At 42.9% G+C, this 61,622-nt stretch overlaps 5 long non-coding RNA genes and 2 pseudogenes across 9 annotated transcripts; 3 read left to right on the plus strand and 4 right to left on the minus strand.

Annotated features, from left to right (window-relative positions):
- Positions 1-3,088: 3,088 nt before the first annotated feature.
- On the minus strand, positions 3,089-4,448 carry LOC124674046. The gene is made up of 3 exons (XR_006992927.1): positions 4,217-4,448; positions 3,560-3,626; positions 3,089-3,300 (listed from the first exon to the last, which is right to left on the minus strand). It is a non-coding gene; the product is annotated as an uncharacterized LOC124674046 (long non-coding RNA).
- A 9-nt stretch (positions 4,449-4,457) lies between these two features.
- Positions 4,458-14,457, minus strand: LOC124674045. 3 transcript variants are annotated; one of them, XR_006992924.1, is made up of 9 exons: positions 14,191-14,457; positions 12,067-12,128; positions 8,826-9,176; positions 8,167-8,251; positions 6,872-7,095; positions 6,706-6,761; positions 6,040-6,338; positions 5,866-5,947; positions 4,460-4,498 (listed from the first exon to the last, which is right to left on the minus strand). It is a non-coding gene; the product is annotated as an uncharacterized LOC124674045 (long non-coding RNA). The 3 variants fall into 3 exon arrangements; XR_006992923.1 differs by lacking the exon at positions 6,040-6,338 and having other exon boundaries at positions 4,458-4,495; XR_006992925.1 differs by lacking the exon at positions 6,040-6,338.
- Positions 14,458-17,538: 3,081 nt separating this feature from the next.
- On the plus strand, positions 17,539-20,246 carry LOC124672121 (annotated as a pseudogene).
- A 4,723-nt stretch (positions 20,247-24,969) lies between these two features.
- On the minus strand, positions 24,970-26,329 carry LOC124669191. The gene is made up of 3 exons (XR_006992051.1): positions 26,098-26,329; positions 25,441-25,507; positions 24,970-25,181 (listed from the first exon to the last, which is right to left on the minus strand). It is a non-coding gene; the product is annotated as an uncharacterized LOC124669191 (long non-coding RNA).
- A 9-nt stretch (positions 26,330-26,338) lies between these two features.
- LOC124669192 lies at positions 26,339-36,339 on the minus strand. Of its 3 annotated transcripts, XR_006992053.1 has the most exons (9): positions 36,073-36,339; positions 33,949-34,010; positions 30,707-31,057; positions 30,048-30,132; positions 28,753-28,976; positions 28,587-28,642; positions 27,921-28,219; positions 27,747-27,828; positions 26,341-26,379 (listed from the first exon to the last, which is right to left on the minus strand). It is a non-coding gene; the product is annotated as an uncharacterized LOC124669192 (long non-coding RNA). The 3 variants fall into 3 exon arrangements; XR_006992052.1 differs by lacking the exon at positions 27,921-28,219 and having other exon boundaries at positions 26,339-26,376; XR_006992054.1 differs by lacking the exon at positions 27,921-28,219.
- A 2,151-nt stretch (positions 36,340-38,490) lies between these two features.
- On the plus strand, positions 38,491-42,118 carry LOC124672122 (annotated as a pseudogene).
- Positions 42,119-42,902: 784 nt separating this feature from the next.
- LOC124669279 lies at positions 42,903-44,407 on the plus strand. Its single transcript, XR_006992101.1, has 3 exons — positions 42,903-43,052; positions 43,136-43,894; positions 44,001-44,407. It is a non-coding gene; the product is annotated as an uncharacterized LOC124669279 (long non-coding RNA).
- Positions 44,408-61,622: the final 17,215 nt, after the last annotated feature.

Raw genomic sequence — 61,622 nt, forward strand, 5'->3', positions numbered from 1 at the left:
AGTTAGATAATCAAACCTTCAATCAAAAGAAAGAGATGGTTTAGTTTATGTCACTACTGGGGATCAAAAGAAAGAGATAAGATGTGGTCTGTGTCCGTTACCAACTTTGCCTTTAAGTAGTACTCACTCAAATCCAAATTACTTCTCACAGATTCAATAAGCATAAATAGATTTTAGGCAACATTTTGCCTAAATTTGCGTCTACGACAAGTCATTTGGATCGAATGGAGTAGTATTTTTTTAAGGCAGGACCGATAGCCAGCACTCACCCACTGTGCTGGCTGCTACTGCTGAATAAAACAAATCAGTTCAATGCCCCAAAATATGCGTGCGTGCTTCTTGCTGCCCTTCGTTGCCGTGGCCACGTCCCTGAGCTACCAGCATGGTCAGAGCGTGCTGCTTCTTGCCGCTCTGGTCTGCAAGTGCCACCCCAGTTCATGTCCCTGAGGCTACCCTATAAGACCTTCACAGCTCCAGGCAGTCAACCACCAAACCGCTAACTATACAAAACACTACTCATCCCTGCCGCTACTACTCCTTTCCTCATGGCGACGCACCAGAGCAACGGCCACAGCGCCACCGCTGAGAACGGCCACAGCAACGGCAAGACCAACGGCCACAACAAGGAGAAGAGTAACAGCCACAGCAACGGCAAGAGTAACGGCCATGTGGCGGAGCCGGAGGTGGACTGGAAGTTCGCGAGGGCCAAGGACGGCGTGCTGGCGACGACGGGTTCCAAGCTGAGCATCCGGGCGATACGGTTCAAGATCAGCGCTAATGATTTCGTTGAATGACCCTAAGAACTATCAGTAGGTAGATAAGCCTGCCGGATTCCGCTATCAAGACCCTAGTTTGCAGCTTGTAAAACGAAGAAACTAGCAGCTTGTAAAACGAAGAAAATAAGAAAAAGAGGAAAACCAAACCTCACACGAGCTGCACTCCAATTTCGGATCCGCACCTAATCCGCTCGCTCCTCGACGCAAAATCCATACACAACCTGCAAGCTGCCTGATCATTTTCTTCTCCGCTTCGTTTCAACCCATCGGCTGCCTACATGCATCAAGGCAAAACTGAAGGCATTCACGATCCCTTTAATAAACAACATGAATTGACGATCCAGCCGTAGAGTCTTCATACATGACGAACCAGAAGAAGCTTGTTACACCAAGGACGAGTCATTTACCTGGATCCCCAAGATCATCTACTAGCCGGCCATGGCACTCACTCTCCTCTCCTCTCCTCTCCTCTCCTCTCCTCGACAAAGTCTAAGTCACAAGTCACGCGCAGCCGACTGACGCGGCATTGTGACACTGGACTCGTATAAATAGATACATGAAGGTTGGAGGTAAATATGAGCTACATGTTGAGAGGGAGCCTGATGCACAGAAGGATGGATAGACGGTTGAGATGAGTGCTGCCACGGATTGATGACCTGGATTCTTGTAGTTAATTGCCTCTTTCATGATTACGAACAACCCACTATTTTCAATTCGTGCCGTATTGATTCCTAGGAGTCTGGCAAAAGCCAAAGGATCTCCCTTCCGTATTCCTAGGAGTCCCTTGGCAAACCAAGTAGTCTCATTGAGTTCCGAGTCTCATTTCCTTCTTAATTTAGTATGGCATGGTGTGCGGCTGAATATGGTCACTTGGGTACAGATGTACACCCAATATCTTGAGGGAAAGCTTTTCCAGTGTAGCAGAGTACATAGTACATGATAACGTGCCATACTAAATCCTAAAAGTTTGATTGTTATTTCAATCTTTGTGCACCCATTAGTTGAACCTGACCTGCCAAGCTGGATCGGAATCGCCATTAATTTTTTACAATCTTTCGACCATGAATTGTTTAAGTCACAAGTCACGCAGCCGATGCGCGGCATTGTGACACTGGAGTTGTATAAATAGATATGTGGAGGGGTGAGGCAAACAGTTGAGATGATTGTTTCTATGGAACGATGACGTTGTTTTGTACTTAACTACCTCCTTCTATTTAACAACTCACTCCACCGGCCTGGTAATCCGTGTCCTATTATTCCTAGGAGCCTAGCGAGCCAACCAAGTTTTCCTTCCTATTCCTAGGAGTCCCCAGCAAACCAAGTAGGCTTCCTTCACTTCTCAATTTTGGTGCTACATCCAACGGTATGGCGTGCGGCTGGAACATAGATGGAGGCCACATGGATACTTGCCTATACGGCTATATTTAGGGGAAACTTTTCCAATATGGTTGTGCTGGTATCGCCATGAATTTTGACAACTTTGATTCCTTTTGACAATTAATTTGTTTCGTACACCAGTGAAGTGCTGCTTCGAAAAAAAGTTAATCCCCTCTGTCTAAAAATAACCTGCTCAATTTTACTTAGATTCAGAAATATATAGAAACATTTTAGTTGTAAATATATTCATAGCAGAAATAGTTGAGCTAATTATTTTGGGACAGAGAGAGTAATTTTTCCATTCCCGTCAATCCATGCATTGAAAATATTGTTCAAATCAGATAAGAGAATTATGGCTTTCAGCAACATGTATACATGTTCCGTGGTTATATATTGTTTGATGCTTCCCTCAATAGTGATAGGTCGAGTGATGCTTTCCCTCAACAATGATAGGTTCTGTTTTCCTTAAATAATATTTTTTCGCACTGTTGTGGCTCAAACGTTCATGTACATGAAAACTAGCTGATGGTGATAATGAATGAATGGAAATGAATAGCTGATTATATTTAGATTAACAATGAATGTTGCATAGAGGTTAAGGAGCAAAAATTGTATTTTATCAGCTAGAACGAGGGAGATCAGCAGGATTTTCATTAGAAAATTAGGGTAGCTAATTAATCAGCTAGATTTTCATCCACTCGAAAATTCGGGTTGACCTCTGCTGTTTTTCAGACATCCAAAAGACACAGCAAGTAATATGAAGCAAAAAAAAAAGACTAAAGTGCACACAACACAACTCTTTTGACATTTAGTCATGCAGTCAACCAAACGACAAGTAAAAACATCAATGAAAGCTAGGACGGTTACATACAACACACTCATGCCAGGTTACGATGCTCTCGAATCTCAAAGCTCGGCTGCAACCATATATATCGGCTGCAACCATATATATCGTAGAGATGATTAAGGAGCTAGAAACAAAGCTGCAGCTGCTTGAGATTGTTCAACGACCAAGCCGTATATATGAAGACGTCCATTGTTCCCAGAGTCTTCGACGTCCATCCAAGTAAGATGCACCAACCTGCATCAGCTACAGACCACAGCTGCTACCCTTGTTGCCATGTGCCATCTAGTCCTCCTCGTCATCCTTGCACAAGAACAAAAGCATCATGATCTGCTCTAGATCACATCTAGCAAGAACAAAGCATCATGATCTGCTCTAGATCACATCATTGTTACTTTCACATGCAATGCCATAAGGTTATCCATACCAGCTACGTATTTTATTTGTGCGAGGAGTGGAACTGTGCATGTATGTATGTATGATGTCGAAACCATGCAATTGATTTCGGATAGTAGCTTTGGATGAAACCATGCAACTGAATTGCAGATGATGATCAACTAACCTTGCTCCGGACCGCCTGCTGCACTAATCGGATTGACATTCTCGCTACAGGTCTACCAGTGAGGAGGCTGTAGAACACAATAAGTTGTATTGGCAGTAATTAAAAGGTTAGTGTTAGGCTCAATCAGACCATAAAGTTTCAACCAAACCAAGGTTATGTAGCTTTAAAAGACTGTTCATTCAGATATGCAACCTCAGTAGAACAATAGTCAAACCATGATTCTAGTATTTTGAAAACGTGATCCCAATGATTACAAAACATGAAAAGGCAGCCTAAAATATTTCACAAACAAGCATGGGTGGTTCATTACAGTTACGACATTCCAAGCTAGATCTAGAGAACAACACCGAACCGGGCCAAAATACACAACTTTATATATGCTTGCATTAAAATTTGACAGGGTCTGTAATAGCAGCTGAAAAAAGAATTATGTTGCAACCCAAAAAAAACATATAGACCTCTGTAGATGATACTACACACTAATTCGAAATATGTAGAATAATAAACCAAAAGCGTTGCCAATGCAAAATCATTATCATACAACAACACCATTGAGTCCTAAATAAGTTTAATGACCGATGTACACAGAAGAAACAGTTTTATGACCAAGGTACACAGAGCACCTAGAGGAAAAATAGGAGGAATCTGATGACTCACCTAGAGCATGGAGGCCTAGAAGAAGGCCGCCACTGCCATGGCTGCGCCACGGTGAACTCTCCTCCATCCCATGGCATCTAGGGCTGAGGAAGTAGTGGAAACCATGGCTACCTCCTGGCAATATCTAGCTTACTACACCACTACCATGGCAATCTGCTCCTCTGGGTACTGCTCCAACAACTACTACTAGTTTAAGAAGCTAGGCTTGTCCGCTGCCGTGGCAGGGCTTGCATCCTCAATGCTCCACATTGAAAGTGCCATGGTTACGCTTGATCTGTTCTTCTTAGTTGGACAACGGGTAAATGCAGGAAAATATATTGGGATATGAGAAAAGAGAGGAAACATAGTTTTTCTTACCATAACATAAGTAAACAAATAATAACAATAAATAGTAATGGAAGGAATGCGAGAAAAATATGTTCTAATCCGTTAAAAGAGAAGTACACAAACAACTAGAACATTGCAATTCAGGCGGCAATCAAGGAGCAAATAGGCAACATATTCCTTCAAAGTTTACTAGATGCACTATGAAGAGCAAAATCAAGTATCCAGCCGATTGTACCAGTCTGTCAGGCTCACTTATGTGTGCCAGACCTATGTGTTCTCACATTCAGACACCATCTTAAGTTATTTATTTGCTGCTCACATTCAGAGACAGTCTCTTCTAGATTTGTTCTAGCATTCAGACATGAAACCAGAACATGCACCTGGTATTTTCTTCATAAAATGTAGAGATGACACACAAGAAATGCTCAAAGTCGATGTATCATTCCATACTACCTGGCATATTTTTTTAAGGGATCATAGATGTAACTATTTGCAAAATTAGTTTAACACAGAGAACTAGTTCTTGCCGTACACCATTATGTCTACAAGAAGTATAAAAAACTTCCCCAAGTTGCATAATCACATCTAACACTTGTCATCCGTAAACAAAGTAATAGTTCAAATAGGACAGTATCAAATTCAAAGCATGCACACGACATCAAGCAAGTAAGCACTGACAGAAGACACCTAAGCATGTACTTTTGCAATACTGCATACACAATTTGAAACTACTCTGGTTTCATTGTCAACTGGAAAAAAGTTTAAGGACTTCACAACTAATTTGGATAACATGACGCTCATTACTCGGATAAACTATAGGGAGCAGGAACACAAAGTAATAACACAGTGAACAAGCAATTAGAAAGAAGTACCTTTCTAACACATCCAGCCCACTAAGCCCAAGGTGTTCCACATCCAACACACAAGCAATGTGAAAGCCAGCATAAGCAAATCCTCATGACAAAGAGAGTTTCTCTACACCAATCCCCATCGACAAAAAAGACGACACTCTTCACCTGAGAGTTCATCTACTTCTCATGACGTTCACTGGGATATCATCTTCTTTATGATGGGACCCACCTTCGGGTTGGCTTAGTCCTAGGCCTAGTTGGCAGGATAGCTCAGCACGGTAGGCAATTTGAAGCGAACTAAAAATCAGCTCCCCGTAAAGAAAGTATATGTCGAGTAGAAAAATGTACACTACACCTCGCCAATTTATTCATTCTACTTCACCAATTTTACTCCATCCATCCAGGAACTCCACTCACCCACAACAACACACGTTAATCTGCATGGAAGGAAATATGTTGTTCCTTGTCTACCTGTAAGCGGGACCAAATGCTCCCAAGTCCTCAATACATGTCTAGCTGCTGCTCTGGTCGTCCAGTCGATGTGTATGTATATCTGACACATCAGAGGCATATCATAATTCTTTTCGAGTAAGAAATAAGTTGAAAAATCATTCAAAATTCTATACTGAGAACATCACATATTACATTTCATTCATATTCATGAACAGCCAACACAAAGAATGCATGCCCACTAAATAGAAACTCGCCCTACTCCAATTGGCTAATGCCCCAAGAACAAAAATATATATCAGTGAAGGTAACTTGCAACTCCACCCTTGTCCACTTGGCCAAAGTCCAGGCATGTACCTCAACAGCAGATAAGGAAACAATTTGATAAATTTCACAGCACAAATATTAAAGGTAGACACGAAATCATCCATTAAGAGACCTATACCTTTCCAAGTGGTTCACAATGTGCATCAGACTATCAGTATCCAGTGCACCTGATAGAAGCAACACAATCATTCTAGTTACAGTGTGCCCAATTTACTGAAAATAATTTCTTCTATTTGCAACACCTATAGATTATTGTGATGCACTAGTGGTTTGAAATGTATTATGCAACACAATCATTCTAGTTCATATGTTCACAACATTCAACTAAACTAATCCACACGTTCCTTGACTCGGCTCAAATTTGCACTTATATACCCCTTATGACCACTCTAATCTACATCTAGACTTTGCAAAGAGATCACACTACTCTTAAGCACTTCTTGTCCAGCACCAAGACTTAACCAAAAAGGCTAACTATAGCAAGGAAGACTAGTATAAAGTAAACAAGGGAACTTTTTCGGTGGAAAACTGTACCATCCTGAAGAGCCGCCATAACCTCTTTGTCAAAAGGGCCGCCATGAGGTAAGGTCCTGTTCAACAAAGAAAGATGTCAGTTAGTTGTATAAACTATGTTTCTCCACTATGAAGAGTGTGTTATAGGGAACACACACAACAAAGGAAGATAGGCAGTGCCAATTACATTGAGGATGTCATCCATACCGGCCCTCTTTCCTCAAGGGAAGCCTTTGAAAGATATACCTCCAGATGAGAGACTTGATTGCTCCTTCTTCTTGGACTTCTCATAAGCGCCGCCGAGGACAGCACTTGTGCTACTGGACAACACAACTGCGAGACAGCACTTGATCATGGGAAGCTTCTCATCCAGCTCATGTCCAAACGTTTTGGCACCCTCGTCACCATCATCTGCACCAGAAAATCTTTCAACTCAATCAGATGGTTATTTAAGAAGAGATGCAAGTTAAAAATAAAATCACAAATGTGCAAAGGAAACCAGTTCACTATTGCCCAACGCATACACAGGAGCATGATTCCTATGCAGGGACATACCACATAAATCTATACTTAAACAGAGAATGATACTGCCATAAGGAATATCTAAATTTCACCGGCTCGATATTAATATATACACACAACGGTGTTAGCAACACTCAGATCATGCCAAGAGCTAGCAATAGAAGCAATCAGTCCATAATCCTAAACATCCACCAAAGAATGACCAAATCCATATTCGGTGTCGTCTCACAAGGAAATAAGTAGCTAAAAAACCAGACATGGCAAGCAGTGTTACGAATGCAATTTCCATGATAAAGGCTGACTTCTCAAATGTTGGTATTGTACACACCATGCATTAGTAGAGCATGCAGACTTCTTCAATACCTCCCCTGAGACTTTCGAGATGAACAGGTCGTATGGTGAATACCACTTGAGATTCCAGCCACTATTACAGTTCGTACTTAGTTGGAAAGATAAAACATATGCCGAACAATACAAATACGAATTAATGAAAATTATTCATGTCAGAATAATCTTCATAGGTATTTGAGTTTCATCTATTATGGTAGTAAACAAATCTGAGAGCATTTTTTATGCATCTCGGTCTGAGTCCATCTCTACTCAATTTGTGTAGTCAACTACAATACATGAAAAGGCGCCACTAAGAAAAAAAAGAACATGTGAGAGGGAGATGGCCCATATAATTCTGGGCATCGCAAGAGAGTGGCCAATAATAACAGAGCTCAAACTTCTAACCTCAACTATCCAAAAGTAATAATTCTAGGAGTTGATGCTTTTACATGCAATGGCAGAAGTTTATCCATACCAGCTACTTATTTTATTTGTCCGACGAGAGGAAGCGCACATGTATATGAAACCATGCATGTATGTATGATGCCAAAACCATGCAAATGATTTTGGACAAGAAGCTTTGGATGAAACCATGTTATGATGCTAAATTGCAGATGATGATCAACTGACCTCGCTCCGGACCGCCTGCTGCACTGCCCGGATTGACCTTCTCGCATACAAGTCTACTAGTGAGGAGGCCGTGGAACACAATAAGCTGCATTGGTGGTAATTAAAAGGTTTGTGTTAGGCTCAATCAGACCAGAATTTCAACAAAACCTAGGTTATTTACCATTAAAAGGATGTTCATACTGATATGCAACCTCAACAGAACTGTAGTCAAAACAAGATTCCAATATTTCCAAAACGTGGTCTCAATGATTCCAAGACATGAAAAGGTAGCCTCCAATATTTCACAAACAAACATTGCTAGCTCATTGTATTACAACATTGCAAGATAGATCTAGAGAACAACACCAAATCAGGACAAAATACACAACTTTATATGCTTAAATTAAAATTCGACAGGGGCCTGTAATATCAACTGAAAAAAAATCATGTTGGAACCCAAAAATCATATAGATCTATGCAGATGATACTACACAGTAATTCAAAATATGTACAATAATATACCAAATCATTGCCAATACAAAGTCTTAATCAAACAACGTCACCACTGAGTCCTAAATAAGTACATAATCGACTCTTCGGCCGGATCACAGAAGCAACCATTGTATGATCGAGGTACACATAGCATGTAGAGGAGAAATAAGAGGAACATGATGACTCACCTAGAGCATGGAGTCCTAGAAGAGAGCGGACGCTGCCATGGCTGCGACACAGTGAACTCGCCTCCATCACATGGCAGCAAGGGAAGTTGAAGTAGTCGAAACCATGGCTACCTCCTGGCCCTCTCCATCTTTAATACTCCACTACCGCTACTGCATCAGGGCCGCATCCATTTCTCCCCTTCATGAATGCCATGTCAATCCTCTCCTCCTTGTACTGCTCTAGCGACTACCACTGGTTGAAGAAGCTCGGCTCGTACGGTGCCACGGCAGGGCTTGCGTACTCAACGCTCCACAATGACAGCACCATGGTGGAGCTTGATCTGTTCTTCTTACTTGGACAGAGGATAAATGCTGAAAAAATATAAAGGTTATAAGAAAAAATAGAATACATAGTTTTGCGTACCAGAACAGGATAAGTAAATGAACAATAATAACGATAAACAGTAATGGAACGAATGCGAGAAGAATATGTTCTAATCAGCTAACAGAGAAGTGCACAAACAACTACAACATTTCATGACAAAAGTACACATGAGCCATTCTCATCCAACTTGTAGTTTGCCTTGGCAAAACACAACATTTGCCAACCTCAGTAGGTACTTAACAGACCCAAATACTTCATTTCTGGCCCAAATTAACAAGCTAGGTCTATTTCTTTATAATATCAGTCCAACAGCAAGTAAAACAGTTGAATTGTGTGTTAGAAGGATGATTTAATGTTGATTTCATCAATCTATTGGTAGTTATTTCTGTGAATCATGTTTAACAACATAGATAGTAATCAATTTCCTCATGTTTTTTCACTTACATTTATCACATCAAGAACAACAGCCAGAATAAAAATCACCATTACCCTACATAATGCAGCATCGGCTGATATAAAGTGGATAGAGAGCCTGATAGCATGATCAAAACTTTAACATATAGTAATGTTCTATGAAGCAGCCTGGCACTCTGAATGAAGCTGATAAACTAAAGACAGATTCATATTTGAACTAAAAGGATGTATATCACCAGACCATCTCAAAGTTTGGAATTTCATTTAGCATAATAGTAGTATATAATGCAAAAGCTTCTTCTGTTCTGTTCCTCTTCGGAGGCATGTGACAACAAACCTTCTACATATTCAAATAAATAAATGAGACGCAAAAGCTCTATGCGTTTTCTTGGAAAAAAACTATAAACTTGCCAAGACAAGTTCTATTTATCTAGAATTCAGGGGTGAGAATCTCGAAGGGCCTTAGGCCGAACTTCATTAAGATAGAAGAGAAAGCTTTTTACAAGAGAGCCACAGCGTGGCAAATGACGGCCGAGATGGCCGAGCAAAAGAAGACCTATCCTGGTCCCAACAGAACTCTAGATGAAGAGACAGAGGCAACAAACTACATCAACAGCAAAAAACCTCAGGAGCCTAAAACTCAGAAATACAGCCGGCAGCCTTCCAGGAATGAATATCCTCAATGATTAGCTCAACCACACGGTCAGCCGTGCTACACTCCTGCTGGAAGATGCGTGAATTCCGGTCCTTCCAGATCCTCCAATGCACCAGAATTGCCACAGTGTCGAAGTCGCGACGTATGTTCTTCGGCGCCCTCTTTCTTGCCATAAGCCACCATTCCTTGGTGCTGCCAAAAGTATCGTCAGGAATTGGGAAGTTGGCCCTGGACCAGGTCCGAACACGCTCCCAGACTTGTTTGGAGAAACGGCAGTGCAAAAAGAGATGGGTGCAGTTTTCATTAGCAATAGTGCACAGCGGGCAGAAGGTATTATGTGGCCACCCTCTGCGAGCAAGGTTGTCTGCTGTGACGCAGCGCTAGTGCACCACTAACCACATGAAGAACCTGCATCTCATGGGGGCCTTGGACTTCCAAATAGGTTTTGCACAAGCGAATTGCATGTTCGCGATGAAGAAGAGCTTGTAGGCCGAGTTGACGGAGAAAGCACCATCGTGCGAGGGCCGCCAAACCACCTCATCTTGTTGGCCGACAGTTAAGGTGGTGCCCTCTAGTAAATCCCAGACAAATACTGAGCAAGCGCCGGCGAAGAGAGGCCCCCTGTTATGTCTCTAACCCAATGATTGTTTTGCAGTGCTGCTGCCACAGTGATGTTTGATTTCTTGACGAAGGAGTGCAGAATAGGGACCACATCCTGCACTGATTTTCCTCCAGGGAGCCATGCGTCAGTCCAGAACAACGCCCTAGTCCCATCGCCAATGCGAATGAAAGTTGCAGCTCTGAAGATGGCCAACGCTTCCAGGTCGTCCTCAGCCGGAATCAGCGCCCATGGACGCGGTTCCGAGGCCTCAGGGGTGAGAATCGAAACTAGTATCTATGAGTATTCTAAAAGCTAAACTTGTATTCAGAACTGACCCTATTCTAGTAAGACTAAAATCTAGATCACCACATACGATGAACTTAACTGAAAATGTGCTGATTGTTCATTATGTAACTCACCAGAACTGCTAGTGCAAAGCAGCACTTGTTTCACAGAAAGGACCACCTAAAATGGCACTGGAAACAAGCTGAATCACACAGCAATCAAAGTTTCTATTCTTGGCTTTTAAAGGGTGGAAGACAGACTAACAAATGGCCTTGTAAACTGTCAAGTGTTTGATATTTGCACTCTGCAGCTTCACACGGATGATTTCCCAGTGGAAAAAAATGATAAGGAATAGATAACTGAAAGTCAATGCACGATACTTATATAAACTGAAAGAAGATAAATAATAATTCTACCGAGGCATTTCCACTTTCAGCTACTACGTACTAGCACTGATACAACAGTTACATGATAGTGACAATTATTATTAAACTACCACTAATTTGTTTACTTTGTAGCAGTACTAATGATTTCGTTGAATGACCCTAAGAACTATCAGTAGGTAGATAAGACTGCCGGATTCCGCTATCAAGACCCTAGTTTGCATAAATTTTTTTCGAACCTGTGCTCAAAACATGTGTTGTAGTAAAATAAGCACTATGGAATCCTGAAAATTAACCAAGAATAATTACAAAATAAAATGTGGTAAATCACATATAAAAGCTCCTGTTGAGACTTGAGACCGGGAAGTCTAGAAAACTTTTGCTCCCAGCTAGGGCACACAAATTATTAACCAAGTAGTTCAGAAAACCTCCACTTCCTAAATGAGGATGAATTCTCTACTAGCATAGACCATAGAAAAACATGCGGTTACTAGAAATAAGCCCAATACTAGGAGAGAAGGGAACAATCAGAAGCTCACCTACAACATTAAGACCAAGAAGAGGCCACCGCTGCCACTGGCAAAGATGTATCCCCGTATATCTGCAGACCCAACAAACAGTAAAGTCAGATAAAAAAAGACAATGAAATGGTTAACCAGACATAGCAATACCAATGGCACACAGAGAATCTTGGGTGTAGTGATAATACAAAGAACAATATCAGATCTATCGAATTGTTTAGTTACTGTCTGAGAATTAAGAAACTGATGAAACAGAGAACAAACAAATAAACTTAATGAATGACCGAATACATATTCCATTTCATGGCATGATTGTTGTGTTAATAACAGTAAAGGTAAATAATTACAAAAAAATAGCAAAAAGTGCATTGCTAATTCCCAAATTAAAATTGCCAGACATGAGGTGAGTGAGGTGAATAACAGCATGCATTTGGACACTGATACTAGCAAAAACAGAGCAAGTACTATTGGATGTAGACAAGTGATCGAAGCAATCCGACAGAGCAACCACCACCAATTTAACTCGTATTAAAAAAAGTTGTACTATCAAACAATGATAACCATTCAACAAACTTAAGCCTGAGAGGACTAAGTCGCTAAACACAATTATTAATTATTTCCAAGACAAGATTGCTTGCCAGTGTAGATTCATTCATAACCCAGCAAAACAGTAGAAACAACCATGCATGGAATATGCAGTAGCATTAGAATTCACATTGATGCAATTTGCAGAAGCATTTTTCGAATTACATAAGATCAGCTATTCAATACTGATAGACACGAAAATAATTATAGTAGTACCAATGCACATTTCTGAACAAGAAATAAGCCTACAATATTCATTTCGAAGCCTACCAGATACGATACATAATAGAAGCATCTTTTCAGTAAATACGACATAAAGGAATTGGATAGAAGCATGGCAGCAATCGATATGAGGGTAACCAAAGAAAAAGAAAATTGGGGTCGAGCTCCTGAATGGCGGTGCCCAGTTGCAAAGGAATATCATCCAAATGGATAGAAATATAGTTGTAATTTAGCACACATCAGAGGTGAAAAAAGGAAATCTTCTGAAGCGCTAAGAAAAAATAAACAAGTAGTACATAACCATTCTTCTTGCCGGTCACAGCATTGACCAAGAAGAATTGCCGGTCACAGTATTCAACAACAACGTATGAACAAGAAAAAATAAACATGTCATAACCATGAGTGCTAGTGCCCTTGTGATAAAATTGCTAACAATGTTTACAAGCTTGAGCTTGTTGTCATGCAGCAGCTCCCGGGAGACCTTCTCCAACAAATAACAAGTAGTACATAAGAGAAAATTTCTATCTTGCAGATATAAAATGGAGACTCGCTTCCGATAGACAACTGCTAGCTAGGTTGAACCATACTGGTCCTTGAATCAACAACAGGATTACAATTGATAAATGCTTGAGAGTAGTCTCTATACTTAGGTACAAGGAATTCGTTGCACCTGACTGGATGCTCTCGTAACACAGCTTCAACAAAAGCAGTTAAATGCAATTAGTACCTGAAAACTAATCAACTTGAGGTTATGCTGTAGAGGACCAAATTAGAAGAATATTAGGGCCTCAACCAGTTCCATGTTTAATAAATATATTCAGGTTTTAATCTGATCGTTCATAAAAGGTCATTTTGATTTGTGTGCTTATATGAACATTGGGTGGATGTACAAGTAGAACGAGCTAATTAAATCAGACCATACCGTACGTAGTCTGAAATGTAGCATATGTTATACACATGCATGGTCATTTACCAAACATATGTAGTTGTACTTAAGCACCACAAACTCAGGTTACAGCTAGGTCTCGACACCCTTGAATGCTGCTATGTTAAACACAGCACGGACAACGGCGGATATGATACATACATGGAGTCAGTCAGGTTTCAGCTCTCCTCATCGATGACATGATAGATGCATGCAAAGATGAGAAGCAAAGTCACCAAATCAATTTCATCGTCTCATGATATATTCTTATTAGGTGGTACAACCGTACAACTAAAGACCAAATTAATCTGACCCAAATTTAGCACAACACAAAGCTCACATACAACAACAGCATCCTAGCATCAACGACCCAACAAAAGTAGCCAACAAGAAAAATGGGTGGTGGCTACCTTCTTGTACTGTGGTGGTCTTGCTCTCGGTGGACCATAACCAGAATTGACGGGGTTGCTGCGACGTGCTGGTGGAGGGCCTGGACAACGACTCTTGGTCCGCGTCAGTGAACCATCGTCGGCAGCAAGTCCTTGCAGGCCTCGAGCTTTGCTGCAACCGGATGGCGGCACGGTTGAGCGAGAGCGAGGTCGACGCCTACTCCTTTCCATTTCCGTGTCAGCGTAGGTCAGGGATGACCGTAGGCTGAAGATCAAGTGTACCACATCAATCCCATTCTAAAGAAACAAAGAAACAGAGAATCTTGAATCAGCGAAGACAGAGGTAGGCGGCGGCAGAGCATGGGCAGAGAAGGAAACCAGTCTGAGAGTTTATTTTGATGCCAACCTGAGTGGGAAGAAGGGCTCATGCTCTGCCGGCTGGCTGCTGCTTGGTCCTTCATCAAGCCTCGCCCTTGCCCATGACAGAGCTCTACAAAAATCACAAATATTTCACGTGACTAAACAAAGAACTCCCCTGCAGATTATACTAAAGAGCACATAAAGAGTTTTCTGTTTGTATGTGCAAGCTTAACCTAAAATTATACTTCTAACTCACTTACTTGTCAGCTAAATTTTTCTGCGAATCTGAACAAGCTGACAGGGACGGGCAAATCCTAATTTGTCTGAAGCTAATCCTAAAAAACTCCATAATTTGGGTGGCTCACAAGATTGCTTCAAGTGGGGAAATACATATATTCTGGGAAGAAATTACCTTGTGCGGGGCTGGACGGCGAGCTCGAGGTTGGACTAGATGGCCTGCTCGTCGGGGCTGCATCGCCCAATCCGGACGGCGACGTCAGCAACTCCTCATGACCAACCTGTTTTCCACCATCCTCCCTGTGGCCGTCCTCCTCTACCTTGTCTGAATCACAGCGCATGCAAGGGGGTGTCCCGGGCGTGAGCAGAGAGGCAATTGAAGACGAAGACGCACAGGATTAAGGAGGAGGAAAACAGACTGACCGATGAGAAGTCGAGGTGGCTGGAGACGGCTAGGAGGGGCGGCGCTTGATTCCGCGGACGAGAAGAAGACGGCCGCAGACGGTTAATTAATCGTCCGGCGAGGCCCAGCCTGAAGAGGAGCAGATGGCGGCGCGGGGAAGCGGCGTCGGAGAGGGCATCGGGGGATGGGGCGGCGAGGCTGCGGCGGCCGGGCGAGCGAGCTAGGAGGCGGTCGATTGGGGGCCGTGTGTTCTACTTCTGCTGATGCATTGACTTCCTCGCCTTAATTAATGGTGATGATGATGGAATCCAAGCGTTGGTTGTGTTGCAGCCAAGTGAATGGTTCAGTACTCAGTACTACTCCAGTACGTACTTGTTCATGTATACTCACACCTAACGCATTGCCGAGTAATACATGCAATGTCCATTGGTCACGATGGCACTCCCTTCCTTCTAGTATCGCAAATTTATTTAGGTTTAGATGTATCTACATATATTTTAGTGGGGATGCGCTATTTGACCCCAAGGAGCAGAATAGTTATTCTACACCCACTGTTTATCTTTGCAATCGTAAATGATTTTTACGTCACGAAAAAATAGACCTTGCAAAAAAAATGTTTATGTGACGTAAAAAAATAGGACATAAAATAAGTATTTTCGTCGATTTTTTACACTACAATTATTCACACAATGCGTTTTTATGTCAATTTTTTTTTGTGTTGGGCTCCCTAGCCCGAGGACCATTTTCCCAGCAGCGAGCCCAGAAGAATGAGCAAATATAGGCGAATTTAAACATAACCAGATAAAATACGTTCAAACATAGGTGAAATTTACAGGTATTTAATATATATAGGCGAGTTCGTACATATATAGGCTGAATTCGTAATACATTTGAATTCGGCGAGAGGGAATATAAACTAATTAAAAGGGCGGCGTTCTACGTGTCGAAATGGTGGTAGAACGTCGTGTAGTCGCCGTCGTCGTCGTCGCTGGACTGCCCGGCGTCCTCGGGCGGCGGCGCCTGCTGGCTGCTCTGGCTGGCATCTTCGTACCAACGGCTGGAACCCTACCCAGGGTCGCCGTGTGGCAGCGTCGGCCGATACCACTCATCCTCGCTGCTTTCCTCCAGCTTAATTAGCGGCACGGGTGCGGTGGGTGTGGCGCGGGCGGCGCGGCGCCACGTGGCCGCTAGGTCTAGCAAACGCCTCTACTGCTCCGCTCCTCCCTCTCCCAGTACTGCCTGGACCAGGCGAGCGCCTCGTCCACCGGGAGGGCGTTGTCGGCGGGGACGAGGTCGGTCAACGACCTCGCGATGGCATCGCGGATCGCGCGGCCTCCTCTTCGGTGAGCTGGGACGCAGCTGTGGCCGTTGCGGCCTCCTTCTTGGCCGTCTTCCTCTTGCGGCCGTGCGATGGAGACGACGACGGGAGCCCCTCGCGGATGACGAGGGTGCCGGCCGCTGCGCCTTCGGTCGGCGGTGGCGACGTCGGCTCCTTCTTGACGGCCCTCGGCGTCGCCGGTGGAGGAGCCGACCGCGAGGAGCTCGATGCCGACCCGGACGACGACGGCGGCGTCATCCGTCGTGGCATCCACGAGCTTTCGTGTCGGCGTGACACGGAAGGCGCGCGCCGGCGGCGGCATCCCAGTACGGGGTAGTTACCGCCCTCGATGTGCGCGAGCACGTTCACGAGGGTGTGGCTCGGCGCACTCCACCAGCGGCGGCGGCCGGCGGCGTTGTTGCGCGCGGGTGGAGTGGGAGGGCCATCGTAGGCGGCGAGTTCTCGCTCGTATCTTCGTCGGAAGAAGTTGGTCCGCATTTTTGTATCAAAGGTAGGTTGGCATTTTTTTTGTCCGATAAATATTTTGTGTGGATGACTGTGAAATAGGAGCCGATCGGCAGAAATATTGAATTCTCGAAAAATTATTTTCCGCTCACGTCGCTTGATGCACGCAGCAGATGGCTTGAGAATTTGGTTTGGTTGACTGAGGAAAGAGAAGAAATATGTGTTACGCGGGCTGATGACAAACTAAGAGAGGGTTTGGGTCAGGCGTGACGAAAACCAACAATGTTTGGATTAATTCTTGATTCGTTCGGGTATCGCTCCCTGGAGACCGACCTTCCCAAAGGTCCGGTTAGCTCACGTACGTACGACGCGTGGCATCGTACGAAACGTCTCCCGCGCGTGCCGACTTGTACTTGCCCGCGCGAGTCCGTCCCGTCCCGTCCCCGCGTATGGCGCCACCTCCTATACGCGCACGGCCGCGCGCTAGTACGCGCGCTCTCCGCCTAGCTCCGCTCGAGCCAGTACGTGCACGCCCGCGATAGCAAAGCTAGCCAGCTAACTTTCACATGATCAAGTACAAAAAGCGATGCAGCTAGCTCACTACATACAAGTGTATGTCTTCGTTTTTTTTCTTATCAAAACATAGGTACAAGTCAAGCACTACGCAGCAGAGTGCAATCGCGCGACACGGCAGGTACGATACGCACGCACAACACACGAAGATGATTGAACACACAAGCGAAGTACAAGTACAGATCACGCACACGAGCGAGTACAATCGTGCACACGAGCGAGTACAACCACGCACAACACACGAGTACAGATTGAACACACGAGCGAGTACAAGTACGATCCACGCAGACGAGCGAGTACAAACGCGCATACTGAGCGAGTACAGTACGTGAACACGAGCAAGTACATGTACGGACGTACAGATGCACACACGAGCAGGTGCGATCAGCAGCGTAAGTACGAGTACTGATCCCGCACACGCGAAGTACGATTAGCGAGTAAAGGAAAAACTGCACCAAACACACTAAAAACAGAAGTACTTTCAGTTGAAACACAGGTACAGTCAGATACACACCACAGGTACAATCATACTACTATTGGAAGTACAAAAAAAAGTATCTCCAAACCTATCAACATGGGATCTAGTTTCGAAGATCTCGACGCGAGGATCTCAAAAGTGAAAACGGTTCGCAATTTGGACTTACGGTTATCAAGATATTTCATTTTGAAAAAACGAATCTAGAAGAAAAAGGGAAAAACTGACACAACTCAGCCTTCTCTCTCCTCCATCCATCCACCCAATAATGCTGAGACTTACGGATAGATTGAGTTACGGAATAGTTACTGGACGGACGTGGACTGCAATGGTTGGTTGCTGTGTGATCCCTTCCTGAAAAACCGGACCGAATCCAGATTTCTAGAGTTGCTACGTGAGTCCGTAAGATATTTCCGTAAAACAATTCCGTAGGTGTAGCATTACTCATCCCCACCTTGCCTCCCCTTGCGACACGTGGCGAGCGTGAGACCACTTCCCGGAATTTTTCGCACTGCAGCTGCGCCACTTGTCGCGTGCGGAGTGAGTTGCCTTCCCTTCGCGAAGGTCGGCCTTTTTCTAGAGTTTTCCGATTCGTTCGCGTCGGAATGAAACTCCCAGATCCAGTATTAAATATTATTTATTTCGACGCGCCCGTTTGAGTTGAATGGATGGAGCAATGCAAAAAATAAAAAATAAAACATGTGGAAGTTGAAGGAGATGAAAAATGAAGAAAAAGAAAATGAATTGCAACCATTTGATTGGGCGTGGCATCGGTGTACGTGTACTCCAATCCCGCGCGCGGGGGAGTCCGATCCAAGTTGGGAATCGAATCGATGGACCTGATTAATAATTACCTAGTACTAGTAGTACTCCACTAATCGCATGTCCCACCAAAAAGAAAAAAGAAGGGATCGATTAATTGGAGTACAGTGCAGCAGAGTGGATCGTGTATACAAAGAAACGACCGAACGACTGCCTCTCCGCCTTCAATTAATTAAGAGCTAGCGCGGCCGGCTTATATGGAGAGAGAAAAAAAGAAAAGAAGGGATTTTGGTTTGCTGTTCGATCGGCCGGAGCAACGTGACGTGACACGGTGACATGACAATACTTGTGCAGTCGTCCCGAGATTAAGGAATGAGCGCGCGCGGAGAAAAGAGGGAAATAGAAAACGTGATCATGACGCGACCATCGGGCCTTGGTTGACCGCGCCGTGTGCTAGTCACGCGCGCATGCATGAAGCGCCTCAGACAGAGTGGATGACGGCGTGGCCCACGTGAGCAAGACGAGACGGACCACGTACGACGCCTACGCCGACACGCAGCAGCCGCTGTGGGACACGTTCGGGCGGCCGTGGATGGTCACCGAGGGGAACCACGAGGTAGAGGCCGGCATTCATCGCCCAGTCCATTCATCGCCTACGCCGCGCGCTGGCGCATGCCGCACGAGGAGAGCGGCTCGCCGTCCGCGCTCTACTACTCCTTCGACGCGGCCGGCGGCGCCGTCCACGTCGTCATGCTCGGCTCCTACTCCGGCTTCAACTCCACCTCGGAGCAGTACGGGTGGCTGGCGCGCGACCTCGCCCGGGTGGACCGCCGCGCCACCCCCTGGCTCGTCGTGCTGCTGCACGCCCCCTGGTACAACACCAACGCGGCGCACGCGGGCGAGGGCGAGGCAATGAGGAAGGCCATGGAGAAACGCCTCTACGAGGCCCGCGTCGACGTCGTCTTCTCCGGCCACGTACACGCCTACGAGCGCTTCGTGAGTTGCCTGATTTTCTTTTCTTTTCTTTTCGACCACGTGATACTGATTTTCGATGCGCGTCTTGATGTGTTGCCATGTTTCATTGTTGCAGACCAGGGTCTACAACAACGAGGCGAACCCATGTGGGCCGGTGTACATCACAATCGGCGACGGCGGGAACAGAGAAGGGCTTGCCTTCGAGTAAGCAAATTTACATATGAGCGAGAACCATTCCGAGATCATGTCCTGATTTTCTTGTGGTGGCCGCACGCAGCTTTCAGAAGAACCACAAGCTGGCGCGGCTCTCGCTCATGAGGGAAGCGAGCTTCGGGCATGGCCGTCTGAGCGTCGTGAACGCCACCACCGCGCGCTGGGCGTGGCACCGCAACGACGACGTCGACTCCACCATCCGCGACGACCTCTGGCTCGAGAGCCTTGCCGCCAACGCCGCGTGCCGGCCGCAGGCCATCAACCTCGCCCATGACTCCTGGAGCGATGAGTTGTAGGCTTGTGACTTGTGTCTTGTCGCGTTACGGATCCTGAACTTTTTGCGACAAACCATTCTGAATCCATGGTGCGTAGGAGCACTACTGACGCGCGTTGCCGATTAAGTTTGGCGTGGACCTGCGCTTAATTTGGCGGTGAAAATATATCTCACAAGAATGCAGAGATGCGCGTACGTTTTGCTTCTTAAGGCTAAAGACGAAGATTATTGGTTTGGTTATGGCCGAGCGTGCGAGAAAGAGACAAGCTTCAAGTATAATCCAAAGGAGACAGATGCCAACACTAAATTTTTCCACATTCGTGTCAACTCGTCGAAGAAAAAAATTCACACATAGACTAAAACACAATAACGGATGGGTCACAAATTATGTGGATAAGAAGACAATCATACAAAGCCATTTTACATAGGTTATGAAAAAACGACTCCAAGAACCACCGATTTAATTTGGACCAACGTACATTCTGGTTTCGGAGCGCGATCTTTCCGAGCTTGACGGTGACTTCATGGAGGAGGAGGTCAAGTGCGTCGTCTTTGGGTCTGCACGTGACAAAGTCCTGGGCCCCAATGGATTTATCGGGCCCTTCTACAAGGCATGTTGGAGCATAGCAGTGAAGCTACAGATCATGCATGTTTTTCAAAATTTTCACCATGTCTCAAACCTTTATTGGATAGCCTCGGTGAATATTGCTCTTATTCCAAAACAAAATATGGGGGTCGAAGACATCTTGGATTTTAGGGCTATAGGCCATGCCATCGCCAAATATATTGCCAAGATGATGGCCTCTCGTCTGTCACCTCATATGGACTCCCTTGTGTCTAATTGTGGTGACCCGGCATACCACCGCATGGTGTAGTATGCAAGTCTGATATAACACCAATGAAACACCGTTCCACTAGTATTATATCGCTCGAGTGGTACAACGAAACATATGCGGGTCCAAGGCATGTCTATAGAATTACATACGGACTCGTTACACAAGATCAGCACAGACCTCCTACTTTACAATGAGGTAAACTGCAAATAAACTCCAGGAGAACGACTCGTAGTCTAATCCTAACACGAACTCTATTTGTAGAGTATTTGACTAGCTACAGAGGCTATGAATAGATTCTAGCTAAATAGGAGCTAAGTTTAGGAAGCTAGTTCCTTTCTATTGCTAATCTAGGTTTCTCCTTGTTGGATGTGGTATCTGACTCCTCTGATAGGTCCTGTTTCTTGAAGTAGTTGTTGACTCCTCGATCTTCGAGTTGCACTGTAGATACTCCTTCGATGCCTCCATATCTAAGCAGGGGATTTAAGAGTGGGATGAGTACGAGCGTACTCAACAAGTTCATTATAGGAAAGAGGTGTTTAATGCACTAGCTACAGCATTAGACCAGAAAAGTCTAATACCAATGCAGGTTTTCATAATCATTTCTTCAAAAGATTGCTTTTATTCAGAAGAACTATGTCCGTCAGCCTTCACCGGTTTACTAGAACTTCATGGAGCTCCTTTCCGGCAGCGTTCGCAGTTCCATATCCCGGAACAAGGAGTGACGAGTCATGGTTCTTTACACTCTGCAGAGGTGTGTTGCTTTACCCATAAGAGATCTTAACCTTGGTGCCAACCAAGCTGCAGGCTTGTCCACACTTCCTATGGTGTGAGGCCCGGTATAAGGTCTAGCCAATCATGTTCCTCCGCTACCTCGAACACCCACCCTTTGTTGCATACCCCGACCCTGGGTCCTCGTCGGTCCCATTATTCCCGTAATTTCAGGGTGGACCCCGACCACGACAACAGTTTGGGACTCGTTAACCAAACTCCTTCGCCGGTAGCTGCAACCCATCATAGACCACATTACCGTGGGGAATTAGAAGGGGATCCCCACCCACCAATTGTTCCGCAAGCAGCAACCGTCTACGGTAAGCAACAGCTATACCGTGGGGAATTAGAAGGGGCTCCCCACCCACCAATTGCTCCGCAAGATACAACCGTCTACGGTAAGCGAATCCGTTGATGTTCAAGAGGTGGAAACACTTTTGACTACTCCGTCCCACTCCGGATCTTATGGTTAACACGGGTATTACGGCACAAGAATCACTGGCGACATTTGTTGTTTAATCCTAGATGGATATAAACCCGTGCAATGGAACCTCCACCATATCAACACAATCCATGGTTCCATTGCCCACCACATAGTCATATTCATAGTTATGAAAGTAGTGGTTTTGATTTTTATGCAATAGTGATAACCATAATACTTTGCAAGTAATTTGATAAAAATACTCAAATGACATGAGCAACGGCAAGAGTAACGGCCATGTGGCGGAGCCGGAGGTGGACTGGAAGTTCGCGAGGGCCAAGGACGGCGTGCTGGCGACGACGGGTTCCAAGCTGAGCATCCGGGCGATACGGTTCAAGATCAGCGCTAATGATTTCGTTGAATGACCCTAAGAACTATCAGTAGGTAGATAAGCCTGCCGGATTCCGCTATCAAGACCCTAGTTTGCAGCTTGTAAAACGAAGAAACTAGCAGCTTGTAAAACGAAGAAAATAAGAAAAAGAGGAAAACCAAACCTCACACGAGCTGCACTCCAATTTCGGATCCGCACCTAATCCGCTCGCTCCTCGACGCAAAATCCATACACAACCTGCAAGCTGCCTGATCATTTTCTTCTCCGCTTCGTTTCAACCCATCGGCTGCCTACATGCATCAAGGCAAAACTGAAGGCATTCACGATCCCTTTAATAAACAACATGAATTGACGATCCAGCCGTAGAGTCTTCATACATGACGAACCAGAAGAAGCTTGTTACACCAAGGACGAGTCATTTACCTGGATCCCCAAGATCATCTACTAGCCGGCCATGGCACTCACTCTCCTCTCCTCTCCTCTCCTCTCCTCTCCTCGACAAAGTCTAAGTCACAAGTCACGCGCAGCCGACTGACGCGGCATTGTGACACTGGACTCGTATAAATAGATACATGAAGGTTGGAGGTAAATATGAGCTACATGTTGAGAGGGAGCCTGATGCACAGAAGGATGGATAGACGGTTGAGATGAGTGCTGCCACGGATTGATGACCTGGATTCTTGTAGTTAATTGCCTCTTTCATGATTACGAACAACCCACTATTTTCAATTCGTGCCGTATTGATTCCTAGGAGTCTGGCAAAAGCCAAAGGATCTCCCTTCCGTATTCCTAGGAGTCCCTTGGCAAACCAAGTAGTCTCATTGAGTTCCGAGTCTCATTTCCTTCTTAATTTAGTATGGCATGGTGTGCGGCTGAATATGGTCACTTGGGTACAGATGTACACCCAATATCTTGAGGGAAAGCTTTTCCAGTGTAGCAGAGTACATAGTACATGATAACGTGCCATACTAAATCCTAAAAGTTTGATTGTTATTTCAATCTTTGTGCACCCATTAGTTGAACCTGACCTGCCAAGCTGGATCGGAATCGCCATTAATTTTTTACAATCTTTCGACCATGAATTGTTTAAGTCACAAGTCACGCAGCCGATGCGCGGCATTGTGACACTGGAGTTGTATAAATAGATATGTGGAGGGGTGAGGCAAACAGTTGAGATGATTGTTTCTATGGAACGATGACGTTGTTTTGTACTTAACTACCTCCTTCTATTTAACAACTCACTCCACCGGCCTGGTAATCCGTGTCCTATTATTCCTAGGAGCCTAGCGAGCCAACCAAGTTTTCCTTCCTATTCCTAGGAGTCCCCAGACAAACCAAGTAGGCTTCCTTCACTTCTCAATTTTGGTGCTACATCCAACGGTATGGCGTGCGGCTGGAACATAGATGGAGGCCACATGGATACTTGCCTATACGGCTATATTTAGGGGAAACTTTTCCAATATGGTTGTGCTGGTATCGCCATGAATTTTGACAACTTTGATTCCTTTTGACAATTAATTTGTTTCGTACACCAGTGAAGTGCTGCTTCGAAAAAAAGTTAATCCCCTCTGTCTAAAAATAACCTGCTCAATTTTACTTAGATTCAGAAATATATAGAAACATTTTAGTTGTAAATATATTCATAGCAGAAATAGTTGAGCTAATTATTTTGGGACAGAGAGAGTAATTTTTCCATTCCCGTCAATCCATGCATTGAAAATATTGTTCAAATCAGATAAGAGAATTATGGCTTTCAGCAACATGTATACATGTTCCGTGGTTATATATTGTTTGATGCTTCCCTCAATAGTGATAGGTCGAGTGATGCTTTCCCTCAACAATGATAGGTTCTGTTTTCCTTAAATAATATTTTTTCGCACTGTTGTGGCTCAAACGTTCATGTACATGAAAACTAGCTGATGGTGATAATGAATGAATGGAAATGAATAGCTGATTATATTTAGATTAACAATGAATGTTGCATAGAGGTTAAGGAGCAAAAATTGTATTTTATCAGCTAGAACGAGGGAGATCAGCAGGATTTTCATTAGAAAATTAGGGTAGCTAATTAATCAGCTAGATTTTCATCCACTCGAAAATTCGGGTTGACCTCTGCTGTTTTTCAGACATCCAAAAGACACAGCAAGTAATATGAAGCAAAAAAAAAAGACTAAAGTGCACACAACACAACTCTTTTGACATTTAGTCATGCAGTCAACCAAACGACAAGTAAAAACATCAATGAAAGCTAGGACGGTTACATACAACACACTCATGCCAGGTTACGATGCTCTCGAATCTCAAAGCTCGGCTGCAACCATATATATCGGCTGCAACCATATATATCGTAGAGATGATTAAGGAGCTAGAAACAAAGCTGCAGCTGCTTGAGATTGTTCAACGACCAAGCCGTATATATGAAGACGTCCATTGTTCCCAGAGTCTTCGACGTCCATCCAAGTAAGATGCACCAACCTGCATCAGCTACAGACCACAGCTGCTACCCTTGTTGCCATGTGCCATCTAGTCCTCCTCGTCATCCTTGCACAAGAACAAAAGCATCATGATCTGCTCTAGATCACATCTAGCAAGAACAAAGCATCATGATCTGCTCTAGATCACATCATTGTTACTTTCACATGCAATGCCATAAGGTTATCCATACCAGCTACGTATTTTATTTGTGCGAGGAGTGGAACTGTGCATGTATGTATGTATGATGTCGAAACCATGCAATTGATTTCGGATAGTAGCTTTGGATGAAACCATGCAACTGAATTGCAGATGATGATCAACTAACCTTGCTCCGGACCGCCTGCTGCACTAATCGGATTGACATTCTCGCTACAGGTCTACCAGTGAGGAGGCTGTAGAACACAATAAGTTGTATTGGCAGTAATTAAAAGGTTAGTGTTAGGCTCAATCAGACCATAAAGTTTCAACCAAACCAAGGTTATGTAGCTTTAAAAGACTGTTCATTCAGATATGCAACCTCAGTAGAACAATAGTCAAACCATGATTCTAGTATTTTGAAAACGTGATCCCAATGATTACAAAACATGAAAAGGCAGCCTAAAATATTTCACAAACAAGCATGGGTGGTTCATTACAGTTACGACATTCCAAGCTAGATCTAGAGAACAACACCGAACCGGGCCAAAATACACAACTTTATATATGCTTGCATTAAAATTTGACAGGGTCTGTAATAGCAGCTGAAAAAAGAATTATGTTGCAACCCAAAAAAAACATATAGACCTCTGTAGATGATACTACACACTAATTCGAAATATGTAGAATAATAAACCAAAAGCGTTGCCAATGCAAAATCATTATCATACAACAACACCATTGAGTCCTAAATAAGTTTAATGACCGATGTACACAGAAGAAACAGTTTTATGACCAAGGTACACAGAGCACCTAGAGGAAAAATAGGAGGAATCTGATGACTCACCTAGAGCATGGAGGCCTAGAAGAAGGCCGCCACTGCCATGGCTGCGCCACGGTGAACTCTCCTCCATCCCATGGCATCTAGGGCTGAGGAAGTAGTGGAAACCATGGCTACCTCCTGGCAATATCTAGCTTACTACACCACTACCATGGCAATCTGCTCCTCTGGGTACTGCTCCAACAACTACTACTAGTTTAAGAAGCTAGGCTTGTCCGCTGCCGTGGCAGGGCTTGCATCCTCAATGCTCCACATTGAAAGTGCCATGGTTACGCTTGATCTGTTCTTCTTAGTTGGACAACGGGTAAATGCAGGAAAATATATTGGGATATGAGAAAAGAGAGGAAACATAGTTTTTCTTACCATAACATAAGTAAACAAATAATAACAATAAATAGTAATGGAAGGAATGCGAGAAAAATATGTTCTAATCCGTTAAAAGAGAAGTACACAAACAACTAGAACATTGCAATTCAGGCGGCAATCAAGGAGCAAATAGGCAACATATTCCTTCAAAGTTTACTAGATGCACTATGAAGAGCAAAATCAAGTATCCAGCCGATTGTACCAGTCTGTCAGGCTCACTTATGTGTGCCAGACCTATGTGTTCTCACATTCAGACACCATCTTAAGTTATTTATTTGCTGCTCACATTCAGAGACAGTCTCTTCTAGATTTGTTCTAGCATTCAGACATGAAACCAGAACATGCACCTGGTATTTTCTTCATAAAATGTAGAGATGACACACAAGAAATGCTCAAAGTCGATGTATCATTCCATACTACCTGGCATATTTTTTTAAGGGATCATAGATGTAACTATTTGCAAAATTAGTTTAACACAGAGAACTAGTTCTTGCCGTACACCATTATGTCTACAAGAAGTATAAAAAACTTCCCCAAGTTGCATAATCACATCTAACACTTGTCATCCGTAAACAAAGTAATAGTTCAAATAGGACAGTATCAAATTCAAAGCATGCACACGACATCAAGCAAGTAAGCACTGACAGAAGACACCTAAGCATGTACTTTTGCAATACTGCATACACAATTTGAAACTACTCTGGTTTCATTGTCAACTGGAAAAAAGTTTAAGGACTTCACAACTAATTTGGATAACATGACGCTCATTACTCGGATAAACTATAGGGAGCAGGAACACAAAGTAATAACACAGTGAACAAGCAATTAGAAAGAAGTACCTTTCTAACACATCCAGCCCACTAAGCCCAAGGTGTTCCACATCCAACACACAAGCAATGTGAAAGCCAGCATAAGCAAATCCTCATGACAAAGAGAGTTTCTCTACACCAATCCCCATCGACAAAAAAGACGACACTCTTCACCTGAGAGTTCATCTACTTCTCATGACGTTCACTGGGATATCATCTTCTTTATGATGGGACCCACCTTCGGGTTGGCTTAGTCCTAGGCCTAGTTGGCAGGATAGCTCAGCACGGTAGGCAATTTGAAGCGAACTAAAAATCAGCTCCCCGTAAAGAAAGTATATGTCGAGTAGAAAAATGTACACTACACCTCGCCAATTTATTCATTCTACTTCACCAATTTTACTCCATCCATCCAGGAACTCCACTCACCCACAACAACACACGTTAATCTGCATGGAAGGAAATATGTTGTTCCTTGTCTACCTGTAAGCGGGACCAAATGCTCCCAAGTCCTCAATACATGTCTAGCTGCTGCTCTGGTCGTCCAGTCGATGTGTATGTATATCTGACACATCAGAGGCATATCATAATTCTTTTCGAGTAAGAAATAAGTTGAAAAATCATTCAAAATTCTATACTGAGAACATCACATATTACATTTCATTCATATTCATGAACAGCCAACACAAAGAATGCATGCCCACTAAATAGAAACTCGCCCTACTCCAATTGGCTAATGCCCCAAGAACAAAAATATATATCAGTGAAGGTAACTTGCAACTCCACCCTTGTCCACTTGGCCAAAGTCCAGGCATGTACCTCAACAGCAGATAAGGAAACAATTTGATAAATTTCACAGCACAAATATTAAAGGTAGACACGAAATCATCCATTAAGAGACCTATACCTTTCCAAGTGGTTCACAATGTGCATCAGACTATCAGTATCCAGTGCACCTGATAGAAGCAACACAATCATTCTAGTTACAGTGTGCCCAATTTACTGAAAATAATTTCTTCTATTTGCAACACCTATAGATTATTGTGATGCACTAGTGGTTTGAAATGTATTATGCAACACAATCATTCTAGTTCATATGTTCACAACATTCAACTAAACTAATCCACACGTTCCTTGACTCGGCTCAAATTTGCACTTATATACCCCTTATGACCACTCTAATCTACATCTAGACTTTGCAAAGAGATCACACTACTCTTAAGCACTTCTTGTCCAGCACCAAGACTTAACCAAAAAGGCTAACTATAGCAAGGAAGACTAGTATAAAGTAAACAAGGGAACTTTTTCGGTGGAAAACTGTACCATCCTGAAGAGCCGCCATAACCTCTTTGTCAAAAGGGCCGCCATGAGGTAAGGTCCTGTTCAACAAAGAAAGATGTCAGTTAGTTGTATAAACTATGTTTCTCCACTATGAAGAGTGTGTTATAGGGAACACACACAACAAAGGAAGATAGGCAGTGCCAATTACATTGAGGATGTCATCCATACCGGCCCTCTTTCCTCAAGGGAAGCCTTTGAAAGATATACCTCCAGATGAGAGACTTGATTGCTCCTTCTTCTTGGACTTCTCATAAGCGCCGCCGAGGACAGCACTTGTGCTACTGGACAACACAACTGCGAGACAGCACTTGATCATGGGAAGCTTCTCATCCAGCTCATGTCCAAACGTTTTGGCACCCTCGTCACCATCATCTGCACCAGAAAATCTTTCAACTCAATCAGATGGTTATTTAAGAAGAGATGCAAGTTAAAAATAAAATCACAAATGTGCAAAGGAAACCAGTTCACTATTGCCCAACGCATACACAGGAGCATGATTCCTATGCAGGGACATACCACATAAATCTATACTTAAACAGAGAATGATACTGCCATAAGGAATATCTAAATTTCACCGGCTCGATATTAATATATACACACAACGGTGTTAGCAACACTCAGATCATGCCAAGAGCTAGCAATAGAAGCAATCAGTCCATAATCCTAAACATCCACCAAAGAATGACCAAATCCATATTCGGTGTCGTCTCACAAGGAAATAAGTAGCTAAAAAACCAGACATGGCAAGCAGTGTTACGAATGCAATTTCCATGATAAAGGCTGACTTCTCAAATGTTGGTATTGTACACACCATGCATTAGTAGAGCATGCAGACTTCTTCAATACCTCCCCTGAGACTTTCGAGATGAACAGGTCGTATGGTGAATACCACTTGAGATTCCAGCCACTATTACAGTTCGTACTTAGTTGGAAAGATAAAACATATGCCGAACAATACAAATACGAATTAATGAAAATTATTCATGTCAGAATAATCTTCATAGGTATTTGAGTTTCATCTATTATGGTAGTAAACAAATCTGAGAGCATTTTTTATGCATCTCGGTCTGAGTCCATCTCTACTCAATTTGTGTAGTCAACTACAATACATGAAAAGGCGCCACTAAGAAAAAAAAGAACATGTGAGAGGGAGATGGCCCATATAATTCTGGGCATCGCAAGAGAGTGGCCAATAATAACAGAGCTCAAACTTCTAACCTCAACTATCCAAAAGTAATAATTCTAGGAGTTGATGCTTTTACATGCAATGGCAGAAGTTTATCCATACCAGCTACTTATTTTATTTGTCCGACGAGAGGAAGCGCACATGTATATGAAACCATGCATGTATGTATGATGCCAAAACCATGCAAATGATTTTGGACAAGAAGCTTTGGATGAAACCATGTTATGATGCTAAATTGCAGATGATGATCAACTGACCTCGCTCCGGACCGCCTGCTGCACTGCCCGGATTGACCTTCTCGCATACAAGTCTACTAGTGAGGAGGCCGTGGAACACAATAAGCTGCATTGGTGGTAATTAAAAGGTTTGTGTTAGGCTCAATCAGACCAGAATTTCAACAAAACCTAGGTTATTTACCATTAAAAGGATGTTCATACTGATATGCAACCTCAACAGAACTGTAGTCAAAACAAGATTCCAATATTTCCAAAACGTGGTCTCAATGATTCCAAGACATGAAAAGGTAGCCTCCAATATTTCACAAACAAACATTGCTAGCTCATTGTATTACAACATTGCAAGATAGATCTAGAGAACAACACCAAATCAGGACAAAATACACAACTTTATATGCTTAAATTAAAATTCGACAGGGGCCTGTAATATCAACTGAAAAAAAATCATGTTGGAACCCAAAAATCATATAGATCTATGCAGATGATACTACACAGTAATTCGAAATATGTACAATAATATACCAAATCATTGCCAATACAAAGTCTTAATCAAACAACGTCACCACTGAGTCCTAAATAAGTACATAATCGACTCTTCGGCCGGATCACAGAAGCAACCATTGTATGATCGAGGTACACATAGCATGTAGAGGAGAAATAAGAGGAACATGATGACTCACCTAGAGCATGGAGTCCTAGAAGAGAGCGGACGCTGCCATGGCTGCGACACAGTGAACTCGCCTCCATCACATGGCAGCAAGGGAAGTTGAAGTAGTCGAAACCATGGCTACCTCCTGGCCCTCTCCATCTTTAATACTCCACTACCGCTACTGCATCAGGGCCGCATCCATTTCTCCCCTTCATGAATGCCATGTCAATCCTCTCCTCCTTGTACTGCTCTAGCGACTACCACTGGTTGAAGAAGCTCGGCTCGTACGGTGCCACGGCAGGGCTTGCGTACTCAACGCTCCACAATGACAGCACCATGGTGGAGCTTGATCTGTTCTTCTTACTTGGACAGAGGATAAATGCTGAAAAAATATAAAGGTTATAAGAAAAAATAGAATACATAGTTTTGCGTACCAGAACAGGATAAGTAAATGAACAATAATAACGATAAACAGTAATGGAACGAATGCGAGAAGAATATGTTCTAATCAGCTAACAGAGAAGTGCACAAACAACTACAACATTTCATGACAAAAGTACACATGAGCCATTCTCATCCAACTTGTAGTTTGCCTTGGCAAAACACAACATTTGCCAACCTCAGTAGGTACTTAACAGACCCAAATACTTCATTTCTGGCCCAAATTAACAAGCTAGGTCTATTTCTTTATAATATCAGTCCAACAGCAAGTAAAACAGTTGAATTGTGTGTTAGAAGGATGATTTAATGTTGATTTCATCAATCTATTGGTAGTTATTTCTGTGAATCATGTTTAACAACATAGATAGTAATCAATTTCCTCATGTTTTTTCACTTACATTTATCACATCAAGAACAACAGCCAGAATAAAAATCACCATTACCCTACATAATGCAGCATCGGCTGATATAAAGTGGATAGAGAGCCTGATAGCATGATCAAAACTTTAACATATAGTAATGTTCTATGAAGCAGCCTGGCACTCTGAATGAAGCTGATAAACTAAAGACAGATTCATATTTGAACTAAAAGGATGTATATCACCAGACCATCTCAAAGTTTGGAATTTCATTTAGCATAATAGTAGTATATAATGCAAAAGCTTCTTCTGTTCTGTTCCTCTTCGGAGGCATGTGACAACAAACCTTCTACATATTCAAATAAATAAATGAGACGCAAAAGCTCTATGCGTTTTCTTGGAAAAAAAACTATAAACTTGCCAAGACAAGTTCTATTTATCTAGAATTCAGGGGTGAGAATCTCGAAGGGCCTTAGGCCGAACTTCATTAAGATAGAAGAGAAAGCTTTTTACAAGAGAGCCACAGCGTGGCAAATGACGGCCGAGATGGCCGAGCAAAAGAAGACCTATCCTGGTCCCAACAGAACTCTAGATGAAGAGACAGAGGCAACAAACTACATCAACAGCAAAAAACCTCAGGAGCCTAAAACTCAGAAATACAGCCGGCAGCCTTCCAGGAATGAATATCCTCAATGATTAGCTCAACCACACGGTCAGCCGTGCTACACTCCTGCTGGAAGATGCGTGAATTCCGGTCCTTCCAGATCCTCCAATGCACCAGAATTGCCACAGTGTCGAAGTCGCGACGTATGTTCTTCGGCGCCCTCTTTCTTGCCATAAGCCACCATTCCTTGGTGCTGCCAAAAGTATCGTCAGGAATTGGGAAGTTGGCCCTGGACCAGGTCCGAACACGCTCCCAGACTTGTTTGGAGAAACGGCAGTGCAAAAAGAGATGGGTGCAGTTTTCATTAGCAATAGTGCACAGCGGGCAGAAGGTATTATGTGGCCACCCTCTGCCAGCAAGGTTGTCTGCTGTGACGCAGCGCTAGTGCACCACTAACCACATGAAGAACCTGCATCTCATGGGGGCCTTGGACTTCCAAATAGGTTTTGCACAAGCGAATTGCATGTTCGCGATGAAGAAGAGCTTGTAGGCCGAGTTGACGGAGAAAGCACCATCGTGCGAGGGCCGCCAAACCACCTCATCTTGTTGGCCGACAGTTAAGGTGGTGCCCTCTAGTAAATCCCAGACAAATACTGAGCAAGCGCCGGCGAAGAGAGGCCCCCTGTTATGTCTCTAACCCAATGATTGTTTTGCAGTGCTGCTGCCACAGTGATGTTTGATTTCTTGACGAAGGAGTGCAGAATAGGGACCACATCCTGCACTGATTTTCCTCCAGGGAGCCATGCGTCAGTCCAGAACAACGCCCTAGTCCCATCGCCAATGCGAATGAAAGTTGCAGCTCTGAAGATGGCCAACGCTTCCAGGTCGTCCTCAGCCGGAATCAGCGCCCATGGACGCGGTTCCGAGGCCTCAGGGGTGAGAATCGAAACTAGTATCTATGAGTATTCTAAAAGCTAAACTTGTATTCAGAACTGACCCTATTCTAGTAAGACTAAAATCTAGATCACCACATACGATGAACTTAACTGAAAATGTGCTGATTGTTCATTATGTAACTCACCAGAACTGCTAGTGCAAAGCAGCACTTGTTTCACAGAAAGGACCACCTAAAATGGCACTGGAAACAAGCTGAATCACACAGCAATCAAAGTTTCTATTCTTGGCTTTTAAAGGGTGGAAGACAGACTAACAAATGGCCTTGTAAACTGTCAAGTGTTTGATATTTGCACTCTGCAGCTTCACACGGATGATTTCCCAGTGGAAAAAAATGATAAGGAATAGATAACTGAAAGTCAATGCACGATACTTATATAAACTGAAAGAAGATAAATAATAATTCTACCGAGGCATTTCCACTTTCAGCTACTACGTACTAGCACTGATACAACAGTTACATGATAGTGACAATTATTATTAAACTACCACTAATTTGTTTACTTTGTAGCAGTACTAATGATTTCGTTGAATGACCCTAAGAACTATCAGTAGGTAGATAAGACTGCCGGATTCCGCTATCAAGACCCTAGTTTGCATAAATTTTTTTCGAACCTGTGCTCAAAACATGTGTTGTAGTAAAATAAGCACTATGGAATCCTGAAAATTAACCAAGAATAATTACAAAATAAAATGTGGTAAATCACATATAAAAGCTCCTGTTGAGACTTGAGACCGGGAAGTCTAGAAAACTTTTGCTCCCAGCTAGGGCACACAAATTATTAACCAAGTAGTTCAGAAAACCTCCACTTCCTAAATGAGGATGAATTCTCTACTAGCATAGACCATAGAAAAACATGCGGTTACTAGAAATAAGCCCAATACTAGGAGAGAAGGGAACAATCAGAAGCTCACCTACAACATTAAGACCAAGAAGAGGCCACCGCTGCCACTGGCAAAGATGTATCCCCGTATATCTGCAGACCCAACAAACAGTAAAGTCAGATAAAAAAAGACAATGAAATGGTTAACCAGACATAGCAATACCAATGGCACACAGAGAATCTTGGGTGTAGTGATAATACAAAGAACAATATCAGATCTATCGAATTGTTTAGTTACTGTCTGAGAATTAAGAAACTGATGAAACAGAGAACAAACAAATAAACTTAATGAATGACCGAATACATATTCCATTTCATGGCATGATTGTTGTGTTAATAACAGTAAAGGTAAATAATTACAAAAAAATAGCAAAAAGTGCATTGCTAATTCCCAAATTAAAATTGCCAGACATGAGGTGAGTGAGGTGAATAACAGCATGCATTTGGACACTGATACTAGCAAAAACAGAGCAAGTACTATTGGATGTAGACAAGTGATCGAAGCAATCCGACAGAGCAACCACCACCAATTTAACTCGTATTAAAAAAAGTTGTACTATCAAACAATGATAACCATTCAACAAACTTAAGCCTGAGAGGACTAAGTCGCTAAACACAATTATTAATTATTTCCAAGACAAGATTGCTTGCCAGTGTAGATTCATTCATAACCCAGCAAAACAGTAGAAACAACCATGCATGGAATATGCAGTAGCATTAGAATTCACATTGATGCAATTTGCAGAAGCATTTTTCGAATTACATAAGATCAGCTATTCAATACTGATAGACACGAAAATAATTATAGTAGTACCAATGCACATTTCTGAACAAGAAATAAGCCTACAATATTCATTTCGAAGCCTACCAGATACGATACATAATAGAAGCATCTTTTCAGTAAATACGACATAAAGGAATTGGATAGAAGCATGGCAGCAATCGATATGAGGGTAACCAAAGAAAAAGAAAATTGGGGTCGAGCTCCTGAATGGCGGTGCCCAGTTGCAAAGGAATATCATCCAAATGGATAGAAATATAGTTGTAATTTAGCACACATCAGAGGTGAAAAAAGGAAATCTTCTGAAGCGCTAAGAAAAAATAAACAAGTAGTACATAACCATTCTTCTTGCCGGTCACAGCATTGACCAAGAAGAATTGCCGGTCACAGTATTCAACAACAACGTATGAACAAGAAAAAATAAACATGTCATAACCATGAGTGCTAGTGCCCTTGTGATAAAATTGCTAACAATGTTTACAAGCTTGAGCTTGTTGTCATGCAGCAGCTCCCGGGAGACCTTCTCCAACAAATAACAAGTAGTACATAAGAGAAAATTTCTATCTTGCAGATATAAAATGGAGACTCGCTTCCGATAGACAACTGCTAGCTAGGTTGAACCATACTGGTCCTTGAATCAACAACAGGATTACAATTGATAAATGCTTGAGAGTAGTCTCTATACTTAGGTACAAGGAATTCGTTGCACCTGACTGGATGCTCTCGTAACACAGCTTCAACAAAAGCAGTTAAATGCAATTAGTACCTGAAAACTAATCAACTTGAGGTTATGCTGTAGAGGACCAAATTAGAAGAATATTAGGGCCTCAACCAGTTCCATGTTTAATAAATATATTCAGGTTTTAATCTGATCGTTCATAAAAGGTCATTTTGATTTGTGTGCTTATATGAACATTGGGTGGATGTACAAGTAGAACGAGCTAATTAAATCAGACCATACCGTACGTAGTCTGAAATGTAGCATATGTTATACACATGCATGGTCATTTACCAAACATATGTAGTTGTACTTAAGCACCACAAACTCAGGTTACAGCTAGGTCTCGACACCCTTGAATGCTGCTATGTTAAACACAGCACGGACAACGGCGGATATGATACATACATGGAGTCAGTCAGGTTTCAGCTCTCCTCATCGATGACATGATAGATGCATGCAAAGATGAGAAGCAAAGTCACCAAATCAATTTCATCGTCTCATGATATATTCTTATTAGGTGGTACAACCGTACAACTAAAGACCAAATTAATCTGACCCAAATTTAGCACAACACAAAGCTCACATACAACAACAGCATCCTAGCATCAACGACCCAACAAAAGTAGCCAACAAGAAAAATGGGTGGTGGCTACCTTCTTGTACTGTGGTGGTCTTGCTCTCGGTGGACCATAACCAGAATTGACGGGGTTGCTGCGACGTGCTGGTGGAGGGCCTGGACAACGACTCTTGGTCCGCGTCAGTGAACCATCGTCGGCAGCAAGTCCTTGCAGGCCTCGAGCTTTGCTGCAACCGGATGGCGGCACGGTTGAGCGAGAGCGAGGTCGACGCCTACTCCTTTCCATTTCCGTGTCAGCGTAGGTCAGGGATGACCGTAGGCTGAAGATCAAGTGTACCACATCAATCCCATTCTAAAGAAACAAAGAAACAGAGAATCTTGAATCAGCGAAGACAGAGGTAGGCGGCGGCAGAGCATGGGCAGAGAAGGAAACCAGTCTGAGAGTTTATTTTGATGCCAACCTGAGTGGGAAGAAGGGCTCATGCTCTGCCGGCTGGCTGCTGCTTGGTCCTTCATCAAGCCTCGCCCTTGCCCATGACAGAGCTCTACAAAAATCACAAATATTTCACGTGACTAAACAAAGAACTCCCCTGCAGATTATACTAAAGAGCACATAAAGAGTTTTCTGTTTGTATGTGCAAGCTTAACCTAAAATTATACTTCTAACTCACTTACTTGTCAGCTAAATTTTTCTGCGAATCTGAACAAGCTGACAGGGACGGGCAAATCCTAATTTGTCTGAAGCTAATCCTAAAAAACTCCATAATTTGGGTGGCTCACAAGATTGCTTCAAGTGGGGAAATACATATATTCTGGGAAGAAATTACCTTGTGCGGGGCTGGACGGCGAGCTCGAGGTTGGACTAGATGGCCTGCTCGTCGGGGCTGCATCGCCCAATCCGGACGGCGACGTCAGCAACTCCTCATGACCAACCTGTTTTCCACCATCCTCCCTGTGGCCGTCCTCCTCTACCTTGTCTGAATCACAGCGCATGCAAGGGGGTGTCCCGGGCGTGAGCAGAGAGGCAATTGAAGACGAAGACGCACAGGATTAAGGAGGAGGAAAACAGACTGACCGATGAGAAGTCGAGGTGGCTGGAGACGGCTAGGAGGGGCGGCGCTTGATTCCGCGGACGAGAAGAAGACGGCCGCAGACGGTTAATTAATCGTCCGGCGAGGCCCAGCCTGAAGAGGAGCAGATGGCGGCGCGGGGAAGCGGCGTCGGAGAGGGCATCGGGGGATGGGGCGGCGAGGCTGCGGCGGCCGGGCGAGCGAGCTAGGAGGCGGTCGATTGGGGGCCGTGTGTTCTACTTCTGCTGATGCATTGACTTCCTCGCCTTAATTAATGGTGATGATGATGGAATCCAAGCGTTGGTTGTGTTGCAGCCAAGTGAATGGTTCAGTACTCAGTACTACTCCAGTACGTACTTGTTCATGTATACTCACACCTAACGCATTGCCGAGTAATACATGCAATGTCCATTGGTCACGATGGCACTCCCTTCCTTCTAGTATCGCAAATTTATTTAGGTTTAGATGTATCTACATATATTTTAGTGGGGATGCGCTATTTGACCCCAAGGAGCAGAATAGTTATTCTACACCCACTGTTTATCTTTGCAATCGTAAATGATTTTTACGTCACGAAAAAATAGACCTTGCAAAAAAAATGTTTATGTGACGTAAAAAAATAGGACATAAAATAAGTATTTTCGTCGATTTTTTACACTACAATTATTCACACAATGCGTTTTTATGTCAATTTTTTTTTGTGTTGGGCTCCCTAGCCCGAGGACCATTTTCCCAGCAGCGAGCCCAGAAGAATGAGCAAATATAGGCGAATTTAAACATAACCAGATAAAATACGTTCAAACATAGGTGAAATTTACAGGTATTTAATATATATAGGCGAGTTCCTACATATATAGGCTGGATTCGTAATACATTTGAATTTGGCGAGAGGGAATATAAACTAATTAAAAGGAGGGTGTTCTACATGTCGAAATGGCGGTAGAACGTCGTGTAGTCGCTGCCGTCGTCGTCACTGGAGTGGTCGGCGTCCTCGGGCGGCGGCGCCTGCTGGCTGCTCTGGCTGGCATCTTCGTACCAACGGCTGGAACCCTACCCAGGGTCGCCGTGTGGCAGCGTCGGCCGATACCACTCATCCTCGCTGCTTTCCTCCAGCTTAATTAGCGGCACGGGTGCGGTGGGTGTGGCGCGGGCGGCGCGGCGCCACGTGGCCGCTAGGTCTAGCAAACGCCTCTACTGCTCCGCTCCTCCTCTCCACGATCGCTCGGACCAGGCGAGCGCCTCGTCCACCGGGAGGGCGTTGTCGGCGGGGACGAGGTCGGTCAACGACCTCGCGATGGCATCGCGGATCGCGCGGCCTCCTCTTCGGTGAGCTGGGACGCAGCTGTGGCCGTTGCGGCCTCCTTCTTGGCCGTCTTCCTCTTGCAGCCGTGCGATGGAGACGACGACGGGAGCCCCCCTCGCGGATGACGAGGGTGCCGCTGCTGCGCCTTCTGGTCGGCGGTGGCGACGTCGGCTCCTTCTTGACGGCCCTCGGCGTCGCTGGTGGAGGAGCCGACCGCAGGAGCTCGATGCCGACCCAGACGACGACGGCGGCGTCATCCGTCGTGGCATCCACGAGCTTTCGTGTCGGCGTGACACGGAAGGCGCCGCCGGCGGCGGCATCCCCAGTACGGGGTAGTTACCGCCCTCGATGTGCGCGAGCACGTTCACGAGGGTGTGGCTCGGCGCACTCCACCAGCGGCGGCGGCCGGCGGCGTTGTTGCGCGCGGGTGGAGTGGGAGGGCCATCGTAGGCGGCGAGTTCTCGCTCGTATCTTCGTCGGAAGAAGTTGGTCCGCATTTTTGTATCAAAGGTAGGTTGGCATTTTTTTTGTCCGATAAATATTTTGTGTGGATGACTGTGAAATAGGAGCCGATCGGCAGAAATATTGAATTCTCGAAAAATTATTTTCCGCTCACGTCGCTTGATGCACGCAGCAGATGGCTTGAGAATTTGGTTTGGTTGACTGAGGAAAGAGAAGAAATATGTGTTACGCGGGCTGATGACAAACTAAGAGAGGGTTTGGGTCAGGCGTGACGAAAACCAACAATGTTTGGATTAATTCTTGATTCGTTCGGGTATCGCTCCCTGGAGACCGACCTTCCCAAAGGTCCGGTTAGCTCACGTACGTACGACGCGTGGCATCGTACGAAACGTCTCCCGCGCGTGCCGACTTGTACTTGCCCGCGCGAGTCCGTCCCGTCCCGTCCCCGCGTATGGCGCCACCTCCTATACGCGCACGGCCGCGCGCTAGTACGCGCGCTCTCCGCCTAGCTCCGCTCGAGCCAGTACGTGCACGCCCGCGATAGCAAAGCTAGCCAGCTAACTTTCACATGATCAAGTACAAAAAGCGATGCAGCTAGCTCACTACATACAAGTGTATGTCTTCGTTTTTTTTTCTTATCAAAACATAGGTACAGTCGCGCACGACGGCAGAGTACAATCGCGCACACGAGCGAGTGCTGATCCACGCACAACACACGAGATACAGATTGAACACACAGGCGAGTACAAGTACGATCACGCACACGAGCGAGTACAATCGTGCACACGAGCGAGTACAACCACGCACAACACACGAGTACGATTGAACACACGAGCGAAGTACAAGTACGATCACGCAGACGAGCAGGTACAAACGCGCATACGAGCGAGTACGATCGTGAACACGAGCAAGTACATGTACGGACGTACGGTGCACACACGAGCAGTACAGGTCGCGCGTAAGTACAGTACGATCCCGCACACGAGCGAAGTACGATTAGCGAGTAAAGGGAAAAACCGCACCAAACACACTAAAAACGAAGTACTTTTCGGTTGAAACACGAGTACAGTCGAGTACACACCACGAGTACAATCATACTACTATTGGAAGTACAAAAAAAGTATCTCCAAACCTATCAACATGGGATCTAGTTTCGAAGATCTCGACGCGAGGATCTCAAAAGTGAAAACGGTTCGCAATTTGGACTTACGGTTATCAAGATATTTCATTTTGAAAAAACGAATCTAGAAGAAAAAGGGAAAAACTGACACAACTCAGTCTTCTCTCTCCTCCCCCATCCCCACCCAATAATGCTAGACTTACGGATAGATTGAGTTACGGAATAGTTACGGACGGACGTGGACTGCAATGGTTGGTTGCTGTGTGATCCCTTCCTGAAAAACCGGACCAGAATCCAGATTTCTAGAGTTGCTACGTGAGTCCGTAAGATATTTCCGTAAAACAATTCCGTACGTGTAGCATTACTCATCCCCACCTTGCCTCCCCTTGCGACACGTGGCGAGCAGGGAGACCACTTCCCAGGAATTTTCTGGCACCACAGCGCGCCACTTGTCGCGTGCGGAGTGAGTTGCCTTCCCTTCGCGAAGGTCGGCCTTTTTCTAGAGTTTTCCGATTCGTTCGCGTCGGAATGAAACTCCCAGATCCAGTATTAAATATTATTTATTTCGACGCGCCCGTTTGAGTTGAATGGATGGAGCAATGCAAAAAATAAAAAATAAAACATGTGGAAGTTGAAGGAGATGAAAAATGAAGAAAAGAAAATGAATTGCAACCATTTGATTGGGCGTGGCATCGGTGTACGTGTACTCCAATCCCGCGCGCGGGGGAGTCCGATCCAAGTTGGGAATCGAATCGATGGACCTGATTAATAATTACCTAGTACTAGTAGTACTCCACTAATCGCATGTCCCACCAAAAAGAAAAAAGAAGGGATCGATTAATTGGAGTACAGTGCAGCAGAGTGGATCGTGTATACAAAGAAACGACCGAACGACTGCCTCTCCGCCTTCAATTAATTAAGAGCTAGCGCGGCCGGCTTATATGGAGAGAGAAAAAAAGAAAAGAAGGGATTTTGGTTTGCTGTTCGATCGGCCGGAGCAACGTGACGTGACACGGTGACATGACAATACTTGTGCAGTCGTCCCGAGATTAAGGAATGAGCGCGCGCGGAGAAAAGAGGGAAATAGAAAACGTGATCATGACGCGACCATCGGGCCTTGGTTGACCGCGCCGTGTGCTAGTCACGCGCGCATGCATGAAGCGCCTCAGACAGAGTGGATGACGGCGTGGCCCACGTGAGCAAGACGAGACGGACCACGTACGACGCCTACGCCGACACGCAGCAGCCGCTGTGGGACACGTTCGGGCGGCCGTGGATGGTCACCGAGGGGAACCACGAGGTAGAGGCCGGCATTCATCGCCCAGTCCATTCATCGCCTACGCCGCGCGCTGGCGCATGCCGCACGAGGAGAGCGGCTCGCCGTCCGCGCTCTACTACTCCTTCGACGCGGCCGGCGGCGCCGTCCACGTCGTCATGCTCGGCTCCTACTCCGGCTTCAACTCCACCTCGGAGCAGTACGGGTGGCTGGCGCGCGACCTCGCCCGGGTGGACCGCCGCGCCACCCCTGGCTCGTCGTGCTGCTGCACGCCCCCTGGTACAACACCAACGCGGCGCACGCGGGCGAGGGCGAGGCAATGAGGAAGGCCATGGAGAAACGCCTCTACGAGGCCCGCGTCGACGTCGTCTTCTCCGGCCACGTACACGCCTACGAGCGCTTCGTGAGTTGCCTGATTTTCTTTTCTTTTCTTTTCGACCACGTGATACTGATTTTCGATGCGCGTCTTGATGTGTTGCCATGTTTCATTGTTGCAGACCAGGGTCTACAACAACGAGGCGAACCCATGTGGGCCGGTGTACATCACAATCGGCGACGGCGGGAACAGAGAAGGGCTTGCCTTCGAGTAAGCAAATTTACATATGAGCAGAACCATTCCGAGATCATGTCCTGATTTTTCTCGTGGTGGCCGCACGCAGCTTTCAGAAGAACCACAAGCTGGCGCGGCTCTCGCTCATGAGGGAAGCGAGCTTCGGGCATGGCCGTCTGAGCGTCGTGAACGCCACCACCGCGCGCTGGGCGTGGCACCGCAACGACGACGTCGACTCCACCATCCGCGACGACCTCTGGCTCGAGAGCCTTGCCGCCAACGCCGCGTGCCGGCCGCAGGCCATCAACCTCGCCCATGACTCCTGGAGCGATGAGTTGTAGGCTTGTGACTTGTGTCTTGTCGCGTTACGGATCCTGAACTTTTTGCGACAAACCATTCTGAATCCATGGTGCGTAGGAGCACTACTGACGCGCGTTGCCGATTAAGTTTGGCGTGGACCTGCGCTTAATTTGGCGGTGAAAATATATCTCACAAGAATGCAGAGATGCGCGTACGTTTTGCTTCTTAAGGCTAAAGACGAAGATTATTGGTTTGGTTATGGCCGAGCGTGCGAGAAAGAGACAAGCTTCAAGTATAATCCAAAGGAGACAGATGCCAACACTAAATTTTTCCACATTCGTGTCAACTCGTCGAAGAAAAAAATTCACACATAGACTAAAACACAATAACGGATGGGTCACAAATTAGGTAAATACTATATATCAGAGTCCGATGGCAAACAATCCATCGGACCTCACCAACGACGTCCATCTCGTTGTGATTGAACGGACTGGGTTCCAATTCCACCCCATCGTTAACCATGCGTTGATCATACTCCTAAATTTTCTCGTCATTAATGCCTCCCGATATTTCTCCTCGTATCCCCAATCGATCCCCAAATCAAGACACGCCGCTGACCTTCGCCTGCTCGTCGCTCAGCTCCATGATCTCCTTGCATCGCCCCAGCCTCTCCCACCGTGTTGCTTCTTCCCCTCCATGTCGTCACCTCCGCCTCCTCCTGGTTCGTCTAGTGCGCCGGCGGCACGCTCGCAGCTCCTACGCGGGGAGACGTCGTCGGAGCATCACACCTCAGCTTCCGCCGTTCTCCCTCGACGGCTTGACCATCTCTGTCACCCACTGGAAGCTTACTCCCCAGTCGGCAGCTCCACAAGGCCTCATCTGCCCGTCCATGTGGCCTTTGCAACTGCTAGCCTGGGCTGCTTCCTTTACACCACAGGTCGCCACGCGCGTTTGCAGCAGCCAATGGGAAAGAAGGTAGTCCAATTCTGTTTTCTTTCTAATGGATTTCTTCTCCTGCTGTACTGTCTATATGAAAGATCCAAATTTACGTAATATAGGAGCAAATCCTTGTACACCAATCCTGGCGATGAGCTATCAAATTTGTTTACGGCTGCATATCTACGTTTCATCTGCCCTCATATGCACTAGCGGAGCTTGAACAAGAAACATGGGCGAGCTAGCAGTTGAAGGGAAGCCTGGATGTAGACTTGTGGTCAGATACAAGCACAAAGTCAAGAATAAAGCTTGAACAAGAATATTGGGTGAGCCACGGCCTGGGTTGGCCCCGACGTAGCTCCGCCATTGCTCATATGTGTTGTGAATCTGTGATATACTAGCATAATATATGTGTTTCATACTTACATGCTTCCGCCCCTTCTGATATTGTTTCTATTACAATCGAACTTTGCTCCAACCATTTGCAATCATGCTTCCATTACTTACATTTTTGCATAAGGTGATATCAGTTTTTGCTTCTTATTATTCCCACTATTGTTTTAGAAATTGATACAACCACTACTACCATGCAATGTGCATCTCGAGGCTTCAACACGTCCATCCATGATTCATATGACAACGACTGTGACAACAACTGCCGTATCATAGTTTACGAGGACGATGAGCACGAAGCCTAGCCACGTCTGCTAGCTTCGTCGTGGAATGAAAGAACTCAACGTTATTATGCTTCACCTTACTGTGCTTCCTTGTACTGCTTATAAACAATATTGATACTGACTGTATATTATGCTTCACCTTCATGTACTTCTTGTGTCCATAGTTGTGCTTCGTCAAGGTTTTCAGATTGATATGTTATAGAGGTAGTAGTATTTGTTCAGTACATACATTTCGCTCCATATTCTCATTCCTTTTGCTTCCACCTCATGTTCATTTTATTTCCATGTTATGCTTATTGTTATTTTATAGGCATCATGAAGGAGGCTGAGTTCAAGCACCTGTTAAAGAGTTGATTTGTAGCATGACGGTTGAATGATGCATGGGACGAGTAGTCTATGCATTGCCTCGTCGATGCGACGATGCAAGCCTCGCAGTTATAAAGCAGTGCAATGGCGAGAGAACAATCGACCTGTGGTCTAGCAGTGTGTTGGCGACCAAGCAAATTTCCCCCATCCAGCAACGGCGGATCCTCGTATTATTCTCCTACAGGAAAATTTCTTGTAGACACCACATGATGCGTTCATTGGGAGCATCTTTTTATTCGTGAATTTGACATGAGTGTGTAGGAAGAAAACAGAAGAGTCCATGGAAACATAGAATATTAGGAACTGAAATTTAAATACTTATGAAGCATTGTTCTAATTGACAAGAAGCGTGTATTAATCTTGTTGGAAGTGTAGTTCATTGGTGGTTGCATATATATAATGGATCGGGAGCTCTAATCTCCTATGTATGAAGCAACTAGCTGAAGCGATGGAAAGACATGTGGTTATCTGTTCAACATTGTGTTCGCGGAAGCAAACTCTTGATTAGATAAGAGCAGCTCAATATGTGTAGAAACAATCCTCACTTGGCTCGAAGCATTTGCAAAATACCCCCGTTTGCTCACTTGCAAAAATAAAATTCCTATTTTGATGGAAGCTATTCTCGAAATAGTATTGTGATGTTTCTTGTTCAAAGTAAAATACACAGTTTCATATTGTGGAAAAAAATTATCCAGGATTTTGCCGTGTTTCAGTTAACCTGTACTCTGGGGGCATTTTTTAAACATGGGAGAAAAATTAAGATATGTCAGAAGCAAATCTGCAAATGTCCAAAAAAATGTCTCAAGAAAATTTGATTATCAGGGAAAGCAGAGTTAGGAAAAAGTAGTTCCCTAAAAATCTGCTTCCTAATATTTGGAATTCGTTTCCTCAATATAAGCAATTAACGGAGGCTACCAAAATGTAGAGGAGAGCCAAATCAGCGTACTACCTAATGACGGAGGCTAGAAACTAAAGACGGAAGCATTCAATTGGAAAATTTAAGACGGAAGCACTTAATTGTCCACAAATTCCTGGGACTAAACGTGGCTCTCTTTGACGATCGTACGGACGGACAACTTGCGATCGGACGGATGAGCACTGGTCCGATGGAAAGCCCAAATCGGGATCCGATTGCTAGTTGTGCCCGAAAATTATGTGGATAAGAAGACAATCATACAAAGCCATTTTACATAGGTTATGAAAAAACGACTCCAAGAACCACCGATTTAATTTGGACCAACGTACATTCTGGTTTCGGAGCGCGATCTTTCCGAGCTTGACGGTGACTTCATGGAGGAGGAGGTCAAGTGCGTCGTCTTTGGGTCTGCACGTGACAAAGTCCTGGGCCCCAATGGATTTATCGGGCCCTTCTACAAGGCATGTTGGAGCATAGCAGTGAAGCTACAGATCATGCATGTTTTTCAAAATTTTCACCATGTCTCAAACCTTTATTGGATAGCCTCGGTGAATATTGCTCTTATTCCAAAACAAAATATGGGGGTCGAAGACATCTTGGATTTTAGGGCTATAGGCCATGCCATCGCCAAATATATTGCCAAGATGATGGCCTCTCGTCTGTCACCTCATATGGACTCCCTTGTGTCTAATTGTGGTGACCCGGCATACCACTGCATGGTGTAGTATGCAAGTCTGATATAACACCAATGAAACACCGTTCCACTAGTATTATATCGCTCAGAGTGGTACAACAGAAACATATGCGGGTCCAAGGCATGTCTATAGAATTACATACAGACTCTGTTACACAAGATCAGCACAGCCTCCTACTTTACAATGAGGTAAACTGCAAATAAACTCCAGGAGAACGACTCGTAGTCTAATCCTAACACGAACTCTATTTGTAGAGTATTTGACTAGCTACAGAGGCTATGAATAGATTCTAGCTAAATAGGAGCTAAGTTTAGGAAGCTAGTTCCTTTCTATTGCTAATCTAGGTTTCTCCTTGTTGGATGTGGTATCTGACTCCTCTGATAGGTCCTGTTTCTTGAAGTAGTTGTTGACTCCTCGATCTTCGAGTTGCACTTGTAGATACTCCTTCGATGCCTCCATATCTAAGCAGGGGATTTAAGAGTGGGATGAGTACGAGCGTACTCGACAAGTTCATTATAGGAAAGAGGTGTTTAATGCACTAGCTACGACATTAGACCAGAAAGTCTAATACCAATGCAGGTTTTCATAATCATTTCTTCAAAAGATTGCTTTTATTCAGAAGAACTATGTCCGTCAGCCTTCACCGGTTTACTAGAACTTCATGGAGCTCCTTTCCGGCAGCGTTCGCAGTTCCATATCCCGGAACAGGGAGTGACAGGTCATGGTTCTTTACACTCTGCGAAGGTGTGTTGCTTTACCCATAAGAGATCTTAACCTTGGTGCCAACCAAGCTGCAGGCTTGTCCACACTTCCTATGGTGTGAGGCCCGGTATAAGGTCTAGCCAATCATGTTCCTCCGCTACCTCGAACACCCACCCTTTGTTGCATACCCCGACCACGGGTCCTCGTCGGTCCCATTATTCCCGTAATTTCAGGGTGGACCCCGACCACGACAACGGTTTGGGACTCGTTAACCAAACTCCTTCGCCGGTAGCTGCAACCCATCATAGACCACATTACCGTGGGGAATTAGAAGGGGATCCCCACCCACCAATTGTTCCGCAAGCGACAAACCGTCTACGGTAAGCAACAGCTATACCGTGGGGAATTAGAAGGGGCTCCCCACCCACCAATTGCTCCGCAAGATACAACCATCTACGGTAAGCGAATCCGTTGATGTTCAAGAGGTGGAAACACTTTTGACTACTCCGTCCCACTCCGGATCTTATGGTTAACACGGGTATTACGGCACAAGAATCACTGGCGACATTTGTTGTTTAATCCTAGATGGATATAAACCCGTGCAATGGAACCTCCACCATATCAACACAATCCATGGTTCCATTGCCCACCACATAGTCATATTCATAGTTATGAAAGTAGTGGTTTTGATTTTTATGCAATAGTGATAACCATAATACTTTGCAAGTAATTTGATAAAAATACTCAAATGACATGAGCAAGTGATGAACTTGCCTTTCTTGACTTGCAAGATTATGCGAGGCAAGGTCTTCGATACGCAATAACTCCAAATTCTGAAATAGCATCATCGTCCGGTAGGGACGATGTTTAAAAGATTGGAAAGGATGCAATAATGCATAAGAATGAGATGCAATCGCTCTAAACGTGACCTAACCCCGATGATTTAGGATTAGTGAGTTGTAATGATTAGTTCGGGGTGTGTTGCACTTTTAGAGTGATTCACAAACAAGGTTCTTATTCAGGGGTTGTGTTGTTTTACAATCATAAGCGAGGTGGTAAAATGCATAGTGACAATCATATATACCAAAGAATAATAGTTGTATAATAAGTAAAGAGCAATTGTCAATTTTAATACTATATGGCATGGTTAATGATTACTTGTTATATTCTTCAAAAGAATAACTTTTGAAGAACATGTTCTTTAATAAAGAACAAGTATGACAATTGGGTTTATGGGATGCTATAATTGATTCTCGGTTCCAAGTAGTTTCTGAAGTAAGTATAAGATGGATCACAACAAAGTTGGATTTATTAGCAACTAGGCTTGATTGGTCTTACTTAAGCATAAGCAACTTAAGCAATTAATTATCCGTGGTTGCTATCATGATTGGTATTCCTTGTTGGTGATAGATGGTTATTGGCTATAGGTCCTATTAGGCGGGATTGATGATGATTCCTCATTTTCTTCAAAAGAATAACTTTTGAAGAACATACTTCTTAAGTAATAAGAAGTATTGCAATTAGGGTTGAGGTTGTCTAGGTTTTACTTGTTGGTTTTATTAAGTAAGGAGTAATTGGCTCCTAAATAGGATGGTTGATAAGTATCCAACATTAGTAGGGTTTAGTGGAATAGGGTTATGTAATATAAAATAGTAGGTATGGTTACTATTCGGGTTCATCACCATGGTGTGATGCTAAATAGGGATAAATATGGAGGATGGCTTTGGTAATAGGATCTAGGGTTTACACTTGGTTGACCCTACTTAATTATCTAGGTCTGATGAAGATGAATACATGGGATACCCATATATGAGGGATAGGTCTTCTACATTTTATGTGGCCAAGACAAGTATTTAGTTGCGGCTTGTGGTTCTATGCTTTGAAAGAAGGTACCATGATCACAGGTTCTAACCTAGGGTTTAGGTTAGAAACAAATTAAGCTTCAAACTGATTAATTAATGGAGCTAGGGTTCCTAATGGAATTAGGGTTTTTAGGGTTCACATGAAATGGTAGGGTTGTAATATTACTCTATATGGAATTAGGGTTTGCTAATTACCCTATAATTATTGGATTAATAACTTCATTGATAAAGTTGAAGTTATTAATAATTTTGAAATAAGAATAATATTGAGTTTGGCATTTTTAATAATTTTTAAATAATTAATAATTAAGATAATAATTAATTAGGGTTTAAATCCTTCTAATAAGGATTTAAATAAATTAATAGAAAAGGAAAATTAATTGTAATGTTTTCCTTATTTACTTACTTGGTTTTTATTTATTTTATGAGATTTTTACTAATTATTGAATTTTATTTGAATTTGGAATTAGAATTAAAGGCTTAATGAACAAGTATTAAATAATGAAATTTTTATTAAAAATAAAAATTTCATTTTATATTTTTATTGGATAGAGTTATCTTTTCTAAGAATTTTCATATCTCATTTATATTTTTCTGACTTAATTTGGATTTTCTAAATTTATTTGAAGATGCGATAATTTACTGGATTTATATTTAAACAGAAAAGACTAAGTGTACCGTTTGGGTTTCTACCCGTATCACTGACTGGTGGACCCTAGTCCACGTCAGCTGCCACGCGGACGAATGTTGGTCAGATTTGACCGGGCGTTTGACCTCGCCGACGGTTAAACGCCGGTGAGACAGCACGCGGTGGCGCCGCCAATTTCTGGCGCCCCAGGACGCGCGGCTAGGCTCTACTGGACCCCCTCGACACGCTGAGTACAGCGGTGGTGTTGGTTTTCCCAGACGGTCACCGGAGCCTCGCCGGAGAACAAGACCGCGGCGGTGCAACTCCGGTGAGTACTCGAAATAACGCCACGATTGATGATTGAGCATGGATTCGGGCTCTAAAGATGCGTAAGGATCACCTGAAGCCGATGAGCTGCTCGACGAAGCCCGGGATGGTCGGAGCTGCCCTCACGGACATGATTTCCGGCGAGGTGCTGCGGAAGGGGCTAGTGAAATTGGGCCTCTCCCAAGCTTCCCCGGATGCGTGCCTTCTCCCAACGGGTCTACACGTCGAGGCGCACCTCCTCGACCGCCTCTCGGATGCTTGGGGCGCCTCCCTCGTCCGCTTCTTCTCCGACGCCGGCGGTAACTGGCGGGCTATTGCCAGGGATAGGGAGTGAATGAGAGGGCGAGGTTTGGCGGAGACGAACTAGGGTTCTTGGGCGAAGCTCTGAGCAGCTTTATAGCTCCTGGCATGGTCGAATTCGACGTCACATCGCCGGAGACGGCGCAGATGCCACGGTGAGGTAGAGGTGTGCAATGGGCACGAATCGTGGCGCAAACTATGTCAACGGACTCGTTGCGATTCACGCAGATCTTTGGAATGGAATTGGAGTCCGGGGCTCGTCCTTATCGTCGTCGAGGACGTGGCCAGGGAGCTCCTCCGCCGTGTCGATCTCAGGGAAGAAGAAGGAACGGCTTCGCTTCTTCTCTTTATTTTTTACGACGAAACGTTATTTGGGTCGGGTTGATTCTGGTGCTGGGCTGGGGCTGTGCATTGGGCTTCTGTTGGGCTGCGTCAAGGCTGAAGGCCGGGTTGCTTGCGGCCTGGCAGGGTCCGAATAGGTTTTTCCCTATTTTACTTTTACTGTTTTTATTTTCCTGTTTTATATTTATCCATTGAAATTCATATTTGGGTTTGGTTTACTTTTGCGAGATCTTTCAATTATGCAAATTTCAATCAGGATTTAGTTTCCTGTCTTTCATACCGGTATTCTATTGGAATAATTATTTTAGATAAGATTATATTGCATATTAGTGACTTATTCAAAATAACTCATAATCATGAATTTTATATGTTTCCTTTAATTCTCCTTTTGCTATGCAATCAATTCTGTTTAGAATTATGAGAGTGATACTTCCAACTCAAAGTATTTGAGGGATTGTTATTATGTCTTAGTTTCCATTTGAGAGTTTAATCACTTGTATATTAGTTCATGTGAGCAACATTTTATTAGGGTTGTGTAGGTTTGATGATAACCCATATTAAATCTCACATTAGTATTATGGTCTCTTAATCCTTTGAAATACCGAGAGTAATTATTACTCTTATCAGGGTTTGGTTTTGATTCTAATGATAAGTGGTTGATTATCACTTATGGGTTTGAATTATTAAATATAGCACAAGGTTAATCTTTGGTTTATAATTGAAACCAAAGATATAGTTTGTGAGCAATTTCTAAGGTTCTATTGAGATTCATCTAATGGCGGTTGGTTTGAATCTCAGCTATGGCCTGGTTTGTTTTAGGATCACTATAGTGTTACATAAACTAGGGTTGAGGTTTAATTCTAGGTGGTGAGATGGGATGACATCATATTACATGTGCTAGGGTTTATTCTCCCCTAACCATGATAAGGTGTTTACTTGCTTAATATTTCATGTGCTACCCTAATTACTAAAGATTTGGGAATTGGTTTTATCTTCTACCAATTATCTTCTTTTATTATTCCCAACTTATCATTAAAGTAACTACATTGATTTAAGTTCTTTTTATAGTTAACTTTGGTCACATGAATGTATGGTTTCTCACTACATAAAGTATAGAATTTAACTCTAAAGGTTTTCTTGTGGTTCTTGAGTGAAGATTGTGATATAAGTCTAGGGTTGCTTACTAATGATTTCCCCATGATTTCATGTGGTGAATGACATCTACTTATCTTATTAGGGTTTATCTTATCCTCACATATCTCAAGAGCATGATCATGGTTAGACATGATCAACTTGTTCTTGATATCATTTCCTCAAGTTCTTAGGTTTTATGATCATCATTCAATTTATAATGTTCAAGGTTGGGCTTCCTAAAGTATTTCTAATGGAAGGGTTTCACTTCCATGATCAAGTGTTGTCTTGATTAACTAAACATAATATCTCCCTTATTTCAAGTGTTGCCTCAATTATCTTGAGTGTAACTCTATAGCTTGAGTTTTCTCATACAGGAATTGTTTATTCTAGGGTTTATGGTGTACTCACAATATCTCAATAGGTATTAAGTCTAAGACTCCACTTGGCTGTCTTGATTGAGTTAATCTCCTCCTTACTTTATCAATTCATGGATATGGTATTATTCCATGTGATATTAGGTTATCTCACCACTTCAAGGGAAATGGTTTACAACCTAATACTTTAGTTCAAAGGTTGTCCTTTGTTCATTAATAGGTAAAGCTAGGTTTAGAATAAATGGTCTCTCTCATATGGGAAGGCTTGAATAATACTCTAAGGTTTCTCTTAAAGGTGATGGTTTGAATACATGGATGTATTTCCAAGGTTCTGTTCAATGTTTATCATTGATCCTCTAATAAGTAACATAGAACTCTCATCTCTTTGGATTTGATGTATAATAATATGGAAATAGAGGAGAATTATATTTCTTTGTTAGATATCCTTGTCTTGTTTCCAAGATTAAGGTAGAATGGGTATCATAGGTTTTATGGTAGGAGCTTGGATTAATTTAAGACATGGAGAAGATAAGTGAAGAATGGTTTCCCAATTATTGTTACTTGATTTCCAATTAATTGTAGGTTCATATGTTATGGCAGGGAATTCAATATTATGATCTTTTATAAGATCAAGCAATTGATCATTGAGTAAAGTGTTGTTGTGTGGATTATTAGTTCCATTTGATCTTACCCCTTAGATCAAATTATCTCTACCCAAAACAATGTTTTAACCAAAGTCACATTGAGGTTTATAGCGCTTGACTTGATGAGCTACTTCAATTCCACCAAGGTCAAGTGAAACTTCGATTCATGTGGATTGTTTTACTTTAAAGCGCGAAAATTCCCCAGATTTTCTATGCATGAATGCGATGCACACATCTGTTTTCCCTATTTTTGTAACCCCAATACCTGGGATATTACAGTCTCTACCCCTTAAACTAAACTTCGTCCTCGAAGTTTGATCTCTCTCACGTTTCCGAAGTGTGTATCTGACTTGTGCAGACTACGACTTTTCTCGAACTCCGTGGTGATCTCACTCTGGATATAATTGAATATATCCCTTGTCCAGATTCTTCCTGGAATCCATTACTGTTTGACATCAAACAACTATACTTCCTTTACTTCCATGATTTCCTCCAATATTATAAGCTTGTTTCCTTTCTCATTGAATATTCAATGATTGGAACTTCTTCTTGTCCTGACAGTCTTAATTGAGGACTAATTGGATAACAATCTCCTATTTGATAAAATAGGTCTTTGTTTTTCCCTTACTACCAAAACTGCGAGTAATGGTGCTTAATAAGGTTCTAACCATGGAAATGGTTGTGATGGTTTATTTTCCTAGGAATGGATTAGACTCATTTAGTCCATCCAATCATGGTTTATATTTGATACCTATAATTGTTTTGGTTTCTTTAGGTTCCATGAAAGGAATCATTCTATTAGTCTATGGTTACGGTATGGTCAATTTCCTTCGGTCTTTGACCTCCTTGAGCTATATTTGGTCTACGATATTTCCTTCGTCCAACTTCTTTATCTTTGACTTACTTGAGCTTAAGTACTTACGAGTAGATATTACTTATTTGCTCAAGTTACAATCCACTTCTTACGTCCTCGAGGTATGAACCTCGGCTTACGGTCCGACATCCTTCGAAAGTAATGTTCAACAATCTTATGAAAATAAGATCGAACTTCCTCTCAGTTCAGACCTTCTTCTTCTACCTTACTCAAAATATTGAGTTATTGTACATCCAACTCAATGTTTACTCTACCCCTTAGGGTTTTCTTATGGTCTTCAACTCCTTTTCTTCCAACTATTGGATTTATGGTTGGAATATTGGTCTGGTTATAACTTATGGGTTTTACTTCTTCTAAAGTCTCGCGAAGAATGTTTTTGGTGTATCCACTCAATTGTGGACATCCAATGTGAATCCTTCGACTAAATGATTATAGATCTAGCTATTTGGCTGACAAGATTTTTATTTGTTCACAAACTTTTGTTACAAATAATTAAATCGTGGACTATTTGTAATACCAACTGATACCAGTTGTGGTTATTATACCAACTGTGGCTATTTGATATCTAAAAAAATGGATTCTATTATAGGTTCTGATCAACTGGACGAGACATCTTCTACTCTATCTCGTAGTGTTGATCCTATACCAATTGTGGTCTTCTGATATCAACTATGGTCTTCTTATATCTTCTATGAGTTCATAGGTCATCTTTCTTTCTTCGAGGGTTTATTGTTGCAAGAAAACCACTAACACTATGATTATAGTATTCGAAGTGATTTCCCATGCATTCCCTCTTCTATGTTGACTATGGATCTGCTTGAGCTTCACCATAATCACCAGCTTTCTCACCCTCATGCTTCTTGTGTACTAAAGTACTCCTCTGTTGAGGTAAAGCATGAGTTTAGGTTGGTACTTCCTTCGAGTATTGTGGTTGCTTCACACAACTTTGTTTCCTTTATCCGATGAACCTTCTTCTTGTCTTCATAATCTTCGAAATCGTCACTTCCTCACACGTTTTCCATTACCCCTAGATCTATAGCATCAAGTCGGAACTTGATATTGCAACATGCATTTGCATATCAAAGTCAAACTTCATGTATGGATCTAGTCAATCAATGAAAATCCAATAAAATCCAAGAAGATTCAGCTTTGTGAATATAATACACACCATCATAAGATAGGTTTATATCGTGATACTTAGCACGAATGTAGGGAATTCTACTATTTGTCTCAATCTTTACCTTAATTGCACATTTGCAATGAGATAAACTTGAAACAAAGTGGTCTAGGATAGTTGCGGTTAACCTAATTTTCTTTGGAAGTACTAAACTGAGCTTCCATTTTGCTGAGGACTAGTTCAATGATATGTCTGTTTCTAACATCACTATTCTAGACACATAACTATTGGAATATAGCTCCTATACTTCCAAGTTATTGTATCGTAAGGCTATGGACCTAATGTTGTTGACACAGTTCCCATGGTTTTTGGAACATAATTCTTGCACTATTGTTTAGCACTTGGCTTCTTATTGTACTCCTCCAAAATTCTTATAATGTTCTATTCCATCACATAATGATTCTCAATTGAATCATATATGATTAACAACTCTACCATGTAAGTTGACATATATTCTTCTTATCTCTCTTCCTTATCTCCCATGATTGACTCATCATGGTCTCTACTACCTCATATGACTCATAGTTATCACTTACTATCGAGTTGTTTCACATGTCTAGATAAGTTTACTCACTTATTACTTATATTGGTCTACATCTTCTATTAGGGTATCTTAATTATCTACATCACTTGTTATTACTTCTAGTGCGAGGTCTAAGTAATTCTTATTTAACTATAACATGTGTTGGTACACCTCTTCCAATAGGATAGCTTCCTTATGGTTGTATCCTCTCTTTGGACTACCATGTATTGTATACCAGCTGTGGTCTACTCATCTATTGTTCTAAGGACTTAATGGTATACTACCTACTTGGGATTAACTAACTAACTTTATTTTATCTTGGTAAGCTAGATAAGAAATGTTGACTCAAGTGTGTCGGGATTATTCTCAAGTGAATATCCATCTCAAGTCATAAAAATATTTGGTCTAACTAAGACAACTTCCTATAGACACTACCAATCCTATAGGTCTCCTTTAAAGGTTTTAATCCTAAGGTCAAAGCATTTGCTCTGATACCAACTGTGGTGACCCGGCATACCATTGCATGGTGTAGTATGCAAGTCTGATATAACACCAATGAAACACCGTTCCACTAGTATTATATCGCTCGAAGTGGTACAACGAAACATATGCGGGTCCAAGGCATGTCTATAGAATTACATACGAGACTCGTTACACAAGATCAACACAGACCTCCTACTTTACAATGAGGTAAAGCTGCAAATAAACTCCGGGAGAACGACTCGTAGTCTAATCCTAACACGAACTCTATTTGTAGAGTATTTGACTAGCTACGAGAGGCTATGAATAGATTCTAGCTAAATAGGAGCTAAGTTTAGGAAGCTAGTTCCTTTCTATTGCTAATCTAGGTTTCTCCTTGTTGGATGTGGTATCTGACTCCTCTGATAGGTCCTGTTTCTTGAAGTAGTTGTTGACTCCTCGATCTTCGAGTTGCACTCGTAGATACTCCTTCGATGCCTCCATATCTAAGCAGGGGATTTAAGAGTGGGATGAGTACGAGCGTACTCAACAAGTTCATTATAGGAAAGAGGTGTTTAATGCACTAGCTACGGCATTAGACCAGAAAGTCTAATACCAATGCAGGTTTTCATAATCATTTCTTCAAAAGATTGCTTTTATTCAGAAGAACTATGTCCGTCAGCCTTCACCGGTTTACTAGAACTTCATGGAGCTCCTTTCCGGCGGCGTTCGCGATTCCATATCCCGGAACGAGGAGTGACAGGTCACGGTTCTTTACACTCTGCGAGGTGTGTTGCTTTACCCATAAGAGATCTTAACCTTGGTGCCAACCAAGGCTGCAGGCTTGTCCACACTTCCTATGGTGTGAGGCCCGGTATAAGGTCTAGCCAATCATGTTCCTCCGCTACCTCGAACACCCACCCTTTGTTGCATACCCCGACCATGGGTCCTCGTCGGTCCCATTATTCCCGTAATTTCAGGGTGGACCCCGACCACGACAACAGTTTGGGACTCGTTAACCAAACTCCTTCGCCGGTAGCTGCAACCCATCATAGACCACATTACCGTGGGGAATTAGAAGGGGATCCCCACCCACAAGTTGTTCCGCAAGCGACAGCCGCTACGGTAAGCAACGGCTATACCGTGGGGAATTAGAAGGGGCTCCCCACCCACCAAGTTACTCCGCAAGATACAACCGCTCTACGGTAAGCGAATCCGTTGATGTTCAAGAGGTGGAAACACTTTTGACTACTCCGTCCCACTCCGGATCTTATGGTTAACACGGGTATTACGGCACAAGAATCATCTGGCGACATTTGTTGTTTAATCCTAGATGGATATAAACCCTTGCAATGGAACCTCCACCATATCAACACAATCCATGGTTCCATTGCCCACCACATAGTCATATTCATAGTTATGAAAGTAGTGGTTTTGATTTTTATGCAATAGTGATAACCATAATACTTTGCAAGTAATTTGATAAAAATACTCAAATGACATGAGCAAGTGATGAACTTGCCTTTCTTGACTTGCAAGATTATGCGAGGCAAGGTCTTCGATACGCAATAACTCCAAATTCTGAAATAGCATCATCGTCCGGTAAGGACGATGTTTAAAAGATTGGAAAGGATGCAATAATGCATAAGAATGAGATGCAATCGCTCTAAACGTGACCTAACCCCGATGATTTAGGATTAGTGAGTTGTAATGATTAGTTCGGGGTGTGTTGCACTTTTAGAGTGATTCACAAACAAGGTTCTTATTCGGGGTTGTGTTGTTTTACAATCATAAGCGGGTGGTAAAATGCATAGTGACAATCATATATACCAAAGAATAATAGTTGTATAATAAGTAAAGAGCAATTGTCAATTTTAATACTATATGGCATGGTTAATGATTACTTGTTATATTCTTCAAAAGAATAACTTTTGAAGAACATGTTCTTTAATAAAGAACAAGTATGACAATTGGGTTTATGGGATGCTATAATTGATTCTGGTTCCAAGTAGTTTCGAAGTAAGTATAAGATGGATCACAACAAAGTTGGATTTATTAGCAACTAGGCTTGATTGGTCTTACTTAAGCATAAGCAACTTAAGCAATTAATTATCCGTGGTTGCTATCATGATTGGTATTCCTTGTTGGTGATAGATGGTTATTGGCTATAGGTCCTATTAGGCGGGATTGATGATGATTCCTCATTTTCTTCAAAAGAATAACTTTTGAAGAACATACTTCTTAAGTAATAAGAAGTATTGCAATTAGGAGTTGAGGTTGTCTAGGTTTTACTTGTTGGTTTTATTAAGTAAGGAGTAATTGGCTCCTAAATAGGATGGTTGATAAGTATCCAACATTAGTAGGGTTTAGTGGAATAGGGTTATGTAATATAAAATAGTAGGTATGGTTACTATTCGGGTTCATCACCATGGTGTGATGCTAAATAGGGATAAATATGGAGGATGGCTTTGGTAATAGGATCTAGGGTTTACACTTGGTTGACCCTACTTAATTATCTAGGTCTGATGAAGATGAATACATGGGATACCCATATATGAGGGATAGGTCTTCTACATTTTATGTGGCCAAGACAAGTATTTAGTTGCGGCTTGTGGTTCTATGCTTTGAAAGAAGGTACCATGATCACGAGGTTCTAACCTAGGGTTTAGGTTAGAAACAAATTAAGCTTCAAACTGATTAATTAATGGAGTCGGGGTTCCTAATGGAATTAGGGTTTTTAGGGTTCACATGAAATGGTAGGGTTGTAATATTACTCTATATGGAATTAGGGTTTGCTAATTACCCTATAATTATTGGATTAATAACTTCATTGATAAAGTTGAAGTTATTAATAATTTTGAAATAAGAATAATATTGAGTTTGGCATTTTTAATAATTTTTAAATAATTAATAATTAAGATAATAATTAATTAGGGTTTAAATCCTTCTAATAAGGATTTAAATAAATTAATAGAAAAGGAAAATTAATTGTAATGTTTTCCTTATTTACTTACTGGTTTTTATTTATTTTATGAGATTTTTACTAATTATTGAATTTTATTTGAATTTGGAATTAGAATTAAAGGCTTAATGAACAAGTATTAAATAATGAAATTTTTATTAAAAATAAAAATTTCATTTTATATTTTTATTGGATAGAGTTATCTTTTCTAAGAATTTTCATATCTCATTTATATTTTTCGACTTAATTTGGATTTTCTAAATTTATTTGAAGATGCGATAATTTACTTGGATTTATATTTAAACGGAAAAGACTAAGTGTACCGTTTGGGTTTCTACCCGTATCACCGACCTGGTGGACCCTAGTCCACGTCGGCCTGCCACGCGGACGAATGTTGGTCAGATTTGACCGGGCGTTTGACCTCGCCGACGGTTAAACGCCGGTGAGACGACACGCGGTGGCGCCGCCAATTTCGGCGCCCCGGGACGCGCGGCTAGGCTCTCTCTGGACCCCCTCGACACGGCCGAGTACGGCGGTGGTGTTGGTTTTCCCGGACGGTCACCGGAGCCTCGCCGGAGAACAAGACCGCGGCGGTGCAACTCCGGTGAGTACTCGAAATAACGCCACGATTGATGATTGAGCATGGATTCGGGCTCTAAAGATGCGTAAGGATCACTCGAAGCCGATGAGCTGCTCGACGAAGCCCGGGATGGTCGGAGCTGCCCTCACGGACATGATTTCCGGCGAGGTGCTGCGGAAGGGGCTAGTGAAATTGGGCCTCTCCCAAGCTTCCCCGGATGCGTGCCTTCTCCCAACGGGTCTACACGTCGAGGCGCACCTCCTCGACCGCCTCTCGGATGCTGGGGCGCCTCCCCTCGTCCGCTTCTTCTCCGACGCCGGCGGTAGCGGCGGGCTATTGCCAGGGATAGGGAGTGAATGAGAGGGCGAGGTTTGGCGGAGACGAACTAGGGTTCTTGGGCGAAGCTATGAGCAGCTTTATAGCTCCTGGCATGGTCGAGTCGACGTCACATCGCCGGAGACGGCGCGGATGCCACGGTGAGGTAGAGGTGTGCAATGGGCACGAATCGTGGCGCAAACTATGTCAACGGACTCGTTGCGATTCACGCAGATCTTTGGAATGGAATTGGAGTCCGGGGCTCGTCCTTATCGTCGTCGAGGACGTGGCCAGGGAGCTCCTCCGCCGTGTCGATCTCAGGGAAGAAGAAGGAACGGCTTCGCTTCTTCTCTTTATTTTTTACAGCGAAACGTTATTTGGGTCGGGTTGATTCTGGTGTTTGGGCTGAGCTGTGCATTGGGCTTCGTTGGGCTGCGTCAAGGCTGAAGGCTGGGTTGCTGCGGCCTGGCAGGGGTCCGGATAGGTTTTTCCCTATTTTACTTTTCTGTTTTTATTTTCTGTTTTATATTTATCCATTGAAATTCATATTTGGGTTTGGTTTACTTTTGCGAGATCTTTCAATTATGCAAATTTCAATCAGGATTTAGTTTCCTGTCTTTCATACCAGTATTCTATTGGAATAATTATTTTAGATAAGATTATATTGCATATTAGTGACTTATTCAAAATAACTCATAATCATGAATTTTATATGTTTCCTTTAATTCTCCTTTTGCTATGCAATCAATTCTGTTTAGAATTATGAGAGTGATACTTCCAACTCAAAGTATTTGAGGGATTGTTATTATGTCTTAGTTTCCATTTGAGAGTTTAATCACTTGTATATTAGTTCATGTGAGCAACATTTTATTAGGGTTGTGTAGGTTTGATGATAACCCATATTAAATCTCACATTAGTATTATGGTCTCTTAATCCTTTGAAATACCGAGAGTAATTATTACTCTTATCAGGGTTTGGTTTTGATTCTAATGATAAGTGGTTGATTATCACTTATGGGTTTGAATTATTAAATATAGCACAAGGTTAATCTTTGGTTTATAATTGAAACCAAAGATATAGTTTGTGAGCAATTTCTAAGGTTCTATTGAGATTCATCTAATGGCAGTTGGTTTGAATCTCGGCTATGGCCTGGTTTGTTTTAGGATCACTATAGTGTTACATAAACTAGGGTTGAGGTTTAATTCTAGGTGGTGAGATGGGATGACATCATATTACATGTGCTAGGGTTTATTCTCCCCTAACCATGATAAGGTGTTTACTTGCTTAATATTTCATGTGCTACCCTAATTACTAAAGATTTGGGAATTGGTTTTATCTTCTACCAATTATCTTCTTTTATTATTCCCAACTTATCATTAAAGTAACTACATTGATTTAAGTTCTTTTTATAGTTAACTTTGGTCACATGAATGTATGGTTTCTCACTACATAAAGTATAGAATTTAACTCTAAAGGTTTTCTTGTGGTTCTTGAGTGAAGATTGTGATATAAGTCTAGGGTTGCTTACTAATGATTTCCCCATGATTTCATGTGGTGAATGACATCTACTTATCTTATTAGGGTTTATCTTATCCTCACATATCTCAAGAGCATGATCATGGTTAGACATGATCAACTTGTTCTTGATATCATTTCCTCAAGTTCTTAGGTTTTATGATCATCATTCAATTTATAATGTTCAAGGTTGGGCTTCCTAAAGTATTTCTAATGGAAGGGTTTCACTTCCATGATCAAGTGTTGTCTTGATTAACTAAACATAATATCTCCCTTATTTCAAGTGTTGCCTCAATTATCTTGAGTGTAACTCTATAGCTTGAGTTTTCTCATACAGGAATTGTTTATTCTAGGGTTTATGGTGTACTCACAATATCTCAATAGGTATTAAGTCTAAGACTCCACTTGGCTGTCTTGATTGAGTTAATCTCCTCCTTACTTTATCAATTCATGGATATGGTATTATTCCATGTGATATTAGGTTATCTCACCACTTCAAGGGAAATGGTTTACAACCTAATACTTTAGTTCAAAGGTTGTCCTTTGTTCATTAATAGGTAAAGCTAGGTTTAGAATAAATGGTCTCTCTCATATGGGAAGGCTTGAATAATACTCTAAGGTTTCTCTTAAAGGTGATGGTTTGAATACATGGATGTATTTCCAAGGTTCTGTTCAAGGTTTATCATTGATCCTCTAATAAGTAACATAGAACTCTCATCTCTTTGGATTTGATGTATAATAATATGGAAATAGAGGAGAATTATATTTCTTTGTTAGATATCCTTGTCTTGTTTCCAAGATTAAGGTAGAATGGGTATCATAGGTTTTATGGTAGGAGCTTGGATTAATTTAAGACATGGAGAAGATAAGTGAAGAATGGTTTCCCAATTATTGTTACTTGATTTCCAATTAATTGTAGGTTCATATGTTATGGCAGGGAATTCAATATTATGATCTTTTATAAGATCAAGCAATTGATCATTGAGTAAAGTGTTGTTGTGTGGATTATTAGTTCCATTTGATCTTACCCCTTAGATCAAATCATCTCTACCCAAAACAATGTTTTAACCAAAGTCACATTGAGGTTTATAGCGCTTGACTTGATGAGCTACTTCAATTCCACCAAGGTCAAGTGAAACTTCGATTCTGTGACTGTTTTACTTTAAAGCGCGAAAATTCCCTGCATTTTCTATGCATGAATGCGATGCACACATCTCGTTTCCCCTATTTTTGTAA

This window comes from Lolium rigidum, chromosome 7 (genome assembly GCF_022539505.1).
Source record: "Lolium rigidum isolate FL_2022 chromosome 7, APGP_CSIRO_Lrig_0.1, whole genome shotgun sequence".
In the NCBI taxonomy this organism is placed as follows: domain Eukaryota; kingdom Viridiplantae; phylum Streptophyta; class Magnoliopsida; order Poales; family Poaceae; genus Lolium; species Lolium rigidum.